At 50.8% G+C, this 66,125-nt stretch overlaps 6 protein-coding genes and 1 long non-coding RNA gene across 31 annotated transcripts; 3 read left to right on the top strand and 4 right to left on the bottom strand.

The window, feature by feature from the left end:
* Positions 1-4,025: 4,025 nt before the first annotated feature.
* Positions 4,026-9,427, bottom strand: SIGMAR1 (sigma non-opioid intracellular receptor 1). Of its 2 annotated transcripts, XM_034967354.3 has the most exons (4): positions 6,840-9,427; positions 6,513-6,713; positions 6,290-6,382; positions 4,026-5,156 (listed from the first exon to the last, which is right to left on the bottom strand). In XM_034967354.3, exons 1-4 carry the CDS (start codon positions 6,988-6,990, stop codon positions 4,930-4,932), a joined length of 672 nt encoding a protein of 223 aa, XP_034823245.1. In that variant the 5' UTR covers positions 6,991-9,427; the 3' UTR covers positions 4,026-4,929. The 2 variants fall into 2 exon arrangements, with proteins under 2 accessions (XP_034823245.1, XP_034823246.1); XM_034967355.3 differs by lacking the exon at positions 6,840-9,427 and having other exon boundaries at positions 6,560-6,611.
* Positions 9,428-15,811: 6,384 nt separating this feature from the next.
* GALT (galactose-1-phosphate uridylyltransferase) lies at positions 15,812-19,827 on the top strand. 10 transcript variants are annotated; one of them, XM_003829810.5, is made up of 11 exons: positions 15,833-16,033; positions 16,336-16,505; positions 16,739-16,814; positions 16,904-16,952; positions 17,079-17,208; positions 17,362-17,418; positions 17,581-17,703; positions 18,009-18,141; positions 18,245-18,328; positions 18,657-18,811; positions 19,619-19,827. In XM_003829810.5, the coding sequence occupies exons 1-11, from the start codon at positions 15,952-15,954 to the stop codon at positions 19,697-19,699; spliced, it is 1,140 nt and encodes a 379-aa protein (XP_003829858.2). In that variant the 5' UTR covers positions 15,833-15,951; the 3' UTR covers positions 19,700-19,827. The 10 variants fall into 10 exon arrangements, with proteins under 10 accessions (XP_057159134.1, XP_057159135.1, XP_063450498.1 ...); XM_063594428.1 differs by lacking the exon at positions 18,245-18,328 and having other exon boundaries at positions 15,830-16,033; XM_057303150.2 differs by lacking the exon at positions 16,904-16,952 and having other exon boundaries at positions 16,991-17,208.
* A 98-nt stretch (positions 19,828-19,925) lies between these two features.
* On the top strand, positions 19,926-31,139 carry IL11RA (interleukin 11 receptor subunit alpha). 15 transcript variants are annotated; one of them, XM_055117278.3, is made up of 13 exons: positions 19,926-21,307; positions 24,474-24,573; positions 24,861-24,921; positions 25,985-26,154; positions 26,281-26,395; positions 26,549-26,581; positions 26,667-26,833; positions 27,766-27,929; positions 29,006-29,147; positions 29,521-29,640; positions 29,751-29,847; positions 30,101-30,183; positions 30,722-31,139. In XM_055117278.3, the coding sequence occupies exons 2-13, from the start codon at positions 24,474-24,476 to the stop codon at positions 30,736-30,738; spliced, it is 1,269 nt and encodes a 422-aa protein (XP_054973253.1). In that variant the 5' UTR covers positions 19,926-21,307; the 3' UTR covers positions 30,739-31,139. The 15 variants fall into 15 exon arrangements, 14 of the variants coding, with proteins under 14 accessions (XP_054973253.1, XP_063450495.1, XP_063450496.1 ...); XM_063594425.1 differs by having other exon boundaries at positions 19,967-21,307; positions 26,281-26,433; positions 26,530-26,581; positions 27,766-27,941; XM_063594426.1 differs by having other exon boundaries at positions 19,967-21,307; positions 24,389-24,573.
* Positions 31,140-31,154: 15 nt separating this feature from the next.
* Positions 31,155-32,077, bottom strand: CCL27 (C-C motif chemokine ligand 27). Its single transcript, XM_063594432.1, has 3 exons — positions 31,816-32,077; positions 31,536-31,668; positions 31,155-31,331 (listed from the first exon to the last, which is right to left on the bottom strand). Exons 1-3 carry the CDS (start codon positions 32,054-32,056, stop codon positions 31,196-31,198), a joined length of 510 nt encoding a protein of 169 aa, XP_063450502.1. The 5' UTR covers positions 32,057-32,077; the 3' UTR covers positions 31,155-31,195.
* Positions 32,078-34,277: 2,200 nt separating this feature from the next.
* LOC100977215 (uncharacterized) lies at positions 34,278-35,342 on the bottom strand. Its single transcript, XM_034967377.3, has 4 exons — positions 35,238-35,342; positions 34,873-34,940; positions 34,564-34,623; positions 34,278-34,440 (listed from the first exon to the last, which is right to left on the bottom strand). Exons 2-4 carry the CDS (start codon positions 34,917-34,919, stop codon positions 34,284-34,286), a joined length of 264 nt encoding a protein of 87 aa, XP_034823268.1. The 5' UTR covers positions 34,920-34,940; positions 35,238-35,342; the 3' UTR covers positions 34,278-34,283.
* Positions 34,453-51,252, top strand: LOC129398693 (uncharacterized). Its single transcript, XR_010109153.1, has 2 exons — positions 34,453-35,027; positions 49,805-51,252. It is a non-coding gene; the product is annotated as an uncharacterized LOC129398693 (long non-coding RNA).
* Positions 51,253-57,849: 6,597 nt separating this feature from the next.
* CCL19 (C-C motif chemokine ligand 19) lies at positions 57,850-60,300 on the bottom strand. Its single transcript, XM_003829813.4, has 4 exons — positions 59,998-60,300; positions 59,123-59,255; positions 58,843-58,936; positions 57,850-58,756 (listed from the first exon to the last, which is right to left on the bottom strand). The coding sequence occupies exons 1-4, from the start codon at positions 60,044-60,046 to the stop codon at positions 58,736-58,738; spliced, it is 297 nt and encodes a 98-aa protein (XP_003829861.1). The 5' UTR covers positions 60,047-60,300; the 3' UTR covers positions 57,850-58,735.
* Between the last annotated feature and the right edge of the window lie 5,825 nt (positions 60,301-66,125).

The following is a 66,125-nucleotide window of genomic DNA, read 5'->3' as shown; positions in this document are numbered from 1 at the left end:
CTACTGCAGCACTAAGTCCTGGTTCTCTATGGCCCATTCCTGGCCACCCTGAGGCTCAGCCCCATTCATTCCTTTGGCTGCCCCAGTGTCCTCCACCTCAGATTTCAGACCTCTGAGCCCATCAGAACCCCCCAGCCTCCAGAAGCTCCAGTGATCCAATCACTGTCGGTACTGATGCCTCCTCCCCCATGGCTTTGTTTGGTGTGAGTATCCTGGGGCAGAGCCAAGCCTCCTCCTCTGCCCAACCCTCCCTGATGCTGGGAGGGGAGAATCAGTGAATGTGCCAGGCAGACAGACATGCCCTGGAAGTCTACTGGAAGACTGGAGAGCAGAGGGTAGCAATCCGCAGAACCCTTGTGCCCTGCTTGCTCCCTTTTCCCCACCACAGCTTCCCCTGGCTGCTCAGAGGAGGTCCATGGACAAAGGTAGGTGGTCAGAGTCTTCCTAGAAAGGTAGGAATTGGCTTGGGGAAATTCCAGTTCTGAGTGTTTGGAGATCGCTTTGTAGGGTTTGGGTTGAATGGTAAGGGGCTGGGCAGTCACTCCCCCAGCTCCCAAATCAATCAAGCAAAGTTAATCCACTTTTGGGGTCTGGGCCAGGAGGGCTACAACTGGGAAGGGCTGAGGGGAAGGAATATGCTTGACTGGGACTTGGTTTATCTCTCTTCATCTGTGAAAAGGAAAGGCTGCCTCTCATACCCGCAGTCTGGTCTTATACCTCACAGAGACGGAGACAGACCTAGACCTTCAGAGACCCATGCTTCATTCATCCAACACATATTTATTATCTATTTTTTTTTGCCAGGCACTGTTGGACCCAGGAGCAAATAAAACAAAGTCCTTATTATAATGGTACAATTCTAAGTGGGGGAAATATACAGTGTGTCAGATAGTGGTAAGTACCATGGAGAAAAATGTAGCTGGGTTGGGGGGAACATAAAAGGGGGCATTAGTTACCTATTGCTGTGTAACAAATCACCCCATAATTTAGCAGCTTAAAACAAAAAACATTTATTTTCTCACAATTCTGTGGGTCTGGATGGTTCTGACTCATTGTCCTCTAAGGTGTTGTAGTAAAAAGGTTGGCCAGGGATGCAGTCATCTGAAGGCTTGACTGGAACTGGAGGATCTACTTCCAAGATGGCTCACTTGCATGGCCCTTGGCAGGGGGCCTGTTCCCCCCGCAATATGGGCCTCTCCATAGGATTGCTTGTATGTCCTCTCAACATGGCAGTTGGTTTCCCCCGGAATGATCCAAGAGAGACTCTTTAGACAGCAATGCTTTTTATGGCCTAGTCCTAGAAGTCACACACTGTTATTTATGCCACATTATTTGTGAAAGTACATAATTAAGTCTAACCCACTCAAGGGGAAGGAATTTAGGCTTCACCTCTTGAAGGACAGAGCATCAAAAATTTTGTGAAGGTATTTCAAATCACCATGCAAGAGATACTATTATATAAGTGTTGAAGAACTCAGTGAGCAGGAATTGAAGGAGGGGAGGAAGAGAGCTATGACTACGTGGATACCTAGGGACGAGCACTACGGTCAGAATAGCAGGTACAAATATCCTGGGATAGAATTTTGCTTGATGTGTTGGAAGAAAAGCAAGGAGGCCACTGCGTTGGAATAGGGGGGCTGAAGGGGTGAGTGGTTGGAATGTCTGATCAGAGGAAACATGGGCCTTGGAGTAGGCCCTTGTAAGGAGTGAAAGGACAGAATGAGATAGAAAGCCATTGGTTAGGTCTCAGCAGAGAGTGAAAGTCTGACTGGCTGCTGCGTGGAGAACCCTCCACACAGGATGCATGCGTGAAGATCAGTTAGGGGGCCATTGCAATAGTCTATAGGCAAGAGATGATGGTGTCTTAGACCAGGGTGGGGGCAGTGGAGGTGAGAAGACATGATTAGAGTCTGGATATATTCTGCAGATAAAAACAGTATTTGATGATGGATTGGATGTGGGACATGAGAGAAACAGATGTGTCCAAAATGACTCTGGGCAGCTGGGTAAATGGAGGTGCCCTTAATTCACAGTAAAGACTACAGGATGGTGGTGGTGTGGGGCTGGGAGAGAATTCGGTTTGCTTTGGATATCTCAAGTCTGAGTTACCTATTAGACAGCCAAGTGGAGATGTTGAGTAGAGATGAAGGCAGTAAGATTTCCAACTCTGGTGCTCAGGGCAGAGATTTAGGCTAAGACAAAAATTTAGAAGTCAAGATATATAGATGGTAAAGTCACAGAATCACCTGGGAAGGGCTGTAAACAGAAGAGGTTTGAGGACTAAGCCCAAGAAAGTCAGAGAATGAGGAGATAGGAATCCAGTAGCTGGGTGCAGTGGCTCACACCTGTAATCCCAGCACTTTGTAAGGCCAACATGGGCGGATTACTTGAGGTCAGGAGTTTGAGGCCAGCCTGGCCAACGTGGTGAAACTCTTGTCTCTACTAAAAAAAAAAAAAAAAAAAAAAAAAAAAAAAAAAAAATTCCAGTAAAGGAGGCAATTAAGGAGGAGTAGTGTCCCAGAAACTAAGAGTGCCTTCAGAGTGATTACCCTGTGTCAAATGAAAGCTAAGAACTATGAAACGACCAACGGATTTAGCAGCAGAGATTAGGAGGGGCCTGGGAGCCTAGTCCTTTGTGGACGTTTGGGAGGAATGACAGGGCAAGCTGGGTCATCCCTGACATGTGGGCTCTGAGCCTAGAGGCAGAGCTGGGTTACAGAGTAGGAATCCCCCAGGAGGCATGGATTTGCAACCTGGGGTGAGTGGAGAGGAGCCAGCCAGGGCCTACTATGCCTGACACGGTGGTATTGGGGGTGAAGAGTCGGTTTCAGGTTGGCCAACTTACCTGGACTCCACATTCAGTCACAAATTGACTTTTGATGTTGTTTCTAAATGCAGTTATACATATAGTCTTTCGGATTTGTGTTCTTTAGAATGTTAAAATATCTAATTTTTATAACCATGTTTCTTCCATTTTTAAAATACCAGGAATCCTGAGAAGCAGGAGTGATCTATGCCTTACCCTCAGAACAGGGCCAGGACGAGGGTGAGGCATGCTTGGTGTGTAAAATGCAGAAGTTAAGGCAAGAGCAGGGTCTTTGGGAATGAATGCACTTTAGGCACCTCTCTTGCCTTACCTGAGTCCAGGCCCTACCTACCTCACATACTGCCAGGTAGTGTGCCTGCCTTTCATTGTGGGAGCCTCCACATTAGTGGTGGGTCCTGGAGAAGGCAGACCATAGACTGGAGGAACTCCTGTTTTGGGTGGGGGCAGACACTACTCTGGGAGCCCAGAAAAAAAGCCGACTGAGAACAACTATGCCTTTCAGCTAAAAAGTGGGTGCACACTGCCACCCTGTGGTCAGCCAGGGGAAGATTCTTAGGACTGTTCCCAGGATTGCACCGGCAGAGGTAAGGCCAAGACACACTCCAGGTCACCCTGCCCTGAATTTCTCAAATTGTGGCATTCGCAGCTGTGTTGGAAGAAATCTTATTGAACATGTTGATCTCTGGCAATGGAGCTCAGTAGTCTGAGTTACTGACTCAAAGAGTGTCTTAGGTGATTCTAAGGCACACTCAAGTATATAGTCCCTACTAGTCAAAAGCCACTGTCTTGTCAGGCACGGTGGCTTGTTTCTGTTATCTCAGCTACTCTGGAGACTGAGGAAGGATCACTTGAGGCCAGGAGCTGGAGATCAGCCGGGGCAACATAGCAAGACCCCATCTCTAAAAAAAATTTAAAAAGCTAACCAGGCATGGTGGCATTTGCTACTCATAAGGCTACTCATAAGGTCCCAGCTACTCATAAAGCTAAGGCAGGAAAATTGTTTGGGACCATGAGTTCAAGGCTGCAGGGAGCTATGATCATGTCACTGTGCCACTGCACTCCAGCCTGGGCAACAGAGGAGACCCCATCTCTTAAAAAAAAAAAAAATCTACCATGAATCACACAGCAAGAGAGAGATCTTCCTGAGGTCCCCAGGGGTCAGAGGCTTTTTCCGGCTGCTCAGACACACAAAAAGATGGAACAGATCAACAAATCTTTATTAATAGAAACAGACAGATGGACAGAGAATGCAGCAGGGGCTGTCTGAAAACTGTGATATGTGTGTGTGTGTGTGTGTATGTGTTATGTGTGTGTAAAAGGCCTTCTCCAGGCCAGGAAGGGCCCCTTGGAATTAGGCCCACCTGTCTAGATCCTCTCCTCAGTGGTGGGTCCTGGGCTGAAACCAGCTTCCACAACATACCCCCAAAGGAAGAATGGGGGTCTTTCTGGAATGGAAGACGCTGACTTCAAGCATTCTTCAAATTACTCTCGTTCCCCAGCTGAGCTTCGTTGCTGAGGGGGTTGGGGACAAGCCACAGGGGCACTTGCATAGCAGGGGAGTAGAATGGGGATAAGGCATGTGGTGAGGACAGGGGAGAAGGGGAAGGGCATCATAGCTGCAGGTGAAGGGGGCCTCCAAAAGGCAGCTCCTCTTCCCCCTCATCCCCTCAAATTGCTGCTGGGTTGAGGAGTCAGACTGAGGCAGTATAATACCCTCCCCCATCCTTAACTCTAGAACCCCGGTTCGGTGGGGAGGAGGTGGGAAGCTGTGGAGCTATGGAAAGGCCTGAGTTAGTGAGTCAAGCTGTGATGTGTGTGTCTGAACACAACTGGCTCCCTTGGTATACCGGGGGCTCCCTCTCCAGATGGGTGTGAGTGCATGGTCCTACTGTACACACAGGTCTCAGTATCTATATGTGTCTCATTTGTTCCCATGGGTCTCTGTGTTTGGATACATAAGCATGGATATCCCTGCTCATACAGCAGGAACTCAGGATCTGCATGGTGTATGTCCCTGTCTGTAAACATGGGCTCCAGCAAGTGGATATGTGCGGGCCTGCCCGCTCCTGTCCATCCACAGGTCTTCCTTCAGGCCTGGCTGGTCAAGGGTACTGGCCGAAGAGGTAGGTGGTGAGCTCAAGCCGGAGGCCCCGAGCATAGGAGCGAAGAGTATAGAAGAGGGTGAGGAAGTCCTGGGTGCTGAAGACAGTGTCGGCCAGCGCGAAGGCCAGGGTGGATGGGATGACGCCCCGGCCGTACTCCACCATCCATGTGTTTGGCCCCCACTCCACAGCTGTTGCCTCACCAGGCCCGTGTACTACCGTCTCCCCTGGGGGACAGGGAGCACCCAAGTGAAAAGCCAGCTCTGCCCTGCCCTTCCATGGCTGCTGCTTCCCTGGCCCATGGACTAACTAGGGGTGGGGAATGGAGAGGGAGCTTCAGAAAAACAAAAAGCCCTACCTCACTGGGCTGGCCCAGACGGCCACTCCTAAATGTTCTGTGGCATCATCTGACCCATGTCCTCTCTTTGGAGAAGCCATGGACGGCTACCTCGCTTGGCCATGGACCCACTGTATGGAAGTCTGCACTCCCAAGCCTCACTCGAATCAAGCAGAAATTTAGCTAAACCTGGGCTGGGCTTGTAGCTAGGAAAGGGGTAGTTCCAGGACTTGTGAGGCTTTATCTGAAAAGTGTAGCTGTTCAACCACCATGCCTGCGATGCATACACCCAACCTCAAATATACTGGGAAGTCCAGTGCTCTATTTCTTAAGTAAATTGTTTCACTATTAAAAAAAAAAAAAAAAAGGCAGGGGAGCGGCCGGGCGCGGTGGCTCACACCTGTAATCCCAGAACTTTGGGAGGCCGAGGTGGGTGGATCATGAGGTCAGGAGATCGAGACCATCCTGGCTGGTATGGTGAAACCCCGTCTCTACTAAAAACACAAAAAAAATTAGCCGGGCCTGGTGGCGGGCGCCTGTAGTCCCAGCTATTCGGGAGGCTGAGGCAGGAGAATGGCATGAACCCAGGAGTCGGAGCTTGCAGTGAGCCGAGATCGCACCACTGCACGCCAGCCTGGGCGACTGAGCAAGACTCCATCTCAAAAAACAAACAAATAAAAAGATAACTGTCTGTCTTGTCTTTTGGGGTATTGAGAGCATTTCTGATTACCCATTGTCTCCCCAACAGTTGTTGGAATACTGTCTGGGCAAAATTGTGCCTTGGCAGATAAAAATCAGACATGTTTAACAGGAAGTTGTTATGTTTTGTTTCCCCTTGACAGAGGAAAGCAAGAGTCCCTCAGCTCTGCCCCAACCAATCACCTGTGGCTTATGGGAGGGTGGAGGAAGGGAACCATGAGGAGGGCCCCCCCAACACACTCCTTTTCCATGCCATGCTCCCCGCAATTGTGGGCACCCCCCGCGTGAAGGGACCCACTTCTCTGACAGAGCCTTCTTACCCACCTGGGTAGAAGACCTCACTTTTGGTGGTGCCCTCTCTCCACTGGTGGAAGGTGCCAGAGATGATGGTATCCGAGATCTCAGCCCAGTAGCGCCCTGAGTGACAATCGCACATGACACTATCAGGGTATTCGCGCCATTGCATGGCCCAGCCAAACATCAGAAAGGAGGGCATGGGCCCCTTTACAACCCCAGCCTCCCAGTCCGGCCCGCCGCTAGCACTGACCCGAGTGGCCGCGGGAGCCCAAGGCGGTGCCGAAGAGCAGCACATACTCGGACAGCGAGGCGTGCAGAAGGCACATGGCGCCCATCCAGCCACCCGCATTCACGAACACCCACTGCAGCTCCTCGTCCGGCAGCACGTGGCCTGGGTGCAGCCGCCGCAGCTCCACGATCAGCCGAGAGAAGGCCAGCTCGTGGTCCAGCCCTGGCGGAGGCAGAGGGGCGGCGGAGTCAGGGCTGGCACAGGTCCTAGGTCCGGGGATGGCGCCTTCGGAACCCTAGGCTCCGCTCCCAGGCCGGCCGCTCCCCTCCCTGCCCTCTGCCCGCTCACCAGCGTACTGCCGCGCCAACTGCGCTATCTCTTCGCGCTGGAAGACGAAGCTCTGCGTACCCAGCCAGAGCCAGACGACCTGGGTCAGCACCGCTGCGACAGCCAGGAGCAGCGCGGCCCACGCCCACCGCCGGCCCACGGCCCACTGCATCCCGGCGGGCGGCCTGGCACGGCGCAGCTCAGGAGGGAGCCGGGGCCTGAGGCTTTGCGCTCACGGCCTCGGAGCCCGCCGGCTGCCCACGAAGCGCTCCCCGGCCACCGCCGTGGTACGGCTCGCCCTGACCAATCGGAGCGGCCCGGGCACCTTGGCACCGCCCCTTCGGTTGAACCATTTCCTCGGGGGGAGCACGGAGGAGTGGGGCGGTGCCGCGCAAGGGAGGCAAGGGGGCGGGGCCAAGTCGCCCAGCGGCAGATGTCAGGGTCTTCAGGCGAGGTCTGACCTAGCGCCACTCTACATACGGATAGGTGTGGGGATAGTGAGGCCCAGAATGGACGGGCTCGCCCGAGCTCACTGGCTGGTGAAGCAGACGAGCCCGGAAGTGAAGCCTTCTGGGACTCAACGATTGTTAAGGCCCGCCTTTACCAGGACTGAAGCGGAGAGGAGGCAGTTCAAGCTGGGAGCCCCAGGGTGGGCATTCCAGAGGCGGTGACACCTGAGCAGTGTCTTTACGAGCTCGCAGAAGGGGCATGCCAGCCCACAGGGACCAGCCCCTAGAGCAAAGGCCTCCGAGGAGAGACAGCTTGGGGTCTTCAGGGGCCTACAATTCCTTCTCTGTTCTGCAGCACAAAATGTGAGAGGAGGCCTTGTAAACCAGCTGAGGGTTATCAGCAAGGGAGGAAGGGGATTAGATTTTGCCACCGAGTGGCACAGGACTGTCGAGTGGAGGGGAGCAAGATGAGTCAGGGAGACCATGACTGTGGGCCAGGTAAGAGGGAAGGTCTGTGTCAGTGGAGATGGAAGAAAGAAATGAGCTTAACAACTCTGGAAATGGAGTTGGCAGGGCTTGATCTCTTCTTCCTGGAATACTCTTTCCCCCTTTATCCTATCCCCACTTTCCCCTTATTTGGCTAACATCCTTTGCATGTCTAGTGGGCAGTTGAGTGTCCAGGTCTCGAATTTCAGCTCCAGTCTGGAGATAGAGCTGGGAGTTGTCATTCATTCAGATACTTTGTTGGCACTTGTATGTGCCAAGTTCTGTGGTGGCCATTAGGGATATGGCTAGAAACAATGGTCCTACTCCCCAGCTTAGAGATCTCACTGGAGAGTCTACAGAAAACCTCTAAGAATGGATGAAATCTCACAGGGAGAGAGAATAGAGTAAGATAAGGCTAAAGACAGAGCCCTGGAGAGCACCAACAGCAAAGGGTAGGCAGAGGAAGAAGAAAGCAAAAAGGAAAAGAAACAAAAGAGAAAAGAGGTAGCATTGTGCAGTGATTAAGAAATAAACTCTGGAGCTGGACTGCCTGAGTTCAAAGCCTGGCTCCTGCTACCTACTAGTTGTCTGATCTTGGGCAGTTTACTTAAAATCTCTGTAACTTAGTTTTCTTACCTGTAAAATGGAATGGAGATAAGTACCTACCTCATAGTACATATCTTCATTGTGATGAGATTAGATGGGTTAATATTTATAAAGCAGTTAGTGCCTCACATGGTGAGAATTTTATGTGATGGTTATATATATAAAACATAAAGGAACTGGAAAAAGTAGCCTCATACGTTTTTGATCTTAAAGAAAGAAACTGAGGCCGGGCGAGGTGGCTCATAACTGTAATCCCAACACTTTGGGAGGCTGAGGCAGACGGAACACTTGAGTCCAGGTATTCGAGACCAGCCTTGGCAACATGGTGAAACCCCATCTCTGCAAAAAGTACAAAAATTAGTCAGGAGTGGGGGCGCACACCTGTAGTCCCAGCTACTCAGGAGGCTGAAGTGGGAGGATCGCTTGAGCCTGGGAAGTGGAGGGTGCAGTGAGCCAACAGAGCGAGACTCTGCCTCAAAAAAAAAAAAAAGGGCCAGGCGCAGTGGCACACACCTGTAGTCCCAGCACTTTGGGAGGCCAAGGTGGGCAGGCAGATTTCCTGAGCTCAGAAGTTCGAGACCACCCTGGGCAACATGGTGAAATCTCGTCTCTACTAAAATACAAAAAATTAGCCGGGCGTGGTGGCAGGTGCCTGTAGTCCCAGCTACTCGGGAGGCTGAAGCAGAAGAATCGCTTGAACCCAGAAGGTGGATGTTGCAATGAGCCAAGATCGTGCCACTGCACTCCAGCCTGGACAACAGAGGGAGACCCTGTCTCCAAAAAAAAAAAAGAAAAGAAAAAGGGGCCGGGCACTGTGGCTTACACCTGTAATCCCAGCACTTTGGGAGGCCGAGGCGGGTGGATCACCTGAGGTTGGGAGTTTGAGACCAGCCTAACCAACATGGAGAAACCCTGTCTCTACTAAAAATACAAAATTAGCTGGGCGTGGTGGCGCATGCTTGTAATCCCAGCTACTCAGGAGGCTGAGGCAGGAGAATCACTTGAACCCAGGAGGCGGAGGTTGCGGTGAGCCGAGATCACGCCATTGCACTCCAGCCTCAGTGTGAAACAGCAAAACTCCGTCTCAAAAAAAACAAAACAGGCTGGGCGGGGTGGCTCACGCCTGTAATCCCAGCACTTTGGGAGGCCGAGGCAGGTGGATCATGTGGTCAGGAGTTCGAGACCAGCCTGACCAACATGGTGAAACCCCATCTCTACTAAAAAATCCAAAAATTAGCTGGGCGCGGTGGCGCGTGCCACCCACTTGGCCCAGCTACTTGGGGGGCTGAGGCAGGAGAATCGTTTGAACCCGGGAGGTGGAGGTTGCAGTGAGTGGAGATTGCACCATTGCACTCCAGCCTGGGCGACAGAGTGAGACTCTGTCTCAAAAAAGAAAAACACACAAATAAAAACAACAGTGAGGAAAAAAAAAAGCTGAGGCAAAATTAATATAGAGAGTTTATTTGGGCCAAGGTAGAGAACGACTGCTCGGGACACTCTTCCAAGTTGCCTTGGGGAATGTTGATACAAGCATTTTTTATTTTTATAAGTGGTTTTTATTTTTATTTTTTATTTTCTTGGAGATGGATTCTTACTCTGTTGCCTAGGCTGGAATGCAGTGGTGCAATCTTGGCTCACTGCAACTCCCGCCTCCCAGGTTCAAGCCATCCTCCTCCCTCAGCCTCCCGAGTAGCTGGGACCACAGGTGTGCACCACCATGCCTGGCTAATTTTTGTAGTTTTAGTGGAGACAGGTTTTTGCCATGTTGGCCAGGCTGGTCTCTAACTCCTGACCTCAGGTGATCCACCCTCCTCGGCCTCCCAAAGTGTGGGATTACAGGTGTGAGCCACTGCACCTGGCCACTTTATTTTAACTTAATTTTATTTTATTTTTTTTGAGATGGTGTCTCCACTGTCGCCCAGGCTGGAGTGCAGTGGTGCAATCTCGGCTCACTGCAACCTCTGCCTCCCAGTTCAAGAAATTCTCCTGCCTCAGCCTCCCGAGTAGCTGGGACTACAGGCACCTGCCACCACATCCAGCTAATTTTTTTGTATTTTTAGTAGAGATGGGGTTTCACCATGTTGGCCAGGCTGGTCTTGAACTCTGACCTCGTGATTTGCCCGCCTCGGCCTCCCAAAGTGCTGGGATTATAGGCGTGAGCCACCGCGCCCGGCCTATTTTTATTTTTTGAGACTGGATCTTGCTCTGTTACCTAGGCTGGAGTTCAGTGGCACGATCACAGCTCATTGCAGCCTTGACCTCTTGGGCTCAAGCGATCATCCTGCCTTGGCCTCCCAAAGTGCTGGAATTACAGGTATGAACCATCATGCCCAGCCACAAGCAAGTTTTTAAAGGCAAAAGCGGACAAGGAGTGGGCTGACACAAAATTGTTTAACAGGAATTTTCATTGGCTTACAGAAACAACATTGATTAGTGATTGGCTATACCTTGTTGAACTATAGGGTATGAGTTATGGTGTCTAGACTATGGCATTTTATGGCTATGTGGTATCAATTTAGAGCCCACATAGCAAGTGGCTTCAAGGGGTAATTATTTGGCTCCATGGGGGTGGGGGAAGGTGAGATATGACTGCTGTTACATGCTGTCACTTTTTTTTTTTTTTTTTTTTTGAGACTGAGTCATACTCTGTCGCCCAGGCTGGAGTGCAGTGGCGCAATCTTGGCTCACTGCAACCTCCGCCTCCCGGGTTGAAGCGATTCTCCTGCCTCCGCCACCCAAGTAGCTGGAATTACAGGCACCTGCCACTATGCTCAGCTTTTTGTATTTTTAGTAGTGACAGGGTTTCACCATAATGGCCAGGCTGGTCTCAAACTCCTGACCTCAAGTGATCCTGCCCGCCTTGGTTTCCCAGTGTGCTGGGATTACAAGCGTGAGCCACTGCACCCGGCCTTTTTTTTTCTTTTTAAAATTATTATTATTATTAGTAGTAGTAGTATTTTGAGACGGAGTCTCTTGCACTGTCGCCGGGGCTGGAGTGCAGTGGCATGATCCTGGCTCACTGCAACCTCTGCCTCCTGGGTTCAAGCAATTCTCCTGCCTCAGCCTCCTGAGTAGCTGGGATTACAGGCGCCCGCCACCATGCCCAACTAATTTTTTGTATTTTTAGTAGAGACAGGGTTTCACCATGTTGGCCAGGCTGGTCTCGAACTCCTGACCTCGTGATTCGCCCACCTTGGCCTCCCAAATTGCTGGGATTACAGGCGTGAGCCACCGCGCCAGGCCCATGCTGTCACATTTTAATGCCTCTCTGGGCCTGATAATTAAAAGAGGCTGGCATTTCTCAGATAAAAAGTTTCTTTTCTTTCTCAAGAGTGATGGAATGGGCCAGGCACGGTGGCTCACACCTGTAATCCCAGCACTTTGGGAGGCCGAGGTGGGGGAATCACCTGAGGTTGCCAGTTCAAGATCCAGCCTGACCAACATGGAGAAACCCCATCTCTTCTAAAAATACAAATTAGCCAGGCGTGGTGGCGCATACCTGTAATCCCAGCTACTCGGGAGGCTGAGGCAGGAGAATCGCTTGAACCTGGGAGGCGGAGGTTATGGTGAGCTGAGAGCACGCCATTGCACTCCAGTTTGGGCAATGAGAGCGAAACTCCGTCTAAAAAAATTTAAAAAAGAGTGATGGAATGAAGGGTTAACACAGTGAAATATAATTGTGAGTTTCAATGAGATGATGGGAAATGATAATTAGACTTCTCAGTAGGGGCATGTGGCAGAGACAATGCTATACATTCACAAATCCATTTCCTTTTGCTCTTGGACAGCTAGATTACATTCCACAGTCTACTCTGGATCATGTGATTGCATTCTGGCCAATGAAATATTGATAGAAATGATGTATGACATTTCTAGGGCTGGCTCCTAAAGTCTCCTCTGAAATTCTTTTTTTTTTTCTCTTTCTCTTTTTAAGAGACAGGATTGTGCTATGTCACTCCCAGACTGGTATCAAACTCTTGGGCTCAAGTGATCTCCCACCTTGGCTTCCCAAGAGCTGGGAGACTACAGGCACATAGTACTATGCCCAGCTTGAAGTTCTTTACATTTTCTTTCTTCCCATGTCTATTACTGTAGTTATAGAGGATCTCTAGTGGAGTATTCTGAGACCCTAGGACATGGCATAGCTACTAGATGGATGGCACCTGGATCCCTAAATACTGCTTGGAACAGAGCTCCCTGTTACCCCCAGAATTGACTGTAGTGCTAAGCCATTGAGTTTTGGGAGTGTTTGTTACAGCAATTAAGATTACTTACCCTGACAAATATAGGGCAAAAGATGTGTTACAATATACCATGCAGCTAAGAGTAGAGACCAGAAAGATGGCCTCTGTTTTTAAGAAACTTGGCAGGCCGGGCACGGTGGCTCACGCCTGTAATCCCAGTACTTTGGGAGGCAGAGGCAGGCGGATCACCTGAGGTCAGGAATTTGAGACCAGCCTGGCCAACGTGGTGAAACCCTGTCTTTACTACAAATACAAAAATTAGCTGGGTGTGGTGGTGCATGCCTGTAATCCCAGCTACAGGGGAGGCTGAGGCATGATAATCACTTGAATCAGGAGGCGGATGTTGCAGTGAGCCTAGATTGCACCACTGTACTCCAGCCTGGGCGACAGAGCGAGACTCCATCTAAAAAAAAAAAAAAAAAAAGAAACTTGGCAGAGAAATTAAGGATAAAGAAAGGATTATCTAGAGGAGAATACAGGATTGAGGGAACATGTTTTTGTATTGGTTCTGGCTTCTGTGGCATTCCCGACTCGACAATTCACTAAGAACCCTGGGCAGCAGGGATTAGCCCCCAAATTTGCTCTCTGCTCCCCATTCCAGGAACAGCTTTCTGGGATCATCTGGGCCTACATCTCCCCTATCTGGTCTTTCAGAAAGCTTTTCCAGGCCTTTCCAGGTGTGGTGGCTTATGTCTGTAATCCCAGCACTTTGGGAAGGCCGAGATGGACAGATTACCTGAGGTCAGGCGTTCAAGACCAGCCTGGCCAACATGGTGAAACCCTGTCTCTAAAAAATACAAAAATTAGCCAGTCATGATGGTGGGCGCCTGTAATTCCAGCTACTCGGGAGGCTGAGGCAGGAGAATCACTTGAACCTGGGAGGCAGAGGTTGCAGTGAGCCGAGATCAAGCCACTGCACTCCAGCCTGGGCAACAGAGTGAAACTCCGTCTTAAAAAAAAAAAAAAAAAAAATATATATATATATATATATATATATATATAAATGGGTAACCAGCAGCCCTCAGGGGTGCTCTGTCTATGGAGTGGCCATTTTTTTATTCCTTCACTTTCCTGATAAACTTGCTTTCACTTCACACTATGGACTCACCTTGAATTCTTTCTTGTGTGAGATCCAAGAATCCTCTCTTGGGGTCTGGATTGGGACCCCTTTACTGTAACAACACCTCTGGGATCTGGCAGGGAGGGAGCTGGTTAGGCCCATCTTAGTCATTCTCCTCTTCCTCCAAAAAATGACCTTGGGGAGTCATAGAGGAGAATTATGGAGATGTTCCTGAAGAGATGTTCCTGATGGGGGTCAGGATTTAGTTAGCATGATTCAGGGGGCGGCACTGAAGCACTGGTGTTCTTGGGAAAATGGAGCTGTCTACAAGCTCTAGTCACTCAAACAAATATAAATGAGAGAATGGAAAAGCAGATCTCCTGTTCCTGTCTCACCTCTTTGGGTAATATGAACAGCCAGTGGGACAGGTAAAACCCCCGTTTCTCAGTCCTCAGCTCCCTGCCCCCTACCTCTGAAGGTAGCCTCTTCCTATTCCAGTCTGAGGACCCTAGGGCAGAGATCAAGTAAATGACCCATGACCTAGTTTTTGCAGCTCAATTGCAAAACACCTGGCTTGGCTTGGTCTTGACTGGGGGAAGGGATGTCCCTGCTATGGCTCAACTTCTAACTCACTGGGTCTCTGTCCTGCATTCCACTGAAGCCTCAGAGGCATCTCACAGCACTGGGAAAAGCCTTGGAAACTTGCATTCAAATCTCAGCTTGGCCACTAATTCTCTGGGTGACCTTGAGTCCTCTGGGCTCCAATGTGAAAGGGGGAAGAGGTTTAGACAATATTTAGATGGCTCTTTAAAAGTACTGGGGGCCAGCTGTTTGGGAGGCTGAGGCAGGAGGATCACTTGAAGTCAGGAGTTCAAGACCAGCCTGGCCAACATGTGAAACTCCGTCTCTACTAAAAATACATAAATTAGCCCAGTGTGGTGGCACACAGCTCTAATTCCAGCTACTTGGGAGGCTGAGGCAGGAGAATCGCTTGAACCTGGGAGGTGGAGGTTGCAGTGAGCCAAGATCACGCCACTGCACTCCAGCCTGGGTGGCAGAGTGAGACTCTCTCTCAAACAAACAAACAAACAAACAAAAGTACCAGGGGAGGAATTAATTTGAATTTTATCCTAGTGTTAGCCAATTGGTCCCATCCAAGGAAAATTTAGAAAAGGGAAGGGGATGTGTAAAGGAAACACTAGGCCCCACCTAGATGGTGGCTGGAGCTTCTGATAGTCCTGTACTCTCCACATTTTTAGACTTTCTTTTACTTTTTTTTTTTTTTTTTTTGTGACGGAGTCTGCTCTGTCGCCAGGCTAGAGTGCATGGGCACAATCTCGGCTCACTGCAACCTCTGCCTCCTGGGTTCAAGTGATTCTCCTGCCTCAGCCTCCCGAGTAGGTGGGACTACAGGTGCACGCCACCACGACCAGCTAATTTTTTTTTTTTTTTTTACTAGAGACGGGGTTTCACCATGTTGGCCAGGACGGTCTCAATTTCTTGACCTCGTGATCCGCCCGCCTTGGTCTCCCACAGTGTTGGGATTACAGGCGTGAGCCACCGAGCCCGGCCATTTTTAGATTTTTTTTTATAGCCCTTTTACCCCTCCCACTTCTTGTGCTGTCTTGGTGTGTGTATGAAAAAGAGAGAGTGAGAGAGGAAGGAGAGCAAGAGTGAGAGAAAAAGAGAATATGGTTACTCAGCCCTTTTTCCCAAATCTGTTTTTGCTTTTGGGGATAGGATATGGTTATGGTGAAGTACTCCACACAGACCCCACCAAGTTTGCCTCTCCTGCGCTGCAGCCACTGAGCAGGTGACTGAGGCGCTGTTGATCCGGGGTCATATCCTTACTCGCCCTAGAATGTAAGCTCAGGCAGGGCAGAGGCCATGCCTGACATGTGCATCCCAATGCTTTACACAGCCTAGGTGCCTAGCACATGCTAGATGCTTGGTAAATATTTGCTGAATGAAAGATCAAATGAATGATTGCAGCAAGCAAGTCCTGTAGGCATCCTGGAGCCCAAGGATTCTGCAGTAGGCAGCTTTCACAGAGGTTCTTCCAGTGTAGTGGCTCTAGCTCTGGGTGAAGTAGGATCATCAATGTCGGCCCCCAGGGTTCACAGCTGTTCTGAGCCCCGCCCCCAGGTGGCAGGGCAGCCCAGTCAGTCAGTCACGTGCTGGCGGCTGGCCAATCATCGGGGGCGGCGCGGGGAGGGGTGGTGTGGACGGAGAAAGTGAAAGGTGAGGCACGGCCCTGCAGATTTTCCAGCGGATCCCCCGGTGGCCTCATGTCGCGCAGTGGAACCGATCCTCAGCAACGCCAGCAGGCGTCAGAGGCGGACGCCGCAGCAGCAACCTTCCGGGCAAACGGTAACTGCACCGCGGCAGGGACTCGCTGGGGCGCGGAGCCGAGCCCTCCCCTTCCTTAGGAAGCTTTCGTCCCCTCCGAAGGTTGGAACGCTCATCCCGAGCCAGACCGACAAGGCGTACAGTCTGCAGGCCTGTACGAGCTGCAGGCCAATTGGCGCTGGGAAAGTCCAATCCTGGGCCTCTAGCTCCTGAGCGGGACAGGGCCGAGAGGGCGCTCCCGAGCTTGGGCCTGCTGATGGGTGAGACCCAGGAGAGAGGGAGCTAGAGAGCTCTGAGGACTGATCTTGACTGTCTGCCCCCAGACCATCAGCATATCCGCTACAACCCGCTGCAGGATGAGTGGGTGCTGGTGTCAGCTCACCGCATGAAGCGGCCCTGGCAGGGTCAAGTGGAGCCCCAGCTTCTGAAGACAGTGCCCCGCCATGACCCCCTCAACCCTCTGTGTCCTGGGGCCATCCGAGCCAACGGAGAGGTAAGCCTGTAGAGCCCTGCATCTGCAGGCTGGGCCACGGGGAGTAGTTCCCTCTTAGAACTGTCCTCCACCCACAGGGATAGTGAACCTCCTTCTGGGTCATATCCCACCAAGCTTTTTGGTCCCCTAGGGTGGGCCTTCCCTACTCCCTTGTAGCCTGTCCAGTCTTTGAAGCCCACCAGGTAACTGGTGGTATGGGGCAGTGAGTGCTTCTAGCCTATCCTTGTCGGTAGGTGAATCCCCAGTACGATAGCACCTTCCTGTTTGACAACGACTTCCCAGCTCTGCAGCCTGATGCCCCCAGTCCAGGTAACCTGGCTCCAACTGCTGCTGGGGAGGAGGGTGGCTAGACCTCTTGAGGGACTTCTGCTGCAGAGAGTGATACTCCTTTACCTCAGGACCCAGTGATCATCCCCTTTTCCAAGCAAAGTCTGCTCGAGGAGTCTGGTAACTATGGATTTCCCCTCTTACAATTTTCAAACCAGAGTTGGAGACTCAGCATTGGGGTTCGGCCCTGCCCGTAGCACAGCCAAGCCCTACCTCTCGGTTATCTTTTCTCCCGTCACCACCCAGTAAGGTCATGTGCTTCCACCCCTGGTCGGATGTAACGCTGCCACTCATGTCGGTCCCTGAGATCCGGGCTGTTGTTGATGCATGGGCCTCAGTCACAGAGGAGCTGGGTGCCCAGTACCCTTGGGTGCAGGTTTGTGAGGTCGCCCCTTCCCCTGGATGGGCAGGGAGGGGGTGATGAAGCTTTGGTTCTGGGGAGTAACATTTCTGTTTCCACAGGGTGTGGTCAGGAGGGAGTTGACTTGGTGTCTTTTGGCTAACAAAGCTCCCTATCCCTATCTGATAGATCTTTGAAAACAAAGGTGCCATGATGGGCTGTTCTAACCCCCACCCCCACTGCCAGGTAAGGGTGTCAGGGGCTCCAGTGGGTTTCTTGGCTGAGTCTGAGCCAGCACTGTGGACATGGGAACAGGATTAATGGATGGGACAGAGGAAATATGCCAATGATGTGGAGGCTTGGAGGTAAAGGACCTGCCTGTTCTTCTCTGCTTTTGCCCCTTGACAGGTATGGGCCAGCAGTTTCCTGCCAGATATTGCCCAGCGTGAGGAGCGATCTCAGCAGGCCTATAAGAGTCAGCATGGAGAGCCCCTGCTAATGGAGTACAGCCGCCAGGAGCTACTCAGGAAGGTGGGAGAGAGCCAAGCCCTGTGTCTCCAAGGAGTCCCTAACTTTCTTATCCCATGAGAGAGGTGTGTAAAGGAGAAAGCTAGAGGTGAACTAGTAGAGAGAGACTTGCTAGGAGGCCTTAGCAATAATCCAGTAATCTAAAGGAAAGATGATGGTGACTTAGACTCGGGTGATTAGTGGTAGAGGTGGTGAGAAGACATCAGATCCTGGGCACATTCTTTTCTTCTGCTTCCCTTGCCTATTTGCTGACCCCACTCCGGCTCCTATGTCACCTTGATGACTTCCTATCCATTCTGTCTTCCTAGGAACGTCTGGTCCTAACCAGTGAGCACTGGTTAGTACTGGTCCCCTTCTGGGCAACATGGCCCTACCAGACACTGCTGCTGCCCCGTCGGCATGTGCGGCGGCTACCTGAGCTGACCCCTGCTGAGCGTGATGGTCAGTCTCCCAAGTAGGATCCTGGGGCTAGGCACTGGATGGAGGTTGCTCCCAGTAGGGTCAGCATCTGGACCCCAGGCTGAGAGTCAGGCTCTGATTCCAGATCTAGCCTCCATCATGAAGAAGCTCTTGACCAAGTATGACAACCTGTTTGAGACGTCCTTTCCCTACTCCATGGGCTGGCATGGTGAGGCTTTTCAAGTACCTATATCTAGCCCCAACACCATTTCTGGGCTCCTGGGGCTCAGCCCAGTGAACTGCAACCTCAAAGGAGCAAGCCTTGAAACAGTTGCTGGGGGAAGTGGCCAGAGCAGAGATGCTGGGACTGAGGGTGGAGCAGCAAACTTGGTGAAACTACGTCTCCAATGTGCTTTCTAATCTCCTGCCAGCTCTTCTCAAGCAGGGGATCCTGGGAGATGTAGTTTTCAGATACCTGGTTGGGTTTGGGGGTAGGTGCTAACCTGGATAACTGTAAAAGGGCTCTCTTTCCCCACTGTCTCTCTTCTTTCTGTCAGGGGCTCCCACAGGATCAGAGGCTGGGGCCAACTGGGACCACTGGCAGCTGCACGCTCATTACTACCCTCCGCTCCTGCGCTCTGCCACTGTCCGGAAATTCATGGTTGGCTACGAAATGCTTGCTCAGGCTCAGAGGGACCTCACCCCTGAGCAGGTCAGGACTCAGAACAGTCTGGCATCTCCAGACTCTCACATGCAGTATGTGCAGGCACCTGATACTTCTGTTGCCCTTGTGCTCCAGTCATTGCACAAGGCAGAAAACAGCTCTGGCAGGAAGGGACTGCCAAAGTTAGGAGCCCTAGGGCCTGGAAGGAGAGTATGGTCCTCAGATCCCCTTTCTCTCCTGCTTCCTCCAGGGAACCCAACAGTCATGACCCTGATAGTTTCCCATAACAACCTGGGCATTCCTTGGGACTCGGGAGCTGCTAAACTCTTTCATCCCCTGGTGGCTTCAGCAGTCCTTATCACCAGCCTCAAAATCCCACAGGCCCACCCCCAGTGGGCCTGTGGCATTCATATTTCATATTCATATTTCAAACCACAATATCCAGCAAAATGTCTCCTGAGCACCCAGAACTCCATACCATCGGCCGGGTGTGGTGGCTCATGCCTTAATCCCAGCACTTTGGGAGGTCAAGATGGGAGGATTGCTTGAGCCCAGAAGTTCGAGACTAGCCTGGGAAACATAGGAAGCCCTCGTCTCTACAAAAAAAATTTAAAAAGTTAGCCAGGTGTGGTGGCATATACCTGTGGTCCCAGATACTTGGGAGGCTGAGATAGGATCACTTGGGCCCAGGAGTTTGAGGCTACAGTGAGCCGTCATCATGGCATCATTGCATTCCAGCCTGGGCAACAGAGCAAGACCTCGTCTCAAAAAAAAAAAAAAAAAAAAGAAGTCCATGCCACCATTCTTGGCAGCCCAGCCCTTATCCTCCTTAATTGCTCCCTGTCCCTTTTCCAGGCTGCAGAGAGACTAAGGGCACTTCCTGAGGTTCATTACCGCCTGGGGCAGAAGGACAGGGAGACAGCAACCATCGCCTGACCACGCCGACCACAGGGCCTTGAATCCTTTTTTTTTTTCAACAGTCTTGCTGAATTAAGCAGAAAGGGCCTTGAATCCTGGCCTGGAATTTGGGCAGATATAGCATTAATAAAACTGTGCATCTCAAACTTTTATCACATACTCTAATATCAGAGGAGTGTGAACCTTCAGAGATCTAGGGTTAAAAGCTAAAGGCATAGCTCCAGCTACAACTTTTCTTTGTCTACAGATGTGTAAAATCTTGATGCAAAAATTTACCCCAAATTTCTGAACAAAATTAATATTCAGTATTATATCTAGCCTATAGATTCTCTTACTCTTGGTGTAATGACAGCATTCCCAGTTTAGGAAACTGTTTTAAAATCTTGTGTCTTGGTTGTGGCTGAGGCTTTGGGAAGGCCAGAGCCCCCTTTGCCACCACCCCTAGTGTGTCAGCTCCAAGCCTGGGCCTGAGGGTTTGATGGGGAGCGGGTGAGCTGGATCCTGATCCCAGTGGTCAGTGGCCAGATCCTGGGCTGCTGGCCAGAACCCTGGCTTTGTGAGTGGCTGCAGCTTGGCTCTGCTCCAGCCCACAGGGGCTAAAGGGGCGGGTAGGGAGCGTGTAGGGAGCGTGTACGTGGCTTTGTGTCCTTGGCTCCTCCAGACTCTCACATGTGCGGGCACCATATACTTCTGCTGCCCTTGTGCCCCAATCATTGCACAAACAGAAACAGCTCTGACAGAGAAGGGACTGCTAGAGTTAGGAACCCTAGGGCCTGGAAGGAAGGTATGGCTCTCAGAGTGACCTGGGGTCTATTCAGTCCCCTCTGGACCTGTTTCCCTGGCAACGCTGTGGGAACAACAGTCTATGCAACACAGGAGACCTGATGCCACTGGTGTCCTCCAAATTTTAAGGCGAAGGCAGGCATTGTGAATGATGCAGGGATGGCCAGAATGGTTTTCACCTTCGTTCTTTCCCCAGGGGAACCAAGCCTGTGGGTGGGGAAATCACACTAAGGCTGGACAGTGACTGAATCTGGCCCAGGAGAAACTTGGCTGCCTGCCTTCCAGACCAGGGTTTTTCTTCCCTGAGATCCTGGAGGGGAAGTACCTGGAACTTGGGAGTGTTGCCCTGGTCTGGAAGATCTGATAGACATAGTATGCACACATTTCCCTCGAGCTTCCCATGACTGGGGAGTAGATGAGAACCCTGAGTGGGTGGCTGGTTTCTTGAGGCATACATATACCCGACACACCTTACACCTCTGATTTGGCTGCATTTTGGAATCTTCTGGGAAGTTTTAAACAATACTGGTGCCTAGGTCCAACCTCCAGAGATTCCGATTTAATTGGTATGGGGTGGGGTTTTGCAGTTTTCAAACCACAATATCCAGCAAAGTTTGAGAACCACTGCCCTACACAGCCCTCCTTCTTCTTTATCTTATCTGGAGTCAGGGGCACCTTCAGCTTCTCCAATCACCTGGCCAGTGGCTCTTGTTTCCAGTCCTGCTGTTCCAGGGTGGATAGGCCTTCAGGCGGAGACCCAGGAATCCAGCTCCAGACTCTGTCCCAAGCAGCCTCTTCAGTCCGGGACGGGACAGGAAGTGTCCGGCGGAGGTGGGGGTGGAGGTGATTGGCAGTTGGAGTCTCCAATGGGCCAGGAGCCCCCCTATTTCACTCCTCTCCTTCCATTGGCGCCTGGGCGGAGCCGCCCCCGCTGCGGGGGCCCAGGGCGGGAGGGAGTAGAGGCCGGGGCAGAGGGCGAGGGCGAGGGCAGAGGGCGCTGGCGGCAGCGGCCGCGGAAGGTGAGGCCTGGTGTAGACGCCAAAGTCTTGTCAGGAGTGGGCGGGGCAGGGTGATGTATGATCTGAAAGGCCGGGAGTGACTAACGACTGTCAGTGTGTGTGTGCCTGTGAGGCTGTGTCTGTGTGACAGTATCATTGTGTGCGATTCTGAGTGTCACTTGGTGCAGCTGTCAGCTAATGTGACTGCGTGTGTCAGTGTGCATGGAGCTGGGGGTGCATGTGGCTGTGCAAGTGTGGGATTATGTGTGTATCTGTCAATGCACATTTTTGGTGGGACTGGGTTGTGTGTTTGTGTGAGAGGGACTGTGACCACATGAGGGAATGTGTTTTGGGAAGGTCTCTGTGGGGTTTGAGACCATGTCTGCCAGCGTGAGAGTGGGTGGCTGGCTTTGTGTGTGCCAATGTGTGACTTCAGCAGTAGCAGAGCAAAAGTGAGGTTTGTGACTATGTGTGTGTCCTGGGTCCTAACTTAAACCGTGTGGGAGTACAGCTGTATTCATGTATTGGGGGACCTACTTCAAGAGCCCATGGGACTGACCTTTCTCTTAAGTGTCCAGCATTGACAGACACACCCACAACACACGTGGCTTCCCCTCCTTCCTCTGCTCAAGAATCCCCAGCATCAGGTCTACTGCTCCTTATTTTCTGTTTCCCTGCTTGGCTCAGTTTCCCTTACGTGCCGTTTTCTGTCCCTATTGCTGTCTTACTAGAGATACCTCTGTGTGTTTCTTCACAGCTTTGTTCCCCTGGTCTCTCTGTGTGGGTGCATTTCCAGTTTTGCCTTTCCTGCCTCTCTGTCTCTCTCTGTGCCCCTATGCCTGCCTTCCCTGCTGATCTTGATCTCTGGCTAGTTGGGGGCCTGTAACAGTGATGAGATGTGGGTCTGCCACGGCTAAGAGCTCCCTGAGAGAGGGGGCTTAGACCATGATGAAGAGTTGCTTTTAGGCGGTGCTGTGAGCCCTGGTAGGGGCTGTGTGCGTGTGTGACTGCGTGAGTGTATGAATATGTGTAAGTGTGTCTGAGTCTGAGGCGGTGTGGCTGTGCCCGTGTGACTGTGAGTGACCGCATGTGAGAGTGTATGAGTCTGAGGGTAACTGTGGGTCTTGTGTATCTGGCACCAAGGGACCAAAGGCATTTCCTGGTGCTGGGGCCCAAAGAATGGAGGGGGAGGTGAGAAATGGCTGGAACTTCCAGGGGAGGGGGAACTGGACTCTTTGGCCTCTCCTTATATCCCCCAACCTGGGGCCTCCCTTCCCCTGGAAGCACAGCCAGCTGTACCCTAAGGAAACATTTGGTGAGGAGTGAAAAGAGGGGGAGTTTGTATCTGATTTTTCATTTGATTGTGTCCACGTGTGTTCAAAGGCATGCCCTTTTGTTAACTGTGCCTCTTGAGCCTGTGTGTGAATGTGACTGTGTCTGGCTGTGTGAAAACACAGGGCATCTCTCACTGACAGGGACATAAGTATTAGCCACCCTCCTTTCCCTCTTGCTGGCCTTGGCTGTGTCTGTGGCTTCCTTTCCAGACTTGGGGGAGGCCTCTTCCCTTCCCAGGGCCTTGGGTGGGAGGGAAGGAGGGAGGAGGCAGGAGCAGGGAGGGGGCCTGGCTAGGGGCGGCAGAGCTCCAGGGCTTAGAGGGGGCGGGGCAGGGAAGGGGAAGGAGGGGATGGCTCTGGGGTCCCAGAACTGAGTGGAGTAGGAGACGGGGGCTGTAGCTGGTGAGAGGAAGTCCTAGAGGCTATGGACACTCTGCTGCTGGGATCACCGAGGTAGGGTGGGGCTAAGCAGGGTAAGTGTGGCTGGGTGGCCAGGGGTGAGCCAACTGGACACACTCAGACAGACACACAGACAGGTGGAGGCCCTGCTCTACTCTACTCCTACTCCTGAAGGGTCCGTGCTCTTCCTCTTCTGGTCTTGTTCCCAGAGCCCTTTCCCCGCCTGCCCCTTCGTTCTCCATCCACTTCACCACTGCCTTCCTCCTTCTGCTCCCCCTTGTCCAGAATCTCTCTCTCCTAGCATCCCCCACCTGCCATATAGACACACTGTTAGCTTTTTGAGTTTCCGCTGACCCCAATCCAGTCTTTCCAACACTTCCCACACTGCCCCATCACCTCCTAGTCCTGATCTCTGAGTATCTCTTGGTGCTGTGGCCCCCATGCCTGTCCCTGCAGGCTCCCAGTTCCTCTCAGCCTCTCATCCCCTTCCCTCCCCTCCCCTCCCCGCCACCCTGTCTCCATTTCCATCTGCTGGCTCCTCGCCCACCCCCAGCCTCTGGCAGCAGCCAGGGCATCTGGATCTGCTTAACTACACAGCCCCAGCCTGCACCCTAGCCCCATCCAGCTTCACAAACTGGAGACCAACGAAGTGTCAAGAGCCAGGCCCAGCTGAGTGGCCCAAGTAGCCAGACCAAGGAGCCAGGTTCAGGCGAGAAGCCTGGCAGCCAGGGCAGGGGTGGGCCTCAGGGTGGGAGTGCAGGATGGGCTCAGATCCATGATGACACCCTTCCCCCAGGGTGATAAGGTCTGCCTAGGTTAGTCAGAGGCAGTGATAAGCCCTGGACCAGGTGGGGGTAAATACCAGAATTCCCAACAGCTGGACTGGAGGGGTTAATGGGAGTGGCTGAGCTGGTGCCAGTGCTTGGTGCCAGGGGTGGGCGCCAAGGGCGGTGGAGGGGGAGTTGCTGGCACAGTCTGTTGCCTCCGGCTTTTGTTCTGGGCCCTAAGCCCAGGACTGAGATGGAGGGTGTGAGGGGGTGTGTGTGTCCGTGTGTGTGTGTGTGTGGGTGTGCGCGCGCGCGCGCGCGCACATGCAAAGCACTGGGTATACAGTGGGAAAGGGGACCTCAGGTCAGTTCCCCCAGTGATTTCTAACAGCCTTACCCCACTTGGTGCATCAATTTTTCTCCTAGGAAGCCTCAGTTTTGGAGAGGAAGAGCCAGGCTTTAGCCTCCCATCTCAGGGGTCGGGGATTTTTGACTCTACCTCTCCCCACAGATGAGCAGCAGCTGCTCAGGGCTGAGCAGGGTCCTGGTGGCCGTGGCTACAGCCCTGGTGTCTGCCTCCTCCCCCTGCCCCCAGGCCTGGGGCCCCCCAGGTGAGAAGAACCCTGCTCTACAACCCCCCAACTCTGACTTGTGACTTGCCACCCTCACTGTGGCCCCTTCCCATGCCTAACTTGTGACACCACCCCTGCTCCTGTCATCCAACTTGGGTCCCCTCTCTACCCTGTTCTCTGACCTCTGTCTCCAGATTATAACATGATGCTTTGATCCAGTGAGCCCCCCACCACCCAGGTTTTAACAGTCTGCTTCTTATCTGTCATTCTCACAAAGTGGGGAGGGGGGTAAAGGAAGAGCCTTACCTCAGAAGTGCCCTCCACAGGGGTCCAGTATGGGCAGCCAGGCAGGTCCGTGAAGCTGTGTTGTCCTGGAGTGACTGCCGGGTAAGTGCCCCACCTGCCTGACACTCATGACCCTTTCTTGACTCTGCCTAGTCCTCATGTCCCGCCCCTCCCATCCTTGCCCTCTCTGTCCGTAATCCTCACCTCTCTATCTGTCCTAACCGTCTAACTATCCTTATTCAACAGAAAATTCAACTGGTATGTTTTGAGCATCTGCCAAGTGCCAGGTCTATTCTAGGCTCTGGGATACAGCAGTGCTAATGCCAGGCAAGGTGCCTGCCTTCAAAGAGCTTACATCTTAGTGGGGAAGACAATAAGCAAAGGAGAATCTTGCCAGATAGTAATACCTGCAGGGCAGAAAAACCAAAGAGAGGGATGTCGAAGAGGACAACTGAGTGGTTACTTTTTTTTTTTTTTTCCGAGAGTCTCACTCTGTTGCCCAGGCTGGAGTGCAGTGGTGCAATCTGGGCTCACTGCAACCTCTGCCTCCTCGGTTCAAGCAATTCTCCTGCCTCAGCCTCCCAAGTAGCTGGGATTACAGGCATGCGCCACCAGGCCCGGCTAATTTTTTTTTGTATTTTTAGTAGAGACGGGGTTTTACCATGTTGGTCAGGCTTCGAACTCCTGACTTCAAGTAATCCACCCACCTCAGCCTCCCAAAGTGCTAGATTACAGGCGTGAGCCACCGTGCCTGGCCCGTGGTTACCTTTTAATTGGTAGTTAGGAAAGGTCTCTCTGAGGAGATGGTGTTGAAGCTGATTTCTGAAGGTCAGGAAGGAGGCAGCCATGCACACATTAAGGTATAAGCGCTCGTGACAGAGGGAGCAGTTAGTGCAAAATGCCCTGAGGTGGGAATGAGCTCAATACCCCCGAGGAATAGAAAGAAGACCAATGTAGCTGGCGTTTTCAGTGGGTGAGGGGGAGAGAGATAGGAGCTGAAGAAGGAAAGGAAGGCAAGGGCTGGCTCACAAGGGGCTTTGAAAGCCAGTAAAAGGAATTTGGGTTCTATTGCAAATGCAGTTAGAAGCCAATGGAGAGCTGTGGCATGGTCTGACTTATGCTTGACATCTTGTCTTTGTCCATTGTCACCTCATCTCACTTCCAGGGACCCAGTGTCCTGGTTTCGGGATGGGGAGCCAAAGCTGCTCCAGGGACCTGACTCTGGGCTAGGGCATGAACTGGTCCTGGCCCAGGCAGACAGCACTGATGAGGGCACCTACATCTGCCGGACCCTGGATGGTGCACTTGGGGGCACAGTGACCCTGCAGCTGGGCTGTGAGTTGGGGAGGGTGGCACTGATGACACATAGGGATCCTGAGGGAGTATGGGACCTAAGTAAGCCCTCTGGGACCAGGAGGACCTGAGGACTGCTCAGTCTCCAGGTGTACCCTCTGCCTCTAGACCCTCCAGCCCGCCCTGTTGTCTCCTGCCAAGCAGCCGACTATGAGAACTTCTCTTGCACTTGGAGTCCCAGCCAGATCAGCGGTTTACCCACCCGCTACCTCACCTCCTACAGGTGTGTGTGTGATTGGGTGTGGATGCCTACACATTTGGGTATGCTGGTGCAATGTGGGTGTGGGAGGCAGGGAGGTAGGTTCTGAGGAAAGCCTCAGAGAGGGCAGAAGGCCCTCTTTTCCTTCCTGACTTCAGATGGCCCCCTCCCCACCAGGAAGAAGACAGTCCTAGGAGCTGATAGCCAGAGGTAGGACGTGAGGGAGCATGTGGGGGCTCCAGCTGGGTCCCACAGTAGGCATTTTCAAAGCCAAAGACCACGTCCTCCCTTCTAGGAGGAGTCCATCCACAGGGCCCTGGCCATGCCCACAGGATCCCCTAGGGGCTGCCCGCTGTGTTGTCCACGGGGCTGAGTTCTGGAGCCAGTACCGGATTAATGTGACTGAGGTGAACCCACTGGGTGCCAGCACACGCCTGCTGGATGTGAGCTTGCAGAGCATCTGTGAGTACCCACCCCAGACCTCCCCCAGAACCCCATCACAGAGACCCCAAATGGACTCAGATCTCTCCACTCCCAGAGCTCCCAGTTTCCTCCCAACATAGACTCCATTTCACACAGAGAAGGCCCTGTGGAGCCTGAGAAGGCAAAGGGATCAGAGCCCAGGAGGCATGGTTATTTCAGCACACACTCTAGAGGCTGCTGCTGCTACCCACACTGCCTGATTGGCTGCCTAGCCTCAGAGCAGGCCCTGTACCGAATGTAGCCATATGTCATGTCCTCCCTTGCTGGCCCCTCCTTCCTTGACCTGTGCATGGGAGTGGGACACTAAAACTCTAGCTGGAATTTGGGCCAATTCATCTTCCTTGGATGAAAATAGGAATTGCTCTTTTATTCACTCAAGAAGCACTTCAAAAGTCCACCCGCAGATCTCAGGTGGTTTCTTTTTTTCTTTCTCTTCCTTTTTTTGTTGAGATAGGGTCTCACTTTGTGCCCAGGCTGGATGAAGTTCAGTGGTGTAATCTTGGCTCACTGCAGCCTGCAACTCCTGGGCTCAAGCTATCCCCTCACCTCAGCCTCCCAAGTAGCTGGGATTACAGGCATGTGCCACCATGTCTGGTTAATTTTTAAAATTTTTTGTAGAGACAGGGTTTTGCTACGTTGCCCACGCTGGTCTCAAACTCGTGGCATCAAGTGATCCTCCCGCCTCAGTCTTCCAGAGTGCTGAGATTACAGGCATGAGCCACCACACCCGGCCTCAGCCCATTTCATAATACAGATGACCGGTCTGAGTCTAATGGATGATCAAGTTTAAGATTTCCCCTCCCCTCTCAGGAGTGTCTGGCTAAGGCTCCTTTAAACACACACTTTGGGAAGTGGTGGGGAAGTGATGGAGACCCATAGCCTACCCTGACTTTGTGTCTTGATGCCCTTAGTGCGCCCTGACCCACCCCAGGGCCTGCGGGTAGAGTCAGTACCAGGTTACCCCCGACGCCTGCGAGCCAGCTGGACATACCCTGCCTCCTGGCCGCGCCAGCCCCACTTCCTGCTCAAGTTCCGTTTGCAGTACCGTCCGGCGCAGCATCCAGCCTGGTCCACGGTGAGGCCTGGAGTGCGTCCCAACCCACGGCTGTGGGTCCTGTCTCTGATTTCACGATCCTGGGTGTTCTGTATAGCTTTCCAGTGCTGGCAGGTCACTGAAGACCCAACACTTCCCTGTGGGCCAGGCTTTGTACTGGGTGCTGGGTTGCAGTGGTGACTGACAGACTGAATGTCTGTCCTGTGGGGCTATAACTATGAGGTAAAGCATATCTGTGGGAAGATAGCAATGGCTTTTAAAAAAATAACTTTTTTTTTTTTGAGAGGGAGTCTCGCTCTGTCACCTAGGCTGGAGTGCAGTGGTGCAATCTCGGCTCACTGCAACCTCCACCTCCCGGGTTCAAGCAATTCTTCTGTCTCAGCCTCCCGAGTAGCTGGGACTACAGGTGCCCGCCGCCATGCCTGGCTAATTTTTGTATTTTTAGTAGAGATGGGGTTTCACCATATTGCCCAGGCTGGTCTCGAACTCATGACCTCACGATCTGCCCACCTCGGCCTCCCAAAGTGCTGGGATTACAGGTGTGAGCCACGGCGCCCGGCCTAAAAATAACTCTTAGGAAAAGGAGTGCCTTTCACCTAGAGGCACATTCTCCTACAAACACTCATATACCCAGCTGAGGATAGCAGTGAATTTGTGTCTCAGGAGATGTTAAAGATTGGCTGGTATCAGGACTAGGGAGCAGCAGCATCAGATAATAACTAATATTTACTTAGTGCTGCCTGCCTGTGGGGTACCTGGCTACACTTTTTGCATACATTGTTTTGTTTAGGTATATTCACCTCTATTTTACAAATGAAGAAACTGAGTCACAGAGAGGCCCAAAGGGTCATTCAATATGTGGTTCACCAAAGATTTGAACCCAGGCTGCCTGATGCCACAGCCTCTCTAAGTAATCACTACTGCCGTCTTACAACCACTAGGTGTAGACTCAGCTCCACCAGACACCCAACATGAGACCTAGACAGCTCCACTAGGCTTTAGGATGAGACTGGGAGCAAGGGGTGCTCTTTGTAGATGGTGGCTGGGAAGGCCCTGCACTTACAAGCTGGGTAACAGTGAGTCATGTTTACCCCCAGGTGGAGCCAGCTGGACTGGAGGAGGTGATCACAGATGCTGTGGCTGGGCTGCCCCATGCTGTACGAGTCAGTGCCCGGGACTTTCTAGATGCTGGCACCTGGAGCACCTGGAGCGCGGAGGCCTGGGGAACTCCGAGCACTGGTGAGAGACAAAGCCAAAGAAAAGGGCAGAGGCCTCATCCCAAAGCATCTATCAGCTGAACCAGTTCCAAAAGACAGGCAGGTGGCACATGCCCTGCCCACACAGGCACGGCAATTGCTGTCCCAGACTTCAGACTTGTTTGCCTACAGCCCTGTCTTAGCTTAAGTCCTGCCCCTTGGCCTCCACCCCTGCAGTTACAGGCTCCACTTCTACAAGCTTGGAGCTTGCCATGCTCCCTAGGAGCTGGCCATGCCCTATCAGGCTCCTCCTCCTAGGTACCTTGACTTCCAACCTAGGCCTTGGCCTTGAGCACAGGACGTGACCCCCGTCCCCACCAGCGTATGGACACTTATTGGGTCTTGCCTTCCTTTAGGGACCGTACCAAAGGAGATACCAGCTTGGGGCCAGCTACACACGCAGCCAGAGGTGGAGCCTCAGGTGGACAGCCCTGCTCCTCCAAGGCCCTCCCTCCAACCACACCCTCGGCTACTTGGTGAGCTTGGGCAGATGGGCAAGACTTGTAAAGGACTGAAAACCCCAGAGAAAAGGGGACACCGAGCTTGGTCAGGCTTGCTCTCAGTGACATGTGGCCCTCCCCCTCAGATCACAGGGACTCTGTGGAGCAGGTAGCTGTGCTGGCGTCTTTGGGAATCCTTTCTTTCCTGGGACTGGTGGCTGGGGCCCTGGCACTGGGGCTCTGGTAAGTGACTGCCATTGGTCCCTCAGCCTCTGATCCTCACACATGCTCTGATGCCCATAGACCACATTCATCTCCACCCTTCATGACTGCCCGCTGAACCTGTCTGATTCTGGAACTACCTCCCCATACCTCCATCCCCCATGCCCCACTTGATTTTAACTGATTCCTCTCCTGACCCTTTACTAATAAACCCTTTGGCGGAGACTGAGATAACCCACATTGTTGGAGAGACAGCTGCCTTTCTATGCCCCAGGCTGAGGCTGAGACAGGGTGGGAAGGATGGATCCCCAAAGACTGGGTTCTTGGCCTCAGTGATTCCAGTGGACAGGCGTCCAGGTGAGTAGGACATCCAGAAGATTTGGACTTGGAGATGTTTGCCCCTATTTTGAGTGTCCAGATTAAGAGCTGGCTGCCCTAGTCATTTTAAACATGCTGGGAATCCAAGTTGGGTCTCCTCATTTTAATGATGTCTAGGCTGAGGGCTGGGCCTTTCATTCTTGAGTCCCTGGGCTCAGAAGTGGGTCTCTTTCCCTCCTCTCAGGGTACTGAGGAAGGACCCCAGGTGGACTTCCCTTCAGGGTATTAGTACTAATACTCTTCCAGGGTATTAGACTCAGAGCTGGATATTCATCCTTTTTTTTCAAGGTGTCTTGGATCAGTGCTAGGTCCCCTCCTTCATTCTTAATGTGCCTGGGCCCAGAGCTAGGTCCACTCCCGTATCTTCAGTGTGTTGAAGAGGCTCCCTCAGAGCTGGGCTCCTCTACTCATCTTCAGAGTGTTAAGCTTAGAACTGAGTCACCTCCCTCATTTTCAGGGTGCCTGGGCCAAGATCCGGTCTTACTGTCTCTCCTGATTTGCCTCCTGCTTCTTCTAGGAGCTCCAAACCTGTAGAGGACCCAGGAGGGCTTCGGCAGATTCCACCTATAATTCTGTCTTGCTGGTGTGGATGGATGGACAGATAGAAACCAGGCAGGACAGTAGATCCCTATGGTTGGATCTCAGCTGGAAGTTCTGTTTGGAGCCCATTTCTGTGAGACCCTGTATTTCAAATTTGCAGCTGAAAGGTGCTTGTACCTCTGATTTCACCCCAGAGTTGGAGTTCTGCTCAAGGAACGTGTGTAATGTGTACATCTGTGTCCATGTGTGACCATGTGTCTGTGAGGCAGGGAACATGTATTCTCTGCATGCATGTATGTAGGTGCCTGGGGAGTGTGTGTGGGTCCTTGGCTCTTGGCCTTTCCCCTTGCAGGGGTTGTGTAGGTGTGAATAAAGAGAATAAGGAAGTTCTTGGAGATTATACTCAGAGATTATTATCCAATGCTGCTTTATTATTTGGCTATTGGGGGCTTCAGCCCATTTTCCTTAGCATCCCAAAATTCAGCTTGGGCAGAGTCCCATGGAGCTTTCTCTCTTGGTGCTCAAACCACTGTGACAGGCTGGGGTTCTGGGGGTGGATGCAGATGCTGCGTTGAGCCAGGTGAAGCCTGGGTAGAGAAAGGTCCAAAGCTATGACCATAGCTTGGGGATGAGATTAGGGTCATCCCCAATGACCCTAATTAGGGGTTAGGAGCAAGGACCAGATGAAAACCTGAGTTGGCAACGGAATTAGCAGTTAGGGCTGGGGTTGGGATCAGCATTAGGGGTTGGGACTTAGGTCAGAGTCAGGGGTATCAGGGGTGGGAGCTCACACGAAAGCCTGGAGGTGACAGTCCCCGTCAGCCTCCTGCAGTTCCACCTGGATGACCTTCCTCAGTAGCTTGTCTGAGAGTGGCTTTCGGTAGAGCTGAGTACAGCAGGCAGTGCTGGGTGGCAGTAGGAATGCTAGGGGCAACAGGGCCATGTGTTCAGAGGGATCCTGACCAAGAACCTCTCTGCCAGACAGCTGGAGGTTAGGTTGGATTTCCTGGGTCTTTTCAACTTCATCCCATTCACCCAGACCCCCAGCTTTCTATACGCCCAAGTACTCACCTGCTGTAGGGTCTGGGCTCAGGAGCAATGACAGCAGCAGGAGGCTGCAGAAGGTTGGGGGCCCCTTCATGTTGCTCAGCCTAGACTCTTCCTTCTCTCTCTCTCCTCCTCCCCTACCTTTTATCTGGGTGCCTTTTACCTGGGGCACTAGGTGAGTCAGAGGCAGTTGGAGATGTACTGTGTAACCTGTGACACTCCTGGGCCCTAATTCTCGGCCTGTTGCCACAGACTCCTTCCTCATCTAGGATAGCCATTTCCCATGTGCTCCTAAGCTCTGGGCAGTGAAGCTGGGGGAAGGATTAGTGTGTGATGTAGGGACTGATGAAACAGTGAGTAAGGGCAGTCAAGCATCCACAGCAGCATCTAATGATAGACATTCACACTCAAATATGCATAGCCACACATTCAAAGTCACTCCTCAATCACTTGGTCAACCTCACAAAGTCATACTCATGATCAGACAACCATAGACAAAATTATATAGCCCCGGTTATACTCAAAGTCCCTCTCCCACCCAGTTGTGTTTTCACAGTCATCCAATCACAAGCAAATTCACACTAGCACACACAGATTCTGATAGGGGAGTTGTGGGTGGGGTGGGAGCAGAGGGCAGGCCAGCACCAACTTGCCTTCACCTTCTCCTCCCCACTTCCTGGCTTGGCCTGCCTCTTATCAGAAGAAACGGATGGGAATGGGTCCCTAGAGCAGGCCCTTCTGGCTGAGGAGGGTTCTTGGCTGAGGCCAGCCCCATTCAGAGAAGCTGGGGGAAGGTCCTTTATGGTAATATTAAGGGTGTTTTGGAGATGCTGAGGTGGGGCAGCTTTCCCCAGGATGATGAGACAGGGAGGAAAGGTGGGGTAGATAAGGAGGGAAGATAAAAGCTCTTTGGTGCTAGGTTACTGTTGTCAAAACAGGTAAAAGGCCCAGTGAATCTTACCTTCCTGTTTTTGTCTAGTCCTGTTCCAGGAATGCCAACCTCTTGCCAGCAGGGGCCTAGGGTCTCCAGATCCAGTCCCTGACTTGTTGAAGACATTGGGCTCAAGCACTCAATTACATCTTTGTTTTACTCAAATTCCAGCCTCCTTCCTGGGCCTGGAGGAACATCCCCTCTCCCTACCCGGGTTCAGTCACACCCTCATGTCCAACTGCTATACCCCCTGCATCCCACCCTCCAGCTATAGCCGCTTCTCTCCTAATCCCATACCCAGCTGTCACTCCGTTCTTTACCCCCTCCCCGCAATGCAAAGCTCCTATTCATCTTTATCCAGTCCTTTCCAGGAAGCTGGGAGCTGCCTAGGGTGGGGGTATGCTGCCAAGTTCAGTGCCCCTGGCTCCTTTAAGAATTTCCCACTCCTGGTCCAGGGATCTCAATCTGCAAGTCCTGCTCTATATTTGAAACATAAACCAAGTCATAACACAGTAATCCAGCCCTTATCTTGTTGCAGTCGTCTGCTGTAGGGTCAGCCACTCTCTATGGAGTAGGCTTTCTCTTGGGATAGGGCTTAGGCCTTTCTCTTGTGTCCCAAGGCTTGTTGGGTGTAGCCACTGAGGAAATCCCAAGGAAATCTCCCAGGTTCCTCGGGCTTGTCATAGACCTTCTTCATCACTTGGCTGTGCGCTACATACTTTCTGGTCTTCCCGGGACTTGTCGGTCCAGAGGTCTTCAGAAGGCAGAAAACAAATGCTTTTGGGTGTGCGCCCATCTCTCCCCTTTAAGACCAAGTCTTCTCCCCAGCCACAATCTGCTGTAGCTTTGGCCCCAGCCAGAAACTGGGCCGTCTCTTTCTTTAACTTAATCTTGTGGTGCCCTTTCTGGTGCTGGGTCCAGTCCCTAACTGAAGGCAGGCCCACATAGCAGTCCCTGATTCTCACCACTTGAGGAGTTAGTGGGTCCCAGGCTGATTGGGTGACAGAAGGGGGCGGCAGAGAGCAGTGGCCCTTGGACTCTCCTAGGGAGGGAGCAAGAACTTCTAGGTAGGCTGATGCCAAGGATCTCTAAACTTGGGATCAGACTGGAGGAGCCAAAAGTTGGGGTATGAACTGTAGGAAAGGTCGCCCACCCAAGTCGCTCCTCTGTGGCAGGCAGCTTCTAGGAATCTCCCCCTCTTATCATTTACAGCCTGCATCCTACACCTCTGCTTAAAATGTTTTAGATATACTCCCAGCAGAGAAGATTCTTCAGACAGCTGGCAAAGTCCTCGCTCCGAGGAAGGGAGTAACAGGCAGGATTATTTAGTTCTCTTCATATAGGCGACTCACAGTATGGGTTTTTGGGGGTTGGGATTGGGGGAGACAGCCATTGATAGTAACAGGAGGCCTGACACTGATGAGGGGCTTTGACGTGGAAGGGCACCCTTCCAGGGAGGGACGCCCTGTCAGTACGGAACAGAGCCCATGTGGGGAGGGGCGCCCGGCTCGAATGGCGACAGCGGCGGCAGAGTCAGGAGGTCAGTACGGTGGGCTTCGGTTTAAATCTTTAATGCACTGGCTGGCTGGGCAGCGGCGGTGGGGCTGCGGCGGGGGAAGCCACGACCCGAGCGCTGGGGAGTAGGATCCAGGCCGCTGGACAGACAGCTCATCAGGCCTCGCAGAGGCTCCAGCTTCTGCTCCCCGGGGTGCGCCGAGCTGTGGGGCGACCCGACACTGGCATGAGGCGGGGCGGGAGCTACCGGATTCCCCCCGATGGGTCCTCAGAGACTGAGTCCCGTCCATGCCCGGGGCGGGTCCGCGGTATCGCAGCCCCCTCACCTCCGCTCCCTCCGCCACATGCGAAGCCAGGGGAAAAAGTAGAAACAGCCCCAGTAGATCCTGCAGAGAGAGGGCAGAGCCGGGCGGGGCGGGGCGGGGCGGGGCGGGGCGGGGAGGAGCTGACCCTACAGACTCCGCCCCGCGGTGCCTCGCCCTCGAGGAAGGCTCCGCCCCGCCTCTAAAAGCGGCTCCCTTCGCGCCCACGCCCCTGGGAGGCTCGCCCTGCCCACCCCTCGCCCCCGCAGAACTCCACCCTCCCCCACCCCGGAGCCGCCTGGTTCCTCCTCCGCAGAACCCGCCTCCACTCACTCCTCCTCCGCCTCCAGCGCCACCTCGTATCTCCTCATTCCCGACATGTCCTGGGCTCCGAACGTCTCCTGGGGAGCGGCATGATTGAATCAGGGATTCCCTAGCCCCAGGTCCCCTTCTCCGTCATTCTCAGGACGAGGCTGCCCAGTTCTCAGGTAATCTGAGGCTGATGCCCCCGGGAAGCCTCAGTTGCCACCACGGGACAGGGTGGGCTTGGAGATTTGGGAGGCACTGGAAGTTAAGGGGTGAGGAGGCCGGTCATCTCCGGGGCCTGGGGCATTTAGGGGGCCAGGACGAGAGGTTTGGCGGTCATGGGGCTGGGAGATTTGGGGCCCTGGGTGAGGATTTTCAGGGGCTGGGGTCACCTGGAGGGGGGGCTGAGAGGGGTCAGCGCAGCCTAAACTCCCGCCCTCCCTGGCTCCACCCCGGAAACGGACCGTTACTATTACGTCACAGGGATGCCGTTGCGCACTAGGTTTGCCTGTCCCCCGGAAGGGGTGGGGTGTTCATGTCTCCCAGAGGAGGCGGAGTCGAAACGTCATCTTACGGGGTGAGGCCAGGGGCGGAGTCGGTTGATTAAGATGCGGGCAAAGGACCCTCTTTTATAGGTGTCAAGTCAGGTTTTGGAGCTACACCTTGGGGGGCCGAGGCTTCCGCAGCAGGCAGCAAGAAAAGAGAGTTGGGACTAAGTCCAGTACTGTTTTCTTAATCCCCACGTCTCCTCTACCCCTCCCTGGGCTTCTGCCCTGCCAAGTGCCTCTCTTGCCTGCCTTCCTCCCCTTGTATGACCCTGGGCCGAGGAAGAATAGGTCCTCAGATAGAGTCCAGTCTAGAAAAGGCCAGGCTACGGAAATACCTGGTTGAGTGGCCTCGGCTAAGTCACTGAATGGCCGGAGGGTCATTGCCCTTCCTCTCTGGTCTGAGACCTATCTTCCTGTGATTTTTTTTTTTTTTTGCTACATTCATTCAATCAACAAATATTTGCTGAATGACCACCTGTGTGTCAGGCACTGTGCTGGGCATGGGGATGTAGTAGTAAAGAAGACAGGTGGCCGGGCACGGTGGCTCACGCCTTTAATCCCAGCACTTTGGGAGGCCGAGGTGGGTGGATCACGAGTTCAGGAGTTCAAGACCAGCCTGGCCAAGATGGTGAAACCCCGTCTCTACTAAAAATACAAAAGTTAGCCGGGCGTGGTGGCAGGCGCCTGTAATCCCAGCTACTCGGGAGGCTGAGGCAGAGAATTGCTTGAAACTGGGAGGCGGAGGTTGCTGTGAGCTGAGATCGCACCACTGCACTCCAGCCTGGGCGACAGAGTGAGACTCCGTCTCAAACAAAACAAAACAAAACAACCAACAAACAAGACAGGCACCTTGTCTGCCCTCTGAGAGGTAGGGGTAGAGCTGGGAGGATCAAAAGAGAATAGTGAGATTCTTATTATAAATGGAGCAGGCTGGCTGGAAGAAGTAGAAGGTGTCAAGAAAGGGCAATCAACCCAGTGTAGGAGGTTGGAAATAGCTGCCCCAGACCTCTGACATCCCAGTCAAGGCCCAGTACTGAGCTGTAGTCGGTTTGAGTAAGGGGAAAGACAGTCTTGGGGCTGGGCTGACTGTATAGGAGGGAGTGACCAGAAATAAGTGGGGTGAAAGTTTCCTCTGGTTGAAATGTGAGGAATGGATACCGCTCTTCTCTCCCCCATCCCACCCTCTTTCTCCCTCTCATTCTTGTCTTCCCTTGTCTGAGCCACATACAGATAGCAGACAGAGAGATCCATGGGTGCTAGGTGGTTTTATTGGAAGCACTGCAGTCTGGGAGTTCGGAAGCTATGCTTTCACCACGTTCACCCTTTCACTCACATTCACACTCATGTTGACACTCCAGGCCTGGCTGGGTCAGGTCTGGTGCCGAGGAACTAGAGGCCTGGTCTTCCCTTCTGGTCCTTGGTTCCCCAGGCCAGGGCTGTCTCTGGCACTCTCATGGGCTAACTGCTGTGGCTCTTGCTCTGGGAAAGGAAGGAGAGGAAGGGCCATGGGCTCTAATCTTAGACGGGGCTCAGAGGGGGCAGACAGGACTGGGGAGGGCCAGGCTTTCCTTGACAGAGGTCTTCCACAGTCTCCAGTTTGTGCAATCCATCCAGGGCTGGTCTAGAGGCTGCCTTTCAGTGTGGTGAATCTGGAGTCAGAGAGAATGGAGCCGCAGAACTCATCTTCCTGAAAGGCCCTGGTGTGAGGGGCAGATGCTGGGACCAGATTTGGGAACCTGTTTTAGGGGCTTCCTTGTGGGAGGGATTGGGCAAGGAGAAGTGAAGGAAGTAACATGGTGAATGGAGACCTGGATGATGGAGGAAGTGATTGGGAGGGGAGGAGACTGGACATTCTCCACCCCGACTCATAGGACAAAGTGCCCTGCAGCCATCCCTGAAGAGGAGGTAGCAGAAGGCACCAAAAATGTTCCCAGGAATTGGGTGTTGATTTGCTAAGAGGCAGAGTCCCCAGAGTTGTTGGTATCACCCAGAGCTAGGGAGTGAGTATTAGCTTTAGGGCTTAAGATGGGAAGGCCATAGCCCTGACTGGAACTTGGGATATCTGTGTCCAGAGCTTTAGTGTTGCTCTCTACTCCACCCACATGCACTGTTCTCTTCTTCCTCTGGGAAGTCCAGGCTATAGAGACAGAGCCTATAAAGAGAAGAGCAGCCAGAGGCTCCAGGACCCATCCAGGCACTGATACATACAGGAACAGCTGGGGTACAGGCACATCTACATCACACAGGTGCACACAAAGGGCATAGGCATACCCACACCACACAGGCACACACATAGACTGCAAAGGAATACACACAATGCACAGGTATACCCATGTAACACAGGACGTAAAGTCATCACAAGGGCACACCCATTTGGCATATGTACAGTCTCAGGTGCATATCAGTCTCAGGACCTGGATGTTGATATTGTGAAAGGAGAATAAATCTCAGAACCCCCAAATCATTAAACCAAGGGGAAAGTCAAGCTGGGAATTGTGTCAGGCAAACCTGCCTCTTGTTTTATTCCTAAAAGAGATAGCTACAAAGAAAAAGCTACATACCTCCCTCACAATTTATCCACAGGGAAATTCCTTATGGGCCTCAAGATCTTTACCTTAAAACAGTTGTGTTGAATTTCACCCTGGCAATGTAAACTGATAGCTTATCTTCACAGGTGCAGGACAATAGACAGAACTCAAAGTCATCCCTCTGCTCACCTGAGACAAATGTGTATCTGATTGCTTCTTCTGCCCTATTGTTTATGCAAAAATGCAGATCCACTGAGCCAGACTAAGGCATCAGTGTGACTATTCCTTTACTCCCCACTCCATGTAAATTGTGTATTCAGTGAAAGGCTGATCAAAGACCCCAAAAAATGCAGCCTTTTGTCTCTTATCTACCTATGACCTGGAAGCCCCCACTTCGAGTTGTCCCGCCTTTTCAGACTGAACCAGTGTACACCTTACACGTATTGATTGATGTCTCATGTCTCCCCAAAATGTATAAAACCAAGCTGTGCACCGACCACCTTTAGCACGTGTTGTCAGAACCTCCTGAGGCTGTATCATGTCATGAGTGTGTGCTCAACCTTGGCAAAATAAACTTTCTAAATTGATTGAGACCCATCTCAGATACTTTTGGATTCACAACATGAACTCAGCTTCCTTTACAGACTCCCTGAGACCTGCACATTGATCCCTGCCATGCCCCTCACCGTACCGTTTAACCCCTGCCCCATTTTACTCACTCATGGCAAGAAAACCAATATGCTGAGAAGAGGAGTGGTGCCACACACACAAGAGGCCATGGAGGATGAGCAGAGATGGACAAATGAGGAGAGTCCCTGGGAGCAGCAGGTGTGCATGGGTGTGCAGGAGTCCTTCTGCTTGTGTGGAGTCTGTGAGACTGTGTGTGAGGTTGGATGGGGAGAGCAAGCAGGAGAGGGATCATGATCATGAGGGCGAGGGAGTCCTTGGAAGACTGAGGGTCCATGAGTGTGTGTGGATCTGTAGGAGGCTGTGGCTGTCTCCTATTTATGGCCCCCTAAAACTTTCATTTTCTATGTTCAGAAACTTCCTTCCCTAATGGTGTGTAATAAAGAATTTGACTGCCTTTTGTCCCTGGCTCCTGAGAGGGAGACTAAACCTTTGGAATTTCCCAAGTAATAGGAGTGTCTTTATTACTCATGAGCCCCTTGGAACACACCTGGGTTTATGCTAAGAGATGAGATGACTCAGGTTAGAGGTTGGTCACAGTAAAGACCAACCATGTGATTAGAGAGTTGAGACTTTGGGCCAGGCTGACCTCTGGGGAGGAAGGGGGCGCTGGAGATTGAATTCAGGTATGTGGCCAATAATTCAATTATGCTGATGTAAGGAAATCTCAAAAAAAACTCTGGACACCAAAGCTCATAAAACTTTCTGGTTGATGAACACATTGATGTCCCAGGAGGCTGATGCACCTTATGTCTCCACAAGGAGAAACCACTGAGAGAAGCTCTGCATTTGAGACCCTCCTAGACTTCATCCTGTGTGTCTTTTCATTTGGCTGTTTCTGATTTATACCCTTAATAAACTAATTAAACACAGCACTTTCCTGAGTTCTGTGAGTCACTCTAGCAAATTATCAGAACTGACGGGTTTTGGGAACTTCTCAGACTTGTAGCCAGTTGGCCAGAAATGTGGATGGCTTGGAGACCCTACTTGTGGCTGGTATCTAAACTGGGGACAGTCTTGTTGGGGACCTTTCCCTTAAACCTGTGGAATCTGGTGCTAACTCTACGTGGCTAGTGTCAGAAGTGAATTGCAGTCCATGAGTTGGTAGCAGAATACTTTCCCACTGGATAGCTCCCCATCGCCTCTCTCTCCCTTTTTGTGGAGGAAACTCTTTTCTCTTTCACAACTCTCCGCAGTAGACTGCACCTGTTTTTCACTTTTTGGCTTCAGCTCCGAGAATCTCAGCAATAAGCAGTTTGGACAAGGGGAGGAGAGTTTGCACTATTACCATTAGGGGAAGATTTGCAAGGTTTGTGATGTTGCTCCTTTGGAGGCATTTGAGCCATCAGTCTCAAGGCTGGGAGTCAGGGTTTGGTTCAAGATTAGGGTCAGAGGTAGGAATGTGTCTCCTCCCTAGGTTCCTCACTGCCAGCTCTTCTCTGTAGTACTAAGATACCTGGGAGTAGGAGGAGTGGGAAAGATGGGACATAGCCACCCCCTAGATTCCCTGAGAGAGAATCACAAGAGCAGGGTAAGGATGAGAAGGTCCTCTCCCAGATTCTCCAGACCTCCCTGGGCCTATCACAGTGCCTATATATCCACCATCTGAGATCCATTCCTCCCTTGGAAAGTGAAGCTAAAGGGAACATTCTTTGGAAGCAGGTTCAGCTCCCCTATCTCTCATCTCTGGACTCTAGGACTTCACCTTCCTGGCCCAGCCAGCACTGTCCCTCTCCCTTATTGACCCATTTTCCTATGCCCCAGAGCTGAGTTAGAATAGCTGGAGGAGAACTTGGCCTAGAACATGCCCATTCTCTACCGTGGCCTCCCTATCCTGGGAATTGAGAGGGATTTTTGAGGAGAGGGTTTGGTCTGCTCACAGAGTAACAGGAAAAGAAAGGAATGAGGGAGTCCTGAAAAGCAGGCTTACTGTGTACTGGTTGCCAATTTGTCTGAGTCCAGTGGGAGAACACATCCAACAAGTTATATGAAATGGATTTATTACTCTCAGGTAGGCAGCAAGGGAAACAGAATCCCAGGATTAATTGTGAGGCAGCCCCCAAGGCTCAGGAAAGCTGCCCAGGGCAGATGGCTTCATCTGCCTATGCTGCACTTGCACTGCAGCCAAGGACTCCAGAAAGCAGCCTGCCTTGGGTTTTATACCCCAGGGCAATGTGAATTCCTGGGCTAAAACATTGAAGGATATTGTTTCTGGGGTGGGACTAGAAGAGAGCCTGTTCCTTATCTGTTTCTGTCACCTCTTCCTTATCTCAAGATTTTGCATTCCAAGTGAGAAACGGAGGAGAACTGGGTCAGTGTACGGTCACCCAGAGAACTGTTCTGCCAGACCCAAGAGATAGACCTCTCAGAAGACACTATTGTGGAGTGCTATTCTGTTTCCCATTCCAGATCTAGAGTATATAGTGGAGCAGATTTAATTGCCTGTATTTTTCTGCCCCATGCATCCATCCATCCATCCATCCAAGTGTCTATATGTCCACTCATCTTTATCTCTTCATCAGCCCATTCTTCCTTCTTTCATCTTTCATTTATTTTTTCATATATTCATTGTGACCTGTTCATCTGTATGTTCAACCATTATTCATTTATTGTTTCCCTTCATTTGTTTGTCTCTCAGTTATGGTAATAATTAACATTTATGATACTTAAGTGCCAGGCACCATGCAAAATGCTTTAAATTCATTGTCTCATGACAAATCTATGAAGTGGATTGCTGTGGGCTGTTTTTGTTCATGCAGACCACTTTTCTACTTTTCTATACCCCTTTTTGTGGTTCCTGTAGGAAACTCCTTTCCCACTTAACATGGTCTTGGTGGGGCTGTCAGCTACAGTGCTCTGATCAGAGTACCCCTTTTCCTGGCCACTGTGATAGACTGAAGAACTGAGTATGTATCACAAGTACAGTTAACCAGAGCTTTCTATGAGATTTGATGTTTGGATGCTAGGAGAAAGAGAGTCTCTTTTAGATCAATCAATATAAAAATTTAGGCTTGAGGCTTCTAGTGGCCATATTTCTTGCTACTAGAAGAGCACCTGTATCTTAGACCATTTTCTGTTGCTTAATAGAATACCTAAATCTGGGTAATTTATAAACAAAAATAATTTATTTCTTACAGTTATGGAGGCTGAGAAGTCCAAGATTGAGGGGCCATACCTGGTGAGATCCTTCTTGCTGGTGGGGACTCTCTGCAGGGTCGTGAGGTGTGGCACAGGGCATCACATGGTGAGGGGGCTGAGTGTCCTAGCCCGTGTCTCTTCTTAGGAAGCCTCTAGTCCCACACCCATAATAACCCATTACTCCGTGGATGGATTCATCCATTCATCAAGGCAGAGCCCTCATGACCCAATCACTACTTAAAGGCCCCACCTTTCAATATTGCTACATTTGGGATTAAATTTCTTTTATTTATTTTTAATTTGTTATATATTTTTAAGAGACGAAGTCTCACTCTGTCACCCAGGCTGGAGTGCAGTGGCATGATCATGGCTCACTGCAGCCTTGAACTCCTGGTCTCAGCCAGTTCTTCTGCCTCAGCTTCCCAAGTAGCTGAGACTACAGCTACAGGTGTGCACCACCATGCCCAGCCAGGGATTAAATTTCAGCATGAGTTTTGGAGGGGACAAATATTCAAACCATAGCAACCTGTCTATGACAGGAATGAGATCCCTACACAAAAAGATTAGTCAGGGCATGGTGTGAGCTCATGCCTGTAATCCCAGCACTTTGGAAGGCCAAGGCGGACAGATCACCTGGGGTCAGAAGTTTGACACCAGCCTAGCCAACCTAGTGAAATCCTGTCTCTACTAAAAATACAAAAATTAGCCAGTTGTGCTGGCATGTACCTGCAGTCCCAGCTACTCGAGAGATGAGGCAGGAGGATTCTCTAACCTGGGAGCGGGAGGTTGCAGTGAGCCAAGATCGTGCCACTGCACTCCGGTCCGGGCTACAGAGCGAGACTCTATTTAAAAAAAAAAAAAAAGAGAGGAATTAAGGTAAGGGAAGGAGATAACAACATTTCAACCCCTGGATCCAGCCAGGGTTGCAGATAATCTTCTCCTTAATAAGAAGCTTTTTTGTTGTTGTTGTTTGTTTGTTTTTTTAAGATGGAGCCTCGCTCTGTTGCCTAGTCTGGAGTGCAGAGGTGCGATCTCGGCTCACTGCAACCTCCACCTCTTGGGCTCAAGTGATTCTCCCACCTCAGCCTCCTGAGTAGGTGGGTGCCACAGCCTGGCTAATTTTTTTTTTTTTTTTTGAGACGGAGTCTTGCTCTGTCGCCCAGGCTGGAGTGCAGTGGTGTGATCTCGGCTCACTTCAAGCTCTGCCTCCCAGGTTCACGCCATTCTCCTGCCTCAGCCTCCAGAGTAGTTGGGACTACAGGCACCCGCTGCCACGCCTGGCTAATTTTTTGTATTTTTAGTAGAGACGGGGTTTCACCATGTTAGCCAGGATGGTCTTGATCTCCTGACCTTGTGATCTGCCTGCCTCGGCCTCCCAGAGTGCTGGGATTACAGGTATGAGCCACCGCACCCGGCCAGCCTGGCTAATTTTTGTAGAGACAGAATTTCCCCATGTTGCCCAGGCAGGTGTCAAAGTCCTGAGGTTAAGCAGGCCACCTGCCTCAGCCTCCCAAAGTGCTGGGATTACAGGCGTGAGCCACTGCATCTGGCCTCATACATAGTTTTGATATAACAAATTTAACTTTTTGCTCAAGGTGCTTTGAATTGGGTTTTTGCCGTTTGCAACCGAAAAAGCCCTCAGTAAAAATGACTGTGTTATCCCTATTATACAGATGGGAAACTAAGACCCAGAAAGGTTAATTTTCCCAAGATTTCCCAGTTTATAATGAGTGGAACACTGGTATTCGGAGCAAAACTCTGCTTTATTACCTGTATGTGTCCATCTGCCCATCTATCCATCCGTCCATCCCATCCATTTATTTCTCTGACCATCTTTCAATGCCAAGACACTGAAGACAATTAGTCTTGTTTCACTTGCCAACTTCAATTCTGAAGCTGAGTCTGGATCAGGGATTGGTAAACTTTCTGTAAATGTCCAGATAGTAAATATTTAAGATTCTGTGGGCCATACAGTCTTTGTAGCAACTACTCAGCTTTGCTGTTGCAGCACAAAAGCAGTCATAGATATATTTAAATGAATAAGCATGGCTGTATTCCAATAAAACTCTATTTACAGAAACAGGTGGCAGGCTGCATTTGGCCCATGGGCCATAGTTTGCCAATCCTAGTCTGGATCAATGGGGAAGACATATTATGTTTTATTATTGGGAACATGAACAGGGAGTGCCCTTGTGTTTGTACTGTGATTATATGCTTAAACAATTGTAGTGTGTCCTTGGTGTATGTGAGTGATTGGCTGTGTGATTGATTATGTGTCTGTGTATGTATGTGTGTGGGTAGAGACGCGTAGATGGGTAAGGGTGTCGGCAATCATGTGTTTGTGTATGGTGTTTTTGTTGTTGTTGTTATTTTTGTTTTTTGAGACAGGGTCTCGCTCTGTCACTCAGGCTGGAATGCAGTGGCGTGATCTCGGCTCACTGTAACCACCACTGGGCTCAAGCTATCCTCCTACCTCCCAAGTAGCTGGGACTACAGGTGCGTGCCACCACACCCCACTAATTTTTTGTATTTTTAGTAGAGATGGGGTTTCACCGTGTTGCCCAGGCTGGTGTCAAACTCCCGGGCTCAAGTGATCCGCCCGCCTTGGCCTCCCGCAGTGCTAGGAGTATAGGTGTGAGCCACTGCGCTGGGCGGGTTTGTTTTCTGGCTGCTTTTTCAATCCATCTCTTTGTGGTTCTCAATCTGCAAGGGCCTGCAGGGGGCGTCCAGTGCCTAGGGAAAAGGGGCTCCTGGCCTGGACTCTCAACCTCATGGGGCCTGCAGAGGGCGTCTAGCATACGGGGAAAATGGAGTGTGTGGTTCCTGGCCTGTGGAAGAGGGGATCTGGCCTAAGTGGGCTGTCATGTCTTATTCCAGAAAGGGGCTGGAAATGAGCAAGAAACCAAATTACTCAACTTCTGAAAGTCCCTGATCCTGGGAAGGGGTCTGCTTCACTTCCTATCCTTTTGCAAATCCTCTATTCATGTCTGGAGGGTCTCAGTCCAGCTGGAAGGGCAGAGCTTGGCTCTGCGGTCCCAGAGTGTGGGTGGAACATTGCACAGAACTTCTGGAGGTGATGGGATATCAGGATAGGGGGAAGTCTTGAGCAATAGCATACACCCCTTCCCTGCATCCTATCCCCTGGAGCTTGAAATAACGCCACTGCCAGGGTTTCCTCAATAGTTATCTCCTCTATTCCCTGCAGTTTGGGTCACTCTGAATCTCAGGGTGCCTGGGCCTGGGCTGAGCTTGCTTGGGAGAAGCTCAGGAAACAAGGGCCCCTGGATGTAAAGCTGAGGGTGACCTCTGCTATGTGGTTGGAGATGGGGAGCCCTGGGGTGTCAGAGGGAAGTAGGGAGGGGAGGCTGCCTGAAGGAGATAGCTTTGCAAAAAGAACCTCAAGTATGGGTGGGAATGGAGAAAGGACATTCCAGACAGAATGAACAGCAGGCACAAAAGCTCAGAGGAGGGACATAAGAGTTTGTGATTAATCCCAATGTAGGTGGGGCGGGGAAAGGGCTAGTGGTGGGAGAGGCTATATGTGTGTGGGAGGTGGAGTGGGGGAGTTATTTCTGGTCATATATAATTTTGAAAAATTCTTGAGGAAGGAGCCATGGGGATGGCCAAGCCCAGATGTTGCAACTGCCCTTAGGAAGGAGGCTGAAGTCAGGGCTGGGCTGTAGTAGCAGGGCTGAAGAAGTGGCGCAGATACCAGAGACATTAAAGAGGTAGAAGTTGGGCTGGGCATGGTGGCTCATGCCTGTAATCCCAGCACTTTGGAAGGCCAAGGCAGGTGGATCACTTGAGCCCAGGAGTTCAAGACCAGCCTAGGCACAATGGGGAAACCACATCTCTACAAAAAATACAAAACTTTGCTGGGCATGGTGGCGGGCACCTGTAGTCCCAGCTTCTCAGGAGGCTGAGGTGGAGGATCTCTTGAGCCTGGGAAGTTGAGGCTGAAGTGAGCCATGATTATGCCACTGCACTCCAGTCTGGGCAACAGAGTGAGACTCTGGAAGAGCCAGGGATGGTGTACAGATCTACTTCTGGGTTCCAGGCTGCAGAGCCAACTGCCTATTTGGGATTTCCTTGGCTTTCTTACAGATACTGGATTGGGCTATTTTTGCATTGTTATAAAGAAATACCTGAAACTGGGTAATTTATAAGAAAAAAGGTTTAGTTGGCTCACAGTTCTGCAAGCAATACAGGAAACATAACACTGGCATTTACTTCTGAGGAGGACTCAGGAAGCTTACAATCATGGCAGAAGCTGAAGGGGGAGCAGGCATCTCATATGGCAGGGGCAGGAGCAAGAGAGAAACAGAGGGAGATGCCACACGCTCTTAAACAGCTAGATCACATGAGAACTCACTCATTTTCAGGAGGACAGCACCAAGGGGGTGGTGCTAAGCCCTCCATGAGAAATCCATTCCCATGATCCAATCACCTCCCGCCAGGCCCCATTTCCAATACTGGGGATGACAATTCAACATGACATTTGGGCAGGGACACATTTCCAAACTATATCAGATATCTTATTCCAAAACCAAACTCCTGATTCTCAACACCTCCCTCCTAGCTTGTCTTCTCCCCAGTTATCCATCTCAGAAAAGGAAGCCACCATCCCTCCAGGGGCTCAGGCTTGAAGCCTGGTGTCATCCCTGGTTTTTCCCTTGCCCTTATGCTTCAAATATAATCCATCAGCTCAGCCTCATGTTCTACTTATAAGTCCATATTGGATTCCTCTTCTCTATTCCAACTGCCACCACCTAGGTTAGGCCAGCATCATCTCTTTCCTAGACTACTGGAAAAGCCCTCTGACTTCCCCATTCTTTGTACAATTCATTTTTCCAGACTGCTGATAGGGTCTTTGTAAACTGTTTTTTTTTTTTTTTTTGAGATGGAGTCTCGCTCTGTCACCCAGGCTGGAGTGCAGTGGCATGATCTTGGCTCACTGTAAGCTCCGCCTCCCAGGTTCACGCCATTCTCCTGCCTTAACCTCCCGAGTAGATGGGACTACAGGCGTCCGCCACCACGCCTGGCTAATTTTTTGTATTTTTAGTAGAGACGGGGTTTCACCGTGTTAGAAAGAGGATGTTCTCGATCTCCTGACCTCGTGATCCGCCCGCCTGGGCCTCCCAAAATGCTGGGATTACAGGTGTGAGCCGCTTCGCCCAGCCAGTAAACTGTTAATGAGATCATGTTACTCCTCAGGTTAAATCTTTCACAGCACTTATAGAACAAAATCCTCACTCCTTCTTGTGGCCTGCAAAGACTTGGATCCTATGATTCCAGCCTCTGTGTCCTACCTCTTCTTATGCCATCTCCTCCTCGTCCATTGTCCTCTGGCCACACTGGTCATTCCTCCTTGAATGGCTGGCTTCTTCTCTTTTAGGTGTCCTGGTGGTTAATACTGAGTGTCAATTTGATTGGATTGAAGGATTCAAAGTATTGATCCTGGGTGTGTCTGTGAGGGTGTTGCCAAAGGAGATTAACATTTGAGTCAGTGGGCTGGGAAAGGCAGACCCACCCTTAATGTGAGTGGGCACCATCTAATTGCTGCCGGCAATATGTGCAGGCAGAAAAATGTGAAAAGAGAGACTGGCCTAGCCTCCCAGCCTACATCTTTCTCCCGTCCTGGATGTTTCCTGCCCTTGAATGTTGGACTCCAAGTTCTTCAGTTTTGGAACTTGGACTGTCTCTCCTTGCTCCTCAGCCTGCAGACGGCCTATTGTGGGACCTTGTGATCGTGTGAGTTAATACTTAATAAACTCCCCCCCTTTATATATTTTCTTTCTTTCCTTCCTTCCTTTTTTTTTTTTTTTTTTTTGGAATGACGTTTTGCTCTTGTTGCCCAGGCTGGAGCGCAATGGTGCAGTATCGGCTCACTCTGCAACCTCTGCCTCCTGGGTTCAAGCGATTCTCCTGCCTCAGCCTCCTGAGTAGCTGGGATTACAGGCGCCTGCCACCACGCCCAGCTAATTTTTGTATATTTAGTAGAGACGGGGTTTCACCATGTTGACCAGGCTGGTCTTGAACTTCTGACCTCAAGTGATCCGCCCGCTTAGGCCTCCCAAAGTGCTGGGATTAAGAGCCACCATGCCTGGCTCTTTCTTTTTTTTTTTTTTGAGACAGAGTCTTGCTCTGTCACCCAGGCTGGAGTGCAGTGACGCGATCTCGGCTCACTGCAACCTCCGCCTCCCAGGTTCAGGCAATTCTTCCACCTCAGCCTCCTGAGTCTCTGGGACTACAGGCATGGGCTACCATGCCCGGCTAATTTTTGTATTTTTAGTAGAGATGGGGTTTCACCATGTTGGCCAGCTGGTCTGGAACTCCTGACCTCAGGCGATCCGTCTGCCTTGGCCTCCCAAAGTGCTAGGATTACAGGCCTGAGCCATCACACCCGGCCCCTTTAGATATGTCTATTCCATTAGTTCTGTCCCTTTAGAGTTTAAACTAACACCTGTCTGGTTTGAACCCCCTTCCTGCATAAAAGCCCTACAGGCCAGATACTCACATTCCCAGCCTCTCTTGCATCTAAGAAAATCCAACCAATCTGGATGTACCTTCTCAGGGCTGTGAATCAAGTATTAGTGATGCAAAGAAGCAAGGACCATGGGGAATCCATTTTGGTGGTGGCAGTAGAATTGGTGGCAGTGCCATTGTCTCTCACTTGGCCCTTTGACTCATCAGATCCAGTGGTGTTTGAGGTGTCTGTGGCCAATTACCATGCAGTATGAAGCCCAAGAGCAGGTTGCTCACATTTCCAGCATGCTTGCTTCTGGGTCATTGTCACCTTTCCCTTAGTCTGCACCTGCAGCCTCATGGAGAGTTCTTGATGACCGTTGACTCATAAGCCAATTTTTCAGCTGGGTATATATTATTCTGCACAATTTTCTGGAACTAGTTTAGAGTGGATCACTATAGCATTAAGGCCCCATTCAGGGTGATCCTGAAAGACAGTGGTGGGCGGATCACGAGGTCAGGAGATCGAGACCATCCTGGCCAACATGGTGAAACCCCGTCTCTACTAAAAATACAAAAATTAGCTGGGTGTGGTGGCGCGTGCCTGTTAATTCCAGCTACTCAGGAGGCTGAGGCATGAGAATCGCTTGAACCCAGGAGGCGGAGGTTGCAGTGAGCCGAGATCGCGGCACTGCACTCTAGCCTGGTGACAGAGTGAGACGCCTTCTCAAAAAACTTCCATATTGTGGAAAGGACCATGTGCCAGTGAATGGCAGGCAGTTCTAGGAGCTGGGAGCTTCAGTCCTACAAGCACAACTACCAAAAATAGCAGTGAGTTTGGAAGAGGGCTCTGAGCCTCAGATGAGATTGCAGTGCTGGATGACATCTTGAGTTCATTTCTTTTATATTTTTAATTTTTATTTTTGCCTGACAGTCCAAATATGTTTGTATGACACCTTGAGTTCAGCCTAGTGAGGCCAAGATCAGAGGACCCAGTCAACCTAGACCTACACTGTTGGCTCACAGGAGCTGTGAGATAATAAATTTGAGTTATTTTAAGCTGCTAAATTTGTGGTGATTTATTTTACAGCAATAGAAAACCAATACAAGGCTGGGTGCAGTGGCTCATGCCTGTAATCTCAGCACTTTAGAGGACAAGGTGGGCAGATCACCTGAGGTCAGGAGTTTGAGACCAGCCTGGCCAACATGGTAAAACCCCATCTCTACTAAAAATACAAAAATTAGCCAAGCATGGTGAGGGGTGCCTGTAGTCCCAGCTACTTGGGAGGCTGAGGCAGGAGAATCGCTTGAATCTGGGAGGCGGAGGTTGCAGTGAGCCGAGATCGCACCACTGCACTCCAGCCTGGGCGACTGAGGGAGACCCTGTCTCAAAAAATAAAAAAATAAAAAATAAAATAAGAAAACCAATACAAGAAGAGAATAATAAATGTCAGCTAAGTCCCAGAACCAGTTGCAGAACTACTGACTGTAACTTTTATCCATATTCCCTTCCATGTGAAATGTGTCTATTTTTCTGTTCTTTAACTGACTCCTCTTTTCTTTTATCCTCCTTTATTGCATTCTTGAATATAGGTTGTTGTGGTGGTATTACTACTACTCAGCAAGATTCTGGTTTTACTTCTCATCTTGGGAGTTACCACCAAGACGTTAGGTATGGCTGTGTGACCCACTTTGGCCAATGAAATGTGAACAGAAATGGCATATGTCACTTGTGGACAAAAACATTTAAGCAAGAATTTCCCTTGCTGTCTTCCTTGACTGGAGCGACCATGGAAGCCTGTGTTGAGATGAAGAGGCTGCCAACAGATCAAAACACTTGAAAACTTGAGCAGCCACATGGACTACAACTGTGCTGGAGACTTGCCTGGACCCACAGCAGGCTTGGTATGCATGGGGAATAGAATTTTGTTGTATTACACTCCTCAGATTTGGATGTCATTTGTTATTACAGCATTACCTAGCCTATTCTGACCAATCAGATGTGTTGGTGGTGGTTACCAGGTGTTAAAAATAGAGATGTAAGATTACAGTAAAACTGGAGGGGGAAAACATGTCACCCCAATATCTTGGATTTAGAATCAGATGTTGCTATGGAATGAATTGTGTCCCCCCCCAAATTCGTATGTTAAGTCCTAACCCTAAATGTGACTGTATCTGAAGATGGGGTCTTTAGGAGGTAATTAAAGTTAAATGAGGCCGGGTGTGGTGGCTCACACCTGTAATCCCAGCCCTCTGGGAGACCGAGGTGGGTGGATCACCTGAGGTCAGGAGTTCGAGACCAGCTTGGCCAACATGGTGAAGCCCTGTCTCTACTAAAAATACAAAAATTAGCTGGGTGTGGTGGTGTGTACCTGTAGTCCCAGCTACTTGGGAGGCTGAGGCAGGAGAAGTGCTTGAACCCAGGAGTTGGAGATTGCATTGAGCCAAGATCATGCCACTGTACTCCAGCCTGGGTGACAGAGTGAGACTCCATCTCAAAAAAGAAGAAGAAGAAAAAAAAAGGTTAAATGAGGTCATAATCCGATAGGAGTATAGACTTAGAAGAAGAGGAAGGGACCTCTCTTTGTCTCTCTCTGTCACATAGTAAGAAGGCGGCTGGCTGGTTGCAAGCCACAAAAAAAGCCCTCACCAGAAAGTGACTATCTTGGCACTTTTTTTTTGAGGCAGGGTCTTGCTGTTGCCCAGGATGGAGTGCAGTGTCATGATCATGGCTCACTGCAGTCTCAGCCTCCTAGGCTCGAGAGTTCCTCCCAGCTCAGCTTCCCAAGTAACTGGGACTACAGGCACCTGCCACCACACCCGGCTAATTATTTCTATTTTTTTTTTTTTTTTTTTTTTTTTGTGGAGACATTGCCCAGACTGGTCTCAAATTCCTGGGCTGAAATGATCCTCCTGCTTTGGCCTCCCAAAGTGCAGGGATTACAGTCATGAACCACTGAGCCTGGCCCATCTTGGCACTTTTGATCGTGGACTTCTAACCTTTAGAACTGTGAGAAAATAAATTTCTGTTGTTTAAGCTACACAGTCTATGGTATTTTGTTATGACAACCTGAACAGACTAAGATGGATGTGGTAATTTCTAAGGCTCTGAGTTGTCTGTCTTTGGGGGGGGGTGAATTTTTTTTGGCTGTATAAACAAAGGTGATATTATGTTAGGTGATACGCTCAATTTTCTAAGAAGTCTAGGGTTTGGGAAGAAGGATGTATGTTGATCTTGGATAGCCATAGTGTGGACTATAGAGATATTTATTATTATTATTTTCATTGCCCACAAAGTTAGCCCCTTTCTGTGTTTGAGAAATTTCCTATTATATTACTCTTGGTTACTGGTAGACTTTGCTTTCCATCATAGAATCCCCAAAAGTCACATATTAATTTTCCCAGCCCCCTCTGCACTAGGACTTGGACACATGACCTAGGCTTTGCTAATCATAGGACTGTGAATAGGAAACTAGTAGTGATGTGAAGGAGTGGGGTTATTAGAGAATCCATTTTTGGTGGTGGTAGCCGTGGTGGTGAAAGTGATGTCTATTTTACAGGGGCAGCTGTAGCTATGATTCCAGAGGTGGCATCTGGCAGGCTGACCACCTAACACTGGTGAGGCTTGGGGCAATAGTACAAATGGAGGCCCACTATCTAAATATTTAAAAGGTAAAAATCAAGCGAACAAGTTGTCAAATAAAAAATGTGTCTGTCTTCCTTACCTTGAAAAATATACTTTCTTTCTTTCTCTCTTTTTTTTTTTTTTGAGACAGAGTTTTGCTCCGTTGCCCAGGCTGGAGTGCAATGGCACGATCTCAGCTCACTGCAACCTTTGCCTCCTGGGTTCAAGAGATTCTCCTGCCTCAGCCTCCCAAGTAGCTGGGATTACAGGCATGTGCCACCATACCTGGCTAATTTTTGTATTTTTAGTAGAGAAAGGGTTTTGCCATGTTGGCCAAGCTGGTCTCGAACTCCTGACCTCAGGTGATCCACCCGCCTTGGCCTCCCAAAGTGCTGGGATTAAAGGCGTAAGCCACCATGCCCAGCCAAAATATATACTTTCAAAACAACTTGGAGGCTAGGTTCAAGTTGAGAATTCTTGAACTCCTTGGAGATCCATGATGGAATGAGGTGGTAAGGGGAGAGCCCATCACCAGCCCTCCACTTGTCCCTCTCCTCTTCCTATCCACAGTTCTATCCTGCACCATGAAGGGTCTCACGTGTCTGGGTGTAAACACTCCAGCCCCATACATACAAGCTCCTTCTACATTCCCTGCAAATAGCTACTTCTTGGCTACCCTCTGGACCTGGTAGTGTGTATATCAGTAACATAGTCTATCCTAGGAAGAACAAATCTGAGGAAGAGGCCCATAATGATATTGGAAGCTACTTGGGGGCATTTGGCCAGGAAATTCTCTGTTTTTCAATTCCTGAAATATGGTCTAGAAGAAAAGAATGAGTTCTGGGTGGGTGCTCCCTTGGTCCTGTGGACTTTTTTTTCCTGTGTCCAGAGATATGATTAGAGGAGGGCCAGATCAGGGTCATCTAAAACATGGGATGCAGGGCAAGGGCCTCAGTTGTCTGGACATAAGCGTTGTCCTGGCCACTTGGCATCACCTTTTGGTGGTGCCACCATGCTGTCTTGGAGGCCTATCTGGACCATCTGTACTGTACCGTATGCTCTGGGAGTGGTTCTGGCTGCCTAGGCTCACTTATTCTCGCTATTTTCTGCATCTTCCCAGGGTCTTTTTAATAAACTCCTTTTCTGTTGGAATCAGCCAGTGAGTTTCAGTGGCTTGCAAGTAAGAATCCTGATCCACACTTTTGTTTATTTGCCTTTTGTTTTTGGAGAGAGGGGGAAGCTTCATGAAGACCAAGACCATATCTATCTTGTTCACTATCGTATCACCAGCACCTAGAATAGTGCCTGGAATGAATAAGTGTTCTGGGTTGCAGACAGTGATGAGGCATCACTTTAGACGTGAGGGGTTTTCCCAGGGCTGGAAACCTATGTGATGGCAGCGCTGAGACTCCTGGGGGCCTTACACTAACATTCAGAGTGATACTCTGGCACTCAGTGCTGCCATACCAGGAGCCATTTACGTAGACTACAGAGAGGATGGTGCCCCCTGGAGTTGTGCAGTGCTGCTGTCCTGCCTGACAGGTTTAAGTGTTCCTGACAGTGGTAGGGTTTCCTGAGAGGAATGGTGGCTTGATAGTAATGGGGGGACCTTGACATTAATGGGTGTCCTGTCAGCAATGAGGACATAATAGGCATTGGGACATCCTATCAGGAATGGGGGTTCCTCAACTGATGAGCACTTTGCAGTGTTGAGGCCCTGACAGAAGGGCTGGCTTCCTCTTGGGAGAGGACCCTTGAAATGATGGTTTGGCAGGAATGAGGTCGACGTGGTGATTGGGGTTTGGATTGTGTTAGGCTCAGATTTCCAGGGACTGGGATTCTGAGATCAAAAGCCCTAGGAGATCTGGTTGTCCCAGAATGGTAGTGTTCCTGTGGCTGGGGTGAAAGCTTTCCCACCTCTGCCAGGTTGGAGCCGAGGGCGGCTCACATCTTCTGCATCCCCTGGAGCCACGGGGAAGACCCAAAGGCCCTAGCAGTAGGGTGGGGAGGCCTGATTCCCTCATCTACCCTGATCCTTAGAGGTTCTGTCCTTGCTGTTTTCCTCCAACCCTGCCCTGCCTGCCCCTGGGCCCTTGGGAGATGGAAGTGTCCCTCAGAAATGGGCCTTTTGAGAGTTGATGCTGCCTTGCTGCCCTCAGATGCTTTGCTCTTCAGAGGTCCTCTGCCACCTGCCGATCAGACGCCTGGCCCCACTCCTTTCCAGGAGCCCTGCCTGTCACAAGGTTCCTTGTCCTGCCTCTACCCCTACCCTCCAGATCCCCAGCACTATTCCTACATTCCTCATTTCCTTTCAATATCACCAGGTCCTGGCATCTGATACTCCCCTGGGAATAGGAGTAGGGTGGGCATTGCTGTAGCCCAATCCCCTTCTCTACTCCTCTGTTGTTGGGAAAACTGAGGCCTGAGTAAACTCCCTCTTTGAGGCTCTGGGGAAGCTGATGCTCCTTCTACTGCAGAGGCCCAGGAAGCTGGAAGCCCTCTAGGGTATGTCTTTGTGTCTGGGTTCAGGTGTTAGGACCCCACCTTTGGCCACCAGCTTCCTCTCTTGTTTTTTCCCCAGCTCTTTCTAGCAAGCTGAGCTTTTCTACCCCAACTAGACTTCCCAGCCCCCAGCCCTCAGTCCAAGTGCTGCCCATCAGTCAGGCTTAGACTGCAATCCCAGCTTTGCCACTCACCAGTTGAGTTGACTTGGGAGGTCATTCTCCTCTGTGCTTCAAATTCCTTATACATAGAATGGTACTAATGATACCTCATGGGATCGTTTGAGGGTGCAGTGATGTAGTGCCAAGAAAGGACTCAGCTTGGAGACTCGCACATGGCCAGCACCCAAAAGTAGTGGCTTTCCCTATTTCCATGGGCTGCTTCTCCACATCTGGCCTTGCTGTACTGTTCTCCATTTGTAATTAGGAGATAGGTCAACTCAGAGAAGTGGTATGTGTAATAGTTCAGAGTAGATATTCTGGAGCCAAACTGCCCAGACAGGAACGCCAGCTCTGCCTTTTTTCTAGTTGTCTATCCTGGGCAGGCGAGTTAACCTCTGTACCTCAGTTTTCTCAGCTGCGACATAAGAATGGTAATAGCACTTAAAGCAGTGCCCAGTACCTGGTAAGCGTCAGTGGTGAATTAGCTAATACTCAGAGCCATGTCCTTCCATGTGGACAAAGTCTCAGGGATCACCTAGGAAGTTATCTGACTGGAGAAATGCCTGCTGATTCCTACAGAGGGGCACTTGGAGGAAATTTCCCAATTAGGAGTCCTGAGCCTTCATGAAACTGTTATATCTAAGGTTTTCTGGTGGTTTCTGAGTTTCCCGTAGCCTAGAAGGAGGGGGTGACATGGAGCTTGCCTGCCGAGAAGTTGAATATGAGATGATCAAAACATGATCAAAACCGTATGAAGCTGGCTCTGAACAAACGCTCAACCACACAACAGAGATAGCCCCAGCTGTCTTGAGAACTGGATGTGCTCCTGCTGGGGGGCGGGGCATGGTGGGAAAAGGCCATGTTCAGTTCCATTTTTGTTAATCATATGTGTATTGGGGCTTATTTCATGCCAGACCCTGGCAGAGCAATGTTAGCAATGGAGTTGGATGAGGCCCAACCTCTCCCTTGGGAGCTCCCTCAACAAATAGGAAAGGGAGATTTTCATCCCCCAAAGGCTAAGAGCAACCTGAGCAGGGATGTCAGATACTTTTAGGGAGATATTGGCTGCTGAGATATTGGCCTTTAGGATGGGAGGTATCACCCAGCTGCAGGCCTTGAACCTGTAACAGATGCCATGTGCCCTAGAGAAGAAGGTGTCTATCTAGAGGCAGGCAACAAGGCCTCCACATCCTAACTGGGAAGCTAGGAGTCCACACCACTCCTCAGAGATCTGACAATCTCTGGTGGGCTCCTGGCCCACCAGAACTCTGGATAAATGAAAATGCAACAATTGTCAGTGACTCACCGTGAAACAGGAAGCAGATGTTGATTAAATGTAGTCACAGTGCTGAGAATGTTAGAGTGGGGCAGGATGCTCTGTTGCTCCAATTGCTCAGATTGCTGGGCAATTGTACCTGGCAGGGAGATAAGGGGGTAAGACCCAGTGCCCAGGATGGGTTAGTATGGTTGGGGGGTGGGAAAAAGAGGAAGGCAGAAAGCTAGGATGGAAAGCATTGGCTGTAGAAGGGGTGGGGAGGGTTGCATGCCAGCTCCCCTGGGACTCTGGTGTCCACCCCTTCAGATTTCCTCCAAGTTCTTCATTTCCCAGGCTTCCAGGGTCAATTGAATCCAAGGCACTTCACTAGCTCCTAGATTATTTTCTCTTTTTATGAGCCTCAGCATCTCCTTTGATCTCAGAGGGTGGCCCCAGGGAGAGTTTTCTGGATGTGCAAGACTTTGTGGGGTGTCTATGCAAATGCTGGCGGTTTAGCATGAGAACCAAAGATTCAGGAGCCAAGTCTTTGTTTGGAAGGAGTCTCAAAAATCAAGCTCCTCTCTCCCATCTGACAAATAGGGAAACTGGATCTCGGGGTGCAGAGTGGAAAAGGAACTTGCCCAGAGTCACACAATGAGTGGGGCAGAGACAGGATCATGGGACTCTGGCCCAGGCAGTGAATTCAGGATTTGCTCTGTACCTCCTGGTGGCAGTGTCATGGAGGTAGCGTCCAGGGGCCCCTATCCTGGTAGCATCTTCTTCAAGGTTCCCACTCTCACCTGCCCTGCTCCGTCTGTGTGTTCCTCCGATAGTCCAGAAAGATCACTTTTGTTGCTTCTGTGGCAGGCTGACTTCCTCTAAATGTCACTGGCACTGAGAAGGATTTCAGGCAATGTGCTCCCCTCCCATGTGTGTTTGTTCTCTGAGACACCAGCCTGCTGGGATGCGGGGCACGGGGTCCACAGCTGGGAGACCTAGAACGCCATGGCTGGCTGACTTGGTGGATGGATGAAAGAATGGCTGGGTGGGAAGTGGGTGAGTGGACAGTTGGCTGGATGGAGGTCTGATGAATGCAGAAACAGCTGAATGAATGGATGCATGGATGCATGAATGGATGGGTTATTGCAGCTTTTCTTGAAAACTATCCCCATCCCTCCCACCCACCTGGTATCCCAGGTGATTCTGAGACCTGGGATACCCAAGGTTTTGAGCACCTGCATCTGGGAGCAGAGGAGAGGAAGAGGATGTCATGCTCTCAGTGAGGAGGGGCTTTCACAACTCCCTCACCATTTCTCCCTTTTCAAGGCCTGCCCAGGCCTGGTTTTGTTGCTGGCTGATGTATACCTGATATAATGACAGCTCTCTTCCCAGGCAGGGGTGCTCAATCTGGCCTCCTTGCTGTCATCTGACCCCAGTGGCACAGACTTGTCACTCCCAGCTGGAGAGGCCCTTAGAGAACACCATCTGGAGGCTACCCTGCTTCCCCAGGAGACTTCTCAAGTACGAGGCACTCACTCTGTACAGAGAAGCCCTGTGGGATGCTCCAAGAGTCACACGGCTCTCATCTCCCAGAGCTGAGATTCCTTTCTGGTCTCATCTGGGGAGATGTCTCTGGTCTCAGTGTTGCCTTTGAGCCCTGGAGCCCATGTAGACTGTAGGGGTGGTGGTAGGGCTCCTCTATGTGGAATCTCCTGTGCTTCCCTGGCTACTCCTTCTTCCACCCCGTGGGCCTCTCTCCTGTCTCTGACCTCTGACTCCCAGGTCTGTCTGTCAGTGTCCCTGAGAGGCATGGCCCCAGGATTGCAAAGATGGGGCTGGACCTTGCTCAGTTTGGCTGAGAGAGGAAGGCTGGCCTGGAGGTCAGATTCTGTATGGACAGAATGAACAGATGGACCCTCAGCCCTGGCTGCTGAGCCTTTCCTCACATATTTATTCATTCTCTAAACAAATATTTATTGAGGGACTGCCTTGTGCCAAGCAGCATGTTGGACACCAGAAAAACAGTGGAACCCAAAATAGATGTGATCCCAGTCCAAGAACATGGACAAATTTGGACAAACCAGCAACTATAAGTCAGGGTGATGAATGCTGTGAGGGGCCACTGCAGGAGGCTACCTAACCCAGCGTGGGGTCAGGGAAGGCTTCCTGGAGGAAGAGGCGTCTGGACCCAGATGGGAAGCCAGGTGGGCAGAGGAGAGAGAAGAGTGTGCCAGACCAAGGGAAGGGCATGGGTGGATGGGTATTTTCCCCCAGGCAGTAGAGCTGGGCCCTTTGTCCCACTCCACCTCCCCTAGCCGTGAGAGCTGGTTCCCCACAACTCCCTTCCCTCCAGTGACACTGGATTCCTCAGACACCTGGATGCTTGAACACCTGCCTTGGAGAGCAGAGTGGGAGGCATGAGACGCTGGCTCATTCAGGGAACTGACCCAAGCTTAGTGTCGCTGAACTATGGAAAGCAATGAGGCTGATCCTGAGAGCATCAGGTTGTTAAGTGGAGGTGAGCAAGGAGACCCCCTAGGCCACAGAAGAGAAAATAGATCCTGCCATTCCACCTCCCCCTTCCTATTCCTGTCCACCTGGCTAGACAGCAAACGGACAGCAGACAGATCTATGGGTGCCAGGTGCCTTTTTTTTTTTTTTTTTTTTTTTAAGGCTAGTTAAGCAGTGGGAGTGGAGAAAGAACAAAGAAATCTGTAACAGGTTGTGATCAATTAGTTGTAAACACCAGGTGGCTTTATTGGTAGCATTGCAATCTGGGGGTGGAGCAGCTTTACTCTGACCACACTCACCCTCTCGATCACACTCACACTCACACACACCCCAGGCCCTGTCCTGGCTGGTCAGGTCTGGTGCAGAGGAGCTGGAAGCCTGGTCCTTCCTTCTGGTCCTCGGTTCCCCAGGTTAGGTAATAATTCACAATGCTTCACTTGGACTCCGGGCTCCCTCTGCATGGTCATAGGTTAATTGCTGCGGCGCTTCATCTAGAGGAGGAAGGAGAGGAGGGATCATGGGCTGGAATCTTAGGAGCTCAGAGGGAGGAGACAGGGCCAGGGAGGGCCAGGCTTGCCTTGGCTGAGGTCCTCTGCAGTCTCTGGATGATGCGTTCTACCCAGGGCTGGTCTGGGGGTGCACAGAGCTGGCGGCCCCTTAGTGTGGTGAACCTGGGGTGAGAGGCCAGAGAGAATGGAGCCCCAGAATCCAGCGTGCCTGGGGACCATGTCTGGGAACCTGTTTCAGGGATTTCCTTGAAGGGGTTGGGCTTGGCATGGAGAAGGGGAATAAGAAGGTGGGAGTCTCAACAGGGGCTAAAACGGGAGATGAGGCTAGACACCCTCCCCACAACTCACACTACAGCAGGCACCCTGCAGCCATCCTTGATGAGAAGGTAGTGGAAGTTCCTCACGATGTACCCCGGGATGGGTTTCTGGGTCACAGACAGGCAGCAGTCTTCAGCATCATTGGTGCCACTCAGAGTTGGGGCTGGGATGGGGAAAGAAGGTGACAGGACACAGGGACCCTTGAGGGTGGCATGGCCATGGCCCTAGCTCGGATTGAGGACACCTGTGTGTGTGTGTGTGTGTGTGTGTGTGTGTGTGTGTGTCTGGTGGGGTGGGGGAGGAGTTAGACCTGGTATTCAGCCATTATGCACCAATATGGCTCTGGCTCTACTGGCTGCTAAATATATTGTCATACTTCTAAACTGTTTTGTAAATAACCACTGCCCTGAGCCCCACAAATGACTTCCTGCTGCCCTGATCACCCCAACCTCTCTCCCAGGACAATCCAGCAAGTAAAGAGTTAATGCAGGTCACAGTGTGGGAGGGGCGTGGGGTGGGGTAGGCTGGTGTTAGGAGCCTTATTAATTGCTAAAATTTTTGAATATCAGCCTTGGCTTAGTGTCTGCCATTCTCTCTACCTTAAGCAAATCTCCTTCTGCCTGGGAAACAGAGGCAGCAGGAAATAGAGCTTGCAGAGACAGCCACAGCCATAGGCCCCAGGATGTGCTAAGAGACACACCCGCATTGGGATTCAGGGGCACAGGGACACCCACACTTACAGGCACACATGCAGGGACCTGCCAGGCTCACCGAAACATACAGACCTAAGCATTTGCCTGAACTCACCATGTCCCTTACGTCCAGTGCCAAGCAATCTGAGATCTAGACATTACCCACTGCCAGCCCCCCACTGCCCCTGACCCTGACTCTCCCTTCAGCCTTACCTGGGGAAGTCCAGAGAACCAGCAGGCTGAGGGCCAGTAGCAGGGCCATGGAGGGTGAACAGAGGCAGGCCAACGGTGAATGTGTGAGCGCCAGCTGTCTGGGTGTGTGCAGGATCTGTGTGAGGCTGCAGGGCGACTGGGATGCAGGGGTGAAATGCAAGGTGTGAGTGATGTGAGGCTGGGAATGTGAGCCCTGCAGCTGACTCTTATTTATGGCCAGAGCTTCACTTTCTCTGCCTGAAATTCCCCTTCATGTCCCATTCTGTGATTCCCCTGTTGCCCCCCTCTTTCTGGCAGAATCGCACCCTGCCCCCCTTCTTCCCCCTGCGGTTGCCCTTTCCTTCTGCTTTCCTTGGCTCCTGCTCTGAGAACTTAAGTCTGCAGTCTGGCCCAGTAAAGGGGGCTGTGCACTGTTTCTCCAGAGAGAGGGATTGCCCTGTCATCCCATTGATGGCATTTGCATCATCAGCCATGAAGCTGGGGTTCAGAAGTGATGGTCAAAGGTGGGGGCCACAGTGAGGAACTGTGCTCCCTTCCTTAGGTTTATCCCTTGTCCTCACTGGTGCTTCTTTCTTGGGCTGGTGGTGAAGAAGGCTCCCTGGCACCCTCAGGACAACCATGAGATCCTGGGGTGGCCTCCAAGGTCATCACTGTGCCTGCCCACTATGTGGGAACCAGTCCTTCCCTTGGGGCAAGCAGAACTGAAAGGCCAGGTACCTTGGGAGGAGGCCCAGGACCCCCATCCCACATCTCAGGCCTCTGGGGCTCAGCAAACCCTCCCCTTCCTCTATTTACTGTTTTCCTATGTCCAACACCTGGGTCAAAGGAACAGCTGGAGGGAGCCTGGCTTGGAATAGCCCCCTTCATTTTCCCCCTTTTCTCAGTCCTGGGAACCAAGAGGGGATTTCTAAGGAGAGGGGCTGGCCAGCTCATATTCAGACAAATCTTAAAATTTCAAGGAATCGGCCGATGGGGGAGGGGACAAGTGACTTCCCATCCTTATGAGAAAGGTCAGAAGAGAAGGCCTCGAAAGAGAAACTAAATGTGAAACGCCCAGTCACCCGTCGTCACCCAAACCCTAGACCCTCTTTTGGATGGAGAGAGGGAGGGGGAACATTTCCCTCTTAAATTTCTGACTTAGCTTCTTTCCATTCATTAATCATAATAATAGTAATGGTATTTTTGATTGTTTACTATGTGCTAGGCTCTATGTCAAGGACTTTACCACTATTACCTTGCTTAACTTTCCCAAAACAATACCATTGATGTAGTTTTTCTTATTTTCACATTATTATTCTTATTTTACACATAAGGAACATGAGGCTCAGAGCACAAAGCCACACAGCTAGTAAGTACTGGAGCATGATTTGGACCCAGGTGTGCTCTAGGGTTTGCAGTCTTTACCTCCACCCCACACCGCCTGTCTGCCACTTGGTCATGGCACAGCATGGGTAGTCACGGTGCAGAGGAGGGAGACTCTGCAGACAGAGCGCCTAGCTTGGGATTCAGATTCCACCACTTACTAACTGCGACAAGGTGAAAATTCTCCAGTTTCTGTGTCTTAGTGTCCTTATTTGTAAAATGGGAATGGTAGAAGATCTACTTCTTAGGATTAAATGAGGAACCCTGAGTAAAGCCCTTAGCTTAGAGGCTGACGCACAATAAGCTCTGTTAGCCATTGTTCTTCTTTTGTCCTTTTTTTTTTTTTTTTTTTGAGACAGAGTCTCACTCTGTCACCCAGGCTGGAGTACAATGGCACGATCTTGGCTCAGAGCAACCTCCACCTCCTGGGCTCAAGGGATTCTCCTGCCTCAGCCTCCTGAGTAGCTGGGATTACAGGCACCCACCATCATGCCCGGCTAAATTTGGTATTTTTAGTAGAGGTGAGGTTTCACCTTGTTGGCTAGGCTGGTTTCGAACTCCTGACCTCAAATGATCTGCTTGCCTCCGCTTCCCAAAGTGTTGGGATTACAGGCGTGAGCCACCATGCCTGGCCTTCTATCCTTTTATTCAGGTATCTGTTCATTAATTCATCCATCCACCCCTCTTTCCATTGATCTATCCATTCTTCTGTCCATGATGGTTCTGGTTATTCTGTTTGCCCCAGCCTATCCATTCTCCACTCTTCACGGCACTGCTCTGCTCCCTGGAAGGCTGACCTCTGCAGATAGCATTACTCAGGGTCACCTGCTTTCTGGCTTCTGTTTGGGGCTGGCCCATGGGAAGCAGCAACAGATCAGTGGTGGAAGGAGAGAGGGGTATTAATTCCCCAAATCCTTCATCTTGCTGCAGTTCTGGCAGTGAATAATTTCCCCTGTGGCAGTTGTTCTCAAAGAGTAGCCTTTGGGCAGCAGCAGCAGCATCACTTGGGAGCTTGTTAGAAACACGAATTCTTAGATTTTACTTCCCACTTAACCACATCTGAGACTCTGAGGATGGGGTCCAGCAAACTGCATTTTCACATACCCTCCAAGTGACTCTGATATGTGCTAAAGTTTGAGATCCAAACGAGCCTCAGGGATACCATCAAATATACCTCATCACAGGAGTCTCAGGAGGAGAATAGAGAGAACAGGGCATTAAAAAAATTGAAGAAATAATGACAAAACATCTGAAATCTGATGAAAAGTATGAATATACATATCCAAGAAGTTCATTACGCCTGGCCTGCTATGTTGTTATGTTTATCAGAGATCTTTGTTTCTTTGTGTGGCTGTAAGTTATTACTTTTTGTCCTTTTGTTTCATTCTGAAGGTCTCCCTTTAGCATTTCTTTGTTTGTTTTTTGTTTTTTCTTTCTCCCTTTAGCTTTTCTTATGGGCAGGTGTACTATTAATGAACTTCCTAAGTTTTGTTTATCCAGAACAGGAGTTTGAGACAAGCCTGGCCAACATGGTGAAACCCCATCTCAACTCCTGACTACTCAGCTACTCAGGAGGCTGAGGCAGGAGAATCCCAAGGCTCACCTTGGCCTTCCAAAGTGGTCTACAGATTGAGGCCCACTGGTCTACAGTGATCCTTTTGGGTTGCCTCCCTTCCACAGGTCTATCTCTATTCTTTTTTTTTTTTTTTTTTTTTTTTTGATACAGAGTCTCAATATGTCGCCCAGGCTCTAGTGCAGTGGCACAGTCTCAGCTAACTGCAGCCTCTGCCTCCCATGTTCAAGTAATTCTCCTGTCTCAGCCACCCGAGTAGCTGGGATTAGAGGAACACACCACCACGCTTGGCTAATTTGTTTTTTTTTTGAGATGGAGTTTCACCCTTGTCACCCAGGCTGGAGTGCAATGGCACAATCTCAGTTCACTGCAACCTCCGCCTCCTGGGTTCAAGCGATTCTCCTGCCTCAGCCTCCTGAGTAGCTGGGATTACAGGGACCCGCCACCACACCCAGCTAAGTTTTTTGTATTTTTAGTAGAGATGGGGTTTCATCATGTTGGCCAGGGTGGTCTTGAACTCCTGACCTCAGGTGATCCACCTGCTTTGGCCTCCCAAAGTGCAGGGATTACAGGTGTGAGCCACCATGCCCGGCCTAATTTTTGTATTTTTAATACAGACGAGATTTCACCATGTTGGCCAGTCTGGTCTCAAATTCCTGACCTCAGGTGATCCACCCAACTCGGCCTCCCAAAGTGCTGGGATGACAGGCTTTGGAAACACTGTTCCCTCCTCTTGCCCCTTCAAGCCTTTGTATGGTAATGGTTTCTCACCATTGCTAGACCCCAACTGCCTATCATCCCATGTTAGTTCCTTAATCCTGACCTAATCTCTTAAATTGTCCCTTTATTAAAATCTTTCCAGTTAAATTTTTTTTGAGTGTATGTGATATTGTGAAATATATATCTGGTCTTCATCTTCCTTTTCTGACGTATAGCTCCTAAAATCCTTGGAATCTTGGGAGAGATTGTGTCTTTTGTATGCTAATGAGATAACTGGTGGCTGGGGGCCTCTAGACAGCCTCTGGATGGGAGCTAGTCAGCAGAAGAACCAGCCACATGGTTAGAGAGTTGGAACATTCTCTAACATTCTGTAGTGGTGGGGAGTCCCACCCACTCCCCACCTCTGGGTAGGGGAAGAGGGGTTGAAACTTGAGTTGATAAACCAATGGCTGATGATGTAATCAATTATACTTAGGTACTGATACTTCCATTAAAAACCCGAAAGGACTAAGTTGGGGTGGGGGCTTCTGGATAGCTGAAAACATGGAGGTTCTGGAGGAGGGTGCCCAGAGAGGGCATGGAAGCTCCACACCTTTTTTCCCCCATACCTCACTCTATGCATCCCTTTCATCTGGCTGTTTATCTGTCCTTTGTAATATCCTTTATAATAAATGGGTAAGCATAAGTAAGTGTTTCCCTGACTTCTGTGAGCCGCTGTAGCAAATTAATTGAACCCCAGGTGGGTTGTGGAAACCCTTATTTATAGCTGGTCAGTCAGAAGCATAGGCCACACTCTGTGCTTGCAATTGGTATCTGAAGTAGGGGGGCAGTCTTGTGGAATTGAACCCTCAACTTGTGGGATCTGATGCTACCTCCAGGTAAATGATGTCAGAATTGAACTGAATTAGGGGACACCCATCTGGTGTCCACTGAGGAACTGTCTGCCAGATAATTTCTTGGTGGGGAGAAATCCCCACACACTTATGGGTACCCAGAGGTCACAGAAGTATTGAGTGGTGAGAGGGAGTAGAGAGTAGGGAAACATGGTTTTCCCTGTATCCTTGGAGTGTGCTATCTGTTTCCTGCCAGGGTCCTCACTGATATAATTGGCAGTACCAGGACATAGATTCCCAAAATGGGATTCTAGGATTGGCTTGCCCTTGATGAGGGCATGGATAGTCTCTGTGGTTGGAAAAAGAAGACACAAGTAATCTGGAGCACGTAGGAGCATCACAGTCACTTAGACTATCACTCGTGAGGCATGGATGAAATGTTGGAAGTCAAGACATTAGGAGATAAAGTACCTGAGGCACTTACTTACTATGGTCACAAATGATGATTGCAAATGGTGATTACTATATTGTTACTATAGTACTATATTGAGGCCAGAACCTCACTGGCCATTTCTGATTGTGCTAGTAAAATTCCAATAAAAAAGATAAGGTTAGGCCAGGCACAGTGGCTCACGCCTGTAATCCCAACATTTTGGGAGGCTGAGGGGGGCAGATCACTTGAGGTCAGGAGTTTGAGACCAGCTTGACCAACATGGCGAAACCCTGTCTCTACTAAAAATACAAAAATTAGCCAGGCACGCTGGCGAGTGCCTGTAATCCCAGCTACTCAGGGGGCTGAGGCAGGAGAATCGCTTTAACCTGGGAGACAGAAGTTGCAGTGTGCAGAGATCATGCCATTGCACTCCAGGCTGGCGACAGAGCAAGACTCCATCTCAAAAAAAAAAAAAAAAAAAAAAAAAAAGTTTAGACCAGGAACTTCTAACTCAAATGGAAGTCTTAAGGAATGTTTATCGTATGTGGCCACATGACAGATATGGCTGAGGATCAGATCCAAGACCCGAGTGTCTTGGATTCATGTCTGAGTGATGATGCCCTTATCCTGGAATAAAGGCACTGTTGGGAAGGCATAGGACTCTGAAACTTGGAATGGTGACATTTGAGCAGAGATGAACAAAGCTGAGAACTTTGGACCTTCGAATCCCCCTGAATCTTCCTTGGTGGCAGAAGATAATTCCCCCTTCCCCTGTAAACCATGAAGGATCCAACCTTCCCTTCCGTTAGATAATAACTCTCTGGCAAAAGGCATGCCTTTTTCCCTCAGGACCCACCCTGACCAGCCCTCAGAGTCTCCAGGCCCATAGCAAGTTTAATCCTAACATTGTCTGGACAGGAAAGTACAGGATATGCTCCAAGAGCAAGAGCGTAGGTGCTGGGAAATTTGCAGGAACTTGTCAACTTGTCCTGGGAGAATCCCAGGAACCAGTGAGGACAAATTTATTGATATAGGTGTTCTCATGTAGGATTTGGGTATCATTGTGTTAATATTAACTGAGCACCTGGGAGTTGTGTTAATATTCTGTTGGGTTGATTCCTGGAAGCCTGGATTTGACAGTGGCCTGTGATCAGTGAGGCTGAGGTGCTAGAACCTCGCTGGCCTGTTGTAGAACTCCTCAAACTTT

The sequence above is a fragment of the Pan paniscus genome, chromosome 11 (assembly GCF_029289425.2).
Source record: "Pan paniscus chromosome 11, NHGRI_mPanPan1-v2.0_pri, whole genome shotgun sequence".
Lineage (NCBI taxonomy): Eukaryota > Metazoa > Chordata > Mammalia > Primates > Hominidae > Pan > Pan paniscus.
Note: the sequence above shows the minus strand (reverse complement) of the source record. Positions and strands in the feature narration are given on the sequence as shown.

Bases quoted from the DNA above. Each gene is read 5' to 3' on its own strand.
- SIGMAR1 (XM_034967354.3), bottom strand. From the start codon at position 6,990: ATGCAGTGGGCCGTGGGCCGGCGGTGGGCGTGGGCCGCGCTGCTCCTG. The intron at 6,714-6,839 runs GTGAGCGGGCAG...TGCCTCCGCCAG, and splicing joins GTTGGCGCGGCAGTACGCTG to GGCTGGACCACGAGCTGGCC. The intron at 5,157-6,289 runs GTGGGTAAGAAG...CCTGTCCCCCAG, and splicing joins AAGTGAGGTCTTCTACCCAG to GGGAGACGGTAGTACACGGG.
- GALT (XM_057303150.2), top strand. From the start codon at position 15,952: ATGTCGCGCAGTGGAACCGATCCTCAGCAACGCCAGCAGGCGTCAGAG. The intron at 17,704-18,008 runs GTGGGAGAGAGC...CTGTCTTCCTAG, and splicing joins GCCAGGAGCTACTCAGGAAG to GAACGTCTGGTCCTAACCAG. The intron at 18,329-18,656 runs GTGAGGCTTTTC...TCTTTCTGTCAG, and splicing joins CTACTCCATGGGCTGGCATG to GGGCTCCCACAGGATCAGAG.
- IL11RA (XM_063594425.1), top strand. From the start codon at position 24,474: ATGAGCAGCAGCTGCTCAGGGCTGAGCAGGGTCCTGGTGGCCGTGGCT. The intron at 26,155-26,280 runs GTGAGTTGGGGA...CTCTGCCTCTAG, and splicing joins AGTGACCCTGCAGCTGGGCT to ACCCTCCAGCCCGCCCTGTT. The intron at 29,641-29,750 runs GTGAGCTTGGGC...CCTCCCCCTCAG, and splicing joins ACCACACCCTCGGCTACTTG to ATCACAGGGACTCTGTGGAG.
- CCL27 (XM_063594432.1), bottom strand. From the start codon at position 32,056: ATGAGGAAGGAGTCTGTGGCAACAGGCCGAGAATTAGGGCCCAGGAGT. The intron at 31,669-31,815 runs GTGAGTACTTGG...TGTTGCCCCTAG, and splicing joins GAGCCCAGACCCTACAGCAG to CATTCCTACTGCCACCCAGC. The intron at 31,332-31,535 runs GTGAGCTCCCAC...TTCTCTACCCAG, and splicing joins TGTCACCTCCAGGCTTTCGT to GCTTCACCTGGCTCAACGCA.
- LOC100977215 (XM_034967377.3), bottom strand. From the start codon at position 34,919: ATGTCGGGAATGAGGAGATACGAGGTGGCGCTGGAGGCGGAGGAGGA. The intron at 34,624-34,872 runs GTGAGTGGAGGC...CTCTCTCTGCAG, and splicing joins GCGCTGGAGGCGGAGGAGGA to GATCTACTGGGGCTGTTTCT. The intron at 34,441-34,563 runs GTGAGGGGGCTG...GTCGCCCCACAG, and splicing joins ATGTGGCGGAGGGAGCGGAG to CTCGGCGCACCCCGGGGAGC.
- CCL19 (XM_003829813.4), bottom strand. From the start codon at position 60,046: ATGGCCCTGCTACTGGCCCTCAGCCTGCTGGTTCTCTGGACTTCCCCA. The intron at 58,937-59,122 runs GTGAGTTGTGGG...CTCTCACCCCAG, and splicing joins TGCAGGGTGCCTGCTGTAGT to GTTCACCACACTAAGGGGCC. The intron at 58,757-58,842 runs GCAAGCCTGGCC...TTCCTCCTCTAG, and splicing joins TGCAGAGGACCTCAGCCAAG to ATGAAGCGCCGCAGCAATTA.